Raw genomic sequence first — 72,089 nt, forward strand, 5'->3', positions numbered from 1 at the left:
CAACCCTCTGCAGATCCCTCTGTAGCACCTGTGAGGTGGCCCCAGGCAGTGGCTAACTTTGTACCATCCTGGAGGCCCTAGAGCCAGTGTACCTGGTGAACAGCCTCAGACCATGCCAGATTACAACTCTACACATCCATAAGTGGAAAACTCAAGGGGCAGACTCAGTGAGCACCAAAGCTCCATCCACCAAAACAAGTCCTGCTTCATAGGGGTGTCTCCTGCACAGCAGTTCTCCCACTGTAGTCACAGCTGGTCCTCACAGCCAATTGGCCTGGAGATCAACTCCTCCCAGTGAAGCCAACAGCAATTAAGGTTCAACTACAAGACTGTGCAAACAGGGGTGCACCTAGAGTGCCCAGCTCTGGGTTCAATTCCCAGTCAGGGCACATACCTAGATTGAGGATTTGGTCTGGGAGCATACAGGGGGCAACAGATGAATGTTTCTTTCACATCAATGTTTCTCTCTCTCCCTTCATCTCTCTTTAAAATCAATAAAACATACCCTCAGGTGAGGATAAAAAAATCTGGCCTGTAAATAGGAAGGTAGATTAATGAACTATAAGAAGGAAAATTAGATATACAAAATGTAAAACAGACAAAAACTTGGATTCTATGGCTTTGGAAATGTAAAATTTGCAGTTTGGTAAAGTGACAGTAGGGGGCAGCAGATTCCAAATGTGATATTTCTGTCTATTAGAGCTGAAAGGCTTTATGAAGATTAAAATATACTCTGTCCTTGTATGCAATACATGTGTTCAAATGTTTACTTGTGGCCTCATGTGTAACACACGTGTTCAGTAGAAAAAATACTCCATTATGAGGATGAATAGGCTGAGGACTAGAAAATTTATGTTATTTGTGGAGGGTCACAGGTAGTGTTGGAGCCGGGACTCAAATCCCACTCTTGATTCTACTTTTTAAAAAAATATATTTTTATTGATTTCAGAGAGGAAGGGAGAGGGAGCGAGAGAAACAACAATGATGAAAGAGAATCATTGATCGGCTGCCTCCTGCACATACCACACTGGGGATCAAGCCCACAACCCGGGCATGTGCCCTGACCAGGAATCAAACCATGACCTACTGGTTCATAGGTAGACACTCAACCACTGAGCTATGCCAGCTGGGCTTGATTCTACTTTAATTGGCCACTTTCAAAGAGAAAAAGAGGAAATATAGATGAAATTGTCAGCTTTTCAATCTTTTTCCTCAATAATTATATTTCTTTTTTCTTAAATGACACAAGATTTGATGAAACCTAGGATTGATTCAGTTTTGATTTTCAGAAATGAAGGTTATGGTTGAGCTGGGTTTAAACTGCACTAGAAATAGTTTTTCTGTAGTTGAGTGTTAGAATGCCAGAACTGAAGTTACAGTGTAGGTTCTTAGGTCCTGAAGACTATAGCATTCCAATCCCTCCAACCCTACACACACACACACACACACACACACACACACACACACACACACGACCTCTTCCTGTGTACACACAGCCCCCATATTCTTTAGGAAGCAAAGCTGCAACAAGGATATTGGTGATGTCAGAGGAAGGTGTAAATCTCACTAGAGGCCTCCCTAGGGTTATCCTTGCCATTGTTTAAGGCGGTTTTACTTCCACCTGGGGCTGTAACAAATGGGTTGCGAGCTTCTGAGGCAGAAAAATAGGAGAACTAAAGAAAAATTAAAAATGGATTTTTTTTCAGGGGGAAAAGACAAAATAAACTGCCAGCTACTGGTAAACTAATCATGAACCAGTAGAGTAAAAGCATGTTCAAAATAAGAAATAAGGGAGAAAAGCCTCCCTCTTTTCCCACTCCTTGTAAACCTTTCCCACTCCTTGCTGCCTTGGAGCCTCTCTCTGCCAAAATGCAAGTGAAGTGGCTGATTCCACTGCGGTAGCAGGCAAGCTCTTACCAGGCCTCTGCTTGTGCTAATCTGGTTATCTTTATTGATTCCCACAACTCGGCCCCCCCCCCCCCCCAACTTCAGCTACTGTGTGGCTGATCAGAGTTTGGAACCAAGACCCATCTGACCCCAAGCCCATGCTTCTTGCACTGTCCCACTTGTCTGTTTTGGGAGCCTGAGCCACAAGTAGACACCAATGAGAGGCATAGGCCTTTGATTTGGCATAGTTTATTATATTAGTATGCATATAAAACCATGTAAATGCCACAAAGTATCCCATTTATGCTCCAAAATAACCAACAGATAGTCTGTGACATTCCAGCACCCTCGCTATTATAATATTTATATTTTTCACAGAAAGTTATAATCATACAAGTAAGATTATAATACATTATTTAGAGAAAGGATTTTTTGGGGTCCATATGTTCTATAAAAACAAACAAACATATTTTCCTCTTTGGCAAAAGAGGTGAAATCCCCCACAGTGATCTCACGAAGCAAACTCAAATAAAAGCCACTGGAGATGAGGTACAGCCGAGGTCTGGGCTCATGGGGAATTCTCCGGAAAAGTGTTTCTTACAAAATCAGTTCGGTTCCCAACCACCTCAGCATAAAGAGGTCTACTTAGATTCGGCCTCGGCCACTTCTGTAAGAACACACAGAGTACAATGTGCTCTTTCTGGAAAAGAGAAAAAAGGCACGCAGAGTGTGGGCGTCTGGCCTCAGCCATATTTTTACTCTGAGGTACAACAGCACCCGACACAGTGATTCAGACTGGACTTGCTGTGCCACCTTCATTTCGTTGGGAGAGCCCGCCCTCTGGGTTGCTGCCAGTCTCAGCATTTGGCTTTGCAGGTAGTTTGTAAAGGTGGATGTGCATGTGAAAGCCAGCCTCTGCCAGGTCTGACCTGAGGAAGAAGCAAAGTGTGATGAAGGCCAGTTCCTCTGGGATGCAGGTCTCTGGGGCAGGGCAGGGAGGTCCCCTGCAGGCAGAGGCCTGCCCGGTGCAGGCCCAGACCCGCCACTGCACATCCCCACCTGCACCGGAATCTACAGGACCAGCAGTTGCTGAGGTGGTTGTGTGTGTGTGTGTGTGTGTTTAATCTACAATCATAATTGTTAACAACCACCCTGGTGTGCTTTTCATGCTTCAAGTAATTTAATTCCTTCCAGGAGAAGAATGCTAACAATGCTTTTAGTTCTAGTTATCAAAGGAAAGGAAATGAGACACAATAACAAGAATTAGTTTAAACAGACCCGCTGCTAACACAGTATCAGAGGAAATATCTTTGAAAAGTGAACACAGTATTCTATACGTTTTTGCAACAGCTGCACTCTCCCGCTTAACCTCCGCGCAGAACTCAAATCCGATAAAGCGGACTTAAGTTACTTTCACTCTTGTTAAATACAACTCTGTACAGACCGCACATTGCACACCAGAGCAGCTCAATATCACAGTTAGAGACATGAAAATGCCCTCTAAACATTTTCATGGCTAACAAAAATGTTTCTAGCCTAACAAAACCCACCAGACTCGCGCCCAAAGGGTCAGAACAAAAACCAGCTGCACAACTTTGTAAACAGTATGAGAGGTGGTCGCTGGGACTCCACCGCAGGATCCTATTAAATCACACACACACACAATCACACCCACACTCACACTCACACCCACCCTCACACACACACTCACACTCACATACACTCACCCACACAGCTCCCTTCCTCCAGCGCCGCGCACAGCCCGGTGCTCAGTACCACAGCAGGCTTTTCACATTGCGTTCACTTGTGTTCACAGCAGAGCGGTCACGGCCGTCTGGTTGAGGGGTTTGAGGCAGTCTCGGGGGGCTGAGTAAGCATCATGCGTGGGAGGCGGGCAGTCGGGCTGTGCACACTCCGCGGAGAAGCAGCCCCCGGCTTTGGGCTGATCGTAGCCGGGGTCGCGGCCGGTGAGCACCGGGCTCTGGGGACTTTGATAGCCCGGCTTCGCGGCGCCCTCTCCGGTGGCGGGGGCTGCAGAGAAGTTGCCAGAAGACAGGGAGTGCTTGTGCGTGGGCACGCGGTAGCCGCCCTGCGCCGAGAAGGTGTGCGCGCGGGCCAGGTGCCGCTCCACGATGGGCGTGGCGTACTCGGGCTCGGGGTTGGTCAAGGGCAGCGCGTACTCGTGGCTGCCGGGGAGAGGGCGGCGGTAGTGGCTGCTGGCCTCGGCGCTGGCCCCGGCCTCCCGGGCCTCGGTGTCCATGGGCCGGAAGGTGGAGCCCTGCCTCGCGACCGTCCCAGTGCCGATCATGACAGGCAGCTGGTAATCTGAAAGCAGAAGAGAAGACACGTCACGGGTGCGCCGCACGGGCACACGCACGGGCAAGGCAGCTGTTCGCAGGGGAGGGTGCTCTGCCCAACCTACCCTCTACTGAGAGCCTGTGGGCCAGGCAGGGCGAGGGAGGCCAAGAGGTCCAAGGCACAGGCGGAGTTTGGTTGGGGAGATGCTCATCTTTGCCCCTGGGGCATCTCAGACAACCTTTCCACCGGCACCGCGCAGACTTTGATACACACTGAGCGGCCAGATTATGATGACCACCCATCAGTAGAATGGAGTTAGTTATGCAAATAATAATAATAAAACCTTGAGAGTATTTGCTTAGGAAGTTTTCAATATTCAGTATTTTTGGAAGTGTCAACGAAGTACTGATGGGGTGGTCATAATAATCTGGCCACTCAGTGTATACATGCACCACCTGGGGACTTCCGGTTTAGTGGGCCTGGGGGCGGCCTGAAAAGCTGCCTTTCTAGGGAGCGCCTGGTGCTGCTGATCCTCAGCACACACCCTGAGAAGTCAGAAGCTAGAGCAGCGCTGCTACTCAGAGTGTGGTCTGGGGACGCCTGCATTATCTGAGCGCTGCCTGTGACAAATCTGCAGAGAGAGGGTCGCACAAATTGAGAGCAAGTGTTTAGAAACCTACAGCAATTGGAGAGAGTAATTTTATGTCCCTTGAGTCTTATTAAAAAATTAGAGCTTTGTAAACTGTATGTCTTTTTGAAAACTTCCTTACAACTAATTCATATTGTATTTTACAAAAGTATTAGTCCTGGATGGATTAGAAATTTAAAGAACAAAAAAACAAAAGCAAAAATTGGATCTTTCCCCACAGACAGTTTGAAAAGCTTAACTCCCAATGCTTGTTGATCAGGGACGCCCAGGCCATTCTAACACCGGACGGGTTTTCATCTCTTCTCCCCTCTCCTCAAGGGCAGGAGCCGTACTTAACTCATCGTTAGTCCCTCTTTCCTAGTGCCTTAATCAAAACCTCTAACAAAACAGTTCAATTAAGCTTCCAGATTTCAGTGGTACTTCAGGGCCATTGCTTTGGGTGTCATTACAGCCCCTGCAGGTGTAAGAGCCTCCTCGGCCGAATGGGGCTCTTGAGAAATACCTCGGTATCAGTTTGCAACTCTGTACAGAAAACTTCACACATTACTAATTTAAATATGCGTGTGTATTTTTTATTGATTTCAGAAAGAGGAAGGGAGAAGGGGAGAGAGATAGAAACATCAATGAGGAGAGAGAATCATCCATTGGCTGCCTCCTGCTCGCCCTCTACTGGGGATTGGGCACACAACTTGGGCATGTGTGCTGACCTGGAATAGAACCATGACCTTCTGGTTCACCGGCCGACACTCAACCACTAGGCAATACCAGCTGGGCCACACAATACATATTTAGCGGACCCCATCTAAACAGCAGGATTTTAGTCTTATTTTTCTCCTGGTCTCCCCTCTCCCACAGCAGAGGCCTGACACTTACCTGCCATATCCCTTGTGATGAGATCTAACTTTTGTGTCACCTCCTTCTCATTGTCATAGCTGATGGTAAACTCAGCCGACTGATGTCTGCCAAAGGGATGTTTAATCTGCTTCCAACAGTCTGGAACAAAGACGACAGGAAATAAGGTGATAGCTTAGAAGTACAGCACACATTCTCCACTGCTCCAGGACGTGTTCCTCCATGAGCCACAGGTCAGGCTGCCTTCTGCCGGCTGACCTTGTGATAAGTTCACAGGCACATGCTTCAGGTATGTGTGTTAGAAACAGCACACTGAGGCTGTTATATCCACAGCAAACACTATTCCAGCCATGCTTTCCACTGTGCCTTTAAAATGTATCTGTGTGCCCATTGGGTCCCATATCCTCCCAACGTTAGGCCACCTGGTTTTCCATGGGGCCCTGCCCATGGCCTTCTCTCTGGACTGCTGCCGACACATTGCTTGGGCATCTTGTGTCCTAAGGATTCTCTGAAACCCAAACACAAGACCTGTCTAGTCCTTCCCCCACTTCCCCAGAGAGCAAAATACAAGGGAAGCCTGCAGATGCTGAGTGCTGGACAGTGTTATGGTCACAGTCCACAGATGGGGCTTTTATAACTTCTCCTTGATTCCAGGCAATGTGTTGGCCTAAACGCCAGTGCCAAAAAGAAGGAAAAAGAATGTTGATAAATGATGGGATGAAGTTGAACAAAAGTAAAAGTAAACTGCTCTCTGAATTAAAAAGATAAGACACAATATATTCTTTCCCTATAAATTTGTTAACTTAAAGGCTATAGATTTTATTTTATTTTAAAAGACCGAATGGTGCTTTTCATCAGCAGATCCTATCCCTTCCTCAAAGAATAAAATTGAAGATAGAAATTTCAACCCACCTGTTTTTTGGGCTTTAGCGGATGCATAAGGAGTTCCTTTCTTCTTCCTCCTAGCAAGACAAAACAATCCTACTGAAAAGGTTTCTAAATGATAAGCACTGTTTATAAAATAATACGTGAAACTTTCAACCTCTAACCAACATGTTTGTAAAATACAAGTTAATATTTTATCTTGGGAGGAGTAATGTCTTTCTCCACATGAGCATCTGCAGGATAAACTTTTTGTTTTTGTGATTGTTTACATAAGTAGAGAAGAAGTGTGAAGTCACATACTTTCTAAGGACCGCAAGGACTCCAACAATCAGCAGGGCGAGGAGCAGCAGCAGAGCAGCCACCATTGCGACCTTTGTTCCTAAGAGTGGAAGCAGCACATTACAACAGAAACGACCTGCAACCCCATTTCATGATCTAAAACGCAACCTTGATTTGAAAATTCTTCAAAGGGTTAATGCACGAGGAAAGAAATACATTTATGGACACTGGAAAGCAAGAAAAAAGAATTCAAAATTCTGGTTAAGGTTTAGGGAAATAAAATTCATTCCCTCCCCCCTACTGCCAAAGCAGTTTTCTTCTTTTTAAATAATTTAATTTTTTTTTCAGCTACAGTTGACATGCAATATTATCTTAGTTTCAGGTGTAAAACATAGTGATTAGACATTTATATAACTTATTAGGTGATCACCCCAACAAGTGTAGTACCCATCTGACACCAACCATGTAGTTATTATAGCTATTTACATCCTCATGACTTTTATGACTGACAATTTGGAACTTTAATCCTTTCCCCTTTTACACCCATTCCCCAATCCCCCTCCCAGGAGTCTGTTTCTTTGCTTATTTTGTTGTTTTTTTAGATTCCACATATAAATGAAAAAACATGGTACTTGTCTTTCAATGTCTGACTTATTTCCCTTAGCATATTACCCTCTGATCCATCCATGTTGTCACAAATGGCAAGATTTCATTCTGAAAGGCAGTTTTCAATGTTCTTTGGGGATTAACATTTACTCTGAGCTTGTTGCTTGGTCCATATTAGACTCCCCAAGTCAGAACTGAGGGGAAGGTTTAAAACTGTCCCACCCAGCCAGGAGCTATTCAGGCAGGTAAAGAATGCAGCCACGTGGAGCTGCTCCCTCAGCTCAAGCAGCCAGTTCCCCCTGATCGTGGGAAGTTGGGACCTGGACCCTAACAGAGGCCTGGGGACCTGGGCTTCTAATTACCAGAGCTTTGCACCGAAAGGAAATTCTAGTATAGCCTGCTGGCCTCAAACAGCAGTTCGCCCTGCTGCACGAAACAACAGACCATGTCTTCCTACAACTCTTTCTGCTTTAAAAAAGGAGGCCACTTTAGCAGGCACTGTGGCAGGCCCCAAGCTTGTAGGAAGTATACTAACTACACATAAGGAGAAGTATTTGTTCTTCACCCTGCTCTACCGGTGACCCCTGGGAAGAAAACATAGAGACAACCAGGAGTGGAAAAGTGTTGTTCATGCAAGAAAGAATAAGGAACTAAGAAAATTACAGAAATATCTGTGGTATTATTTATAAAAGTAAAAATTTGGGAAAAATTTAACAACTTAAACATCTAACAATAAGGGAATGGTTAACTACATAATGGGATTTCCATATGAAAAGATACTATTAAAGATACTAACAACTGTTCTTTTCAACTACTTAATAACATTGAAAATGCTCATAATACCATGTTGAGTGAAAAATATATGCTACAAAACAATATATGTTGTGCTGTCATTTTGTCTCAAAGTTATAAATATAAGTATAATTGATTTGATATAGTGGAATTTGGTGATTATGGAAGCTGATTCATAGCATTTATATTTATATTATTTTTTTCTCTAATCTCTCCAAATTTTATAAAATTAATATACAAATTTATAAAAAGAAATGTTCTTTTAATGTTCATTACTTGAATAAATTATATACACTTATATGTTTAGAATTCAAAAAGTATATAAAGGTATAGAATGAATGTCTATCTCCTACCTCTATTTCTCCTTCACAAAAAGCCAAATTATGTTTCCTGACACTGTTCCAGAAATACTAGAATAAGTATATTCATCTTTATTTTTCCTTTTTTACACACATATTAGAGTGCTAGATAGACTGTTCTATACCTTGCTTATTTATTTTAGTTGTCAATTTATCTCAGAGAACTTTCTAGATTACTAACACATTTTTTTTTCATGGCTAAAGAGTATACTGTTGCATGGATGTATTATTATTATTTTTCCATAAAATATTTACCTAGCATTTGAAGGGCAAACACTAACTTTTCTACTTACAGTACCGCAATGAGTGGTTGTAGACATACATCATTTACACATGTGCAGATATCTCTGAAACATCTGCTTCCAGTCATTTATATGACAAAGAAAAGAAATTTGGTTGGAGCTACTGTAACATTGGATGGAGTACCAGCTGTACTCCTGAGGAAATCACAAAACAGCAAGTGCTCTACCTGTGGACATTTCTCCGGAGGGGATGAGTTTTGTGATTGTCTCGTCTTCTCTCTCTGTTGAATCGGAACTGGTTTTGCGCCACACCAATGAATCATTGTTACCTGAGAGAGAAGAGATATTGGAAAAACCACATTAGTAACAACAATTTGGGAAAGGAGATGGCCAGAATCAAAGGACTTCCTAACCCACCGAGACTCCTACCTTGTGTAATTGGGCAACCAATGAGCTCCACCTTCAAGGCGATCCTCTGGTGCCGTGTCTGGGGGATGACCCGCAGGTATCTGGCCACGATGGGAGGGATGAAACTGTTCATCACTGGATCCCGAAAATTAAAGTTGCCCCGAAACACCTGTGGAAACAGGGAACCTTCTCCTGAAGATTCTATCCGTCAGATTTTAGATCTTTATCAACCCATTCAGACCTGGTTACAGGATTCTATGTCTTGCTTTTTTTTTTTAAGACCCTCTTGATATCAAAGATACAAGGTTCTGCAAAGAAAGGCCAAGCTACCTGACTAAGCTGGCACTGAGAACCTGTTTTCTGGAAGCATGCTGATGAAACAGTCGGAGGCCTGATCTCCTGCTCAATTCTTTCCTCCAAAGTTCTCTTACCTTTTTTTCATTATTCACAATTCCTTTGTAGGCCCGCCACTTGGAGCTGTTTTTGAAGTTCATCATAAAACTCTTAATATAAAAGTTGAAATTTGGATGTGTGGATTCTGTGGTCCTAATTCCTTGTAAAAAAAAAATATTATTTATAAATTAGTTTTTAAAATATATTACATACAGCATGTATTTTAACTTCGGGTTTCTTCTCCCCCCCCCCCTCATGTGAAATCTCAAATCATTTCACCGGCCAATGTTTCTTATTTGCATTTGGAAACCTGATCACAGATGAGTGTTTTCATACTGAGATATGCCATAAAAAGTTTCCCCACTGAGGTATCAGCTCTCTGGTCCATACATTCATATTTACAATCCACATGCAGGTTTTTCCACTGAGACAATGAGGAGATTAAGACAATGAGGAGCGGACTTTGAGGCATCTATTTAATCAGAAACATAACCGCAACCCCCAGTCGTTTTGCAGCTGTGAAACTGCACTTGTGTCAGTACCTGTTATTTTCTTCTCCTCTCCCAAATCTATTTCCAGCCATTCTTGCTTGTGGTTCTTGCTGCTGCCCCCCAAAGACCATGATGGGCCTTGGTCCTGACGTCGGGCTTGGCCAGAAGACCAATGAACTTGTTCTCTAAACTCATCGACCCACTGCCAAGAATCTCTGATGTGCCCGTCTGTTTCCAAACTTAAGGATGTGCTGCAACCTAGGAGAAAAGAGCACTGAAATATTTCAGGTATACAACCCAGCAATAGTCAGTTGTTTTACTTCCACTGTGATAGCAAATCAATTATTCAATTGCTAGTATTTTAATGACTCAGTCTGCATTTGACTCCCTTGTACTACATATCTTGAAACTGTTGCTGCTTTTGTTTTCAATGGACCTTATTGAAGTCACATTCCCTATAGGTGCCATCTCTTTATCCCTAGTGTAGATTTCCCTTTCTGACCTAAATTCATCCGGATTTTAACAAAGTGCAAGGGGTCTTAAAGGCTTAAAATACTGAGGTTCTTGTCTATTCCACTCTCTGTACCTTGAAGAGCAGGTACATCAACTGCTCTGAAGATCAGTAAATTGAACCTGACATCCACCCTTTGGACCTTCACTATGCCATGTCCAAGGCAATGTGGAGGGACCAAGTAAAGGCCGCACTCCTCTTCCTGGACAAGGAAGACATCATGTTGTTCTTCTTAAAATATGCCACTTTATGAGAGGGAGAATATTACACAGACTATCTTACACAATGGAGGGGGACAAAAGCCTTTATTTTATATACTCATGTTCGATAAGTTAATTCAAGAAACCTACCAACCAAATTGTACTACTTAAAAGCTTTTCTGGCCCTGGCCGGGTAGCTTAGTTGGTCGGAGTGTCGTCTGATATGTCAAGGTGCAGGTTCAATCCCTGGTCAGGGTGACCAATGAATGCATAAATAAGTGGAACAAAAAATAGACCTCTCTCTCAAATAATAAAAATAAAATTTTAAAGCAATTTCTGTTAAAATCGAACACGGAATTTATCCTAAAGTACATGTCATTTCAAATTTTCATTCTTTTTTGGCAAAAGTTTGAAAGAGCTTAGATTATAGAGAAAAATACTTTCTACTTAACATTAATATTAATTGTGTGTTATTGTCTTGTGTGTTTTTAAGTCACAGCATACTTGGTGATGTGTGACCTGAGGGAGGGGGTGCGGGGGGGACGGGACCAAATCCTTTAAACTGTATCATCTGAGGGATATGAAAGAATAAACTACCATGAGGAATTGAAAATATCAAATTCTTAAGAAAAGCATGATTCTTACCGTTGGAGGCGAACAGAAATCGCTTGTCTGACAGGGAACCACTGAAATAGTAAACACAGAGGGAGTGAGCTGCGTACCTGACTCTTAACGACTGGCACAGCGCTATAGCACACAGGGCTGATCACCCGTGTGATCAGCATAGCCCCCAGCAAGGCCACTGTTATCAGCCTCATCACTGGCATTCAGTATCAGCCCCAGCAAAGGTAAGCAACTCTCCTAACTTCATATAGGTGACAAGTGAGCAGGACTCTGAGACACTGCTTATGAATAAAAACCATTGTATTTGAGAAGAAATGCACAGATACAGAGTTTCAGAAACAACCTTAAATCCCAGTCCTATATAATAAAAGCCTAATATGCTAAGTGTCCAATCTTCAACCAGTCACTGACCACCAGGGGGCAGCCACTCCGATCGGTAGTTTAGCTTGCTGTTGGGGTCTGCCCTGATCGGGGACTGGGAGAGACAGGCCAGACATGTCCTGAAGCCCTCCCACGGTCCCTCCCTGGCCCCAACTGTGCACCAGTGGGGTTCCTCTGCCTGGCCTGTACCCTCTCACACTCCAGGATCCCTCAGGGGATGTTGGAGAGCCGGTTTTGGCCCAATCCCCACAGGCCAGGACAAGGGACCCCACTGGTGCATGAATCCATGCACTGGGCCTCTAGTTAATTAACACATTGTGGACGGATCATGAGAATTCTCGCTTCTTATTACACAGTGTTTTACAAAGTATCATACTTTAAAAAGATATTAGCTTGTAAGAACATGTAATAAATAACTTCAAAACGCAATGGGTACTTAATTTTAAAGTGTGACATTAACATTTATGTAAAACGTTTTCTGTTATTGTTTAATAGAAACTTATCTGGGTAAAGCTAGCAATAAAAATACTGGTTAATATATGATGATAGAGACAGGATCACTGCCCTGAATACTTCCTTTAATTCAGCAGTCACCGTAAATGTCCCACTCACTGTCAACAATCAAAGACCATAGCGAGAAGTGAAGAAGCCTGGCCACTTTTAGAAGAACAGCATGCCATTTGCTAGCTGCCTTCTCTACAGACTTTTCTACCCCTTTCCTTAGGGGTCCTGCCCCAGCATGTTGTTCTGAACGGCCTCAACCCAGTCTCTCTCTCTGATCACACTGTCGTAACCAGCACCAAGCCATGAACCAGCGCCTGCTTTTGGATGACAAGGTACAGCTGTCACGGAGAGAAAATTCAAAGCATTTCACTGACTGGCCTGAACTGGCTCTCAATGCTCTAAGACAGCCCTCCAGCTCATCGGCATTCACCTCTGGGCCTCCGGAGCCCTGCTGCCTTACAGCCTGTATTAATCTCATGGGAGAACTTATTAAATCAGCCTTGTTCTGTACTTGCCTTCTTCGGAAGAGAAGACATTTCTAAGACTTCACACCATATTTAACTTTCTAAAAATCCATCACCAACTCAATGGTGTAAAAATACATAGAACCAACAGAAAATCTGGAACTCTCAAGATTAATCTTATGTACATAGTACTTACTATATTAGATACTAGACGGAAACACAAAAAGGTCGATGTCGCCAACCCTGCATGGCTCAGTGGTTGAGCGTCAACCTATGATCCAGAAGGTCATGGTTCCATTCCCAGTCAGGGCATATGCCTGGGTTGCGGGCTCGATCCCCAGTGTGGGGTGTGCAGGAGGCAGCCGATCAATGATTCTCTCTCATCATTGATGTTTCTATTTCTCTCTGCCTTTCCCTTCCTCTCTGATCAATAAAAATATTTTTTAAAAAGGTAGATGTCACTGTGTGTGGCATTATTTTACAATCTGAGAATATGAGTTCTATTTTAAATGTTTAACTCTGAATTATACATGGCAATCTTGGACAGAGAGTATGGAACTGTGAAATCCACAGAGAACTCCAAAATAGTTAGGCAAGAGCATGAGTACCTTCCCATCAATGTTTTTCTTAGAAGTAACAGGTAGTCAGACTCTACAGATTAATATTCTCTTTCATATTCTTTGTCCACCCTCAGGCAGAGACTCCACCAACCCCGGTATTCTACATAAGGTTCTATTATAATCCCTCTACTGAATGAAATGCAGGCACCATTCATTTTCCATATGAGAAAACTCAGACCCACGTGGGTCAAGGGACTTGACGAAGTTCACATTTGGTGGCAAAGCTGGGAGGAGGACCCAGCTCTCCTGACTTTTAAAAAAAGATGCACAATGTTGATTTTTATTAATATTTATTTAGAGCCTTTCATTGACTGATTTTCCCATCTTCTCTAATGTTCCCGCACTAAGCATTTCACTTGAAATTTGGCCCAAATAAACCCAAACAATACTGCTGCCAGCCTACACTTGTTCCCACTGCCGGGAAACATTAAGATTTTGCTGCTGTTGTTGAAAAAGAGAAGTTACGGTAAGAAGGGTAACTTTGGAGTGACCCCTGGGAAGAAGATGCCAGGGAAGGCTCAGCTTCTAACAGCTCCTTCCTCACTTTCCTCCATTATCCGTGGGAATGGTTTTTCCCATTGCACTCTGTTGAACCAATTGAATATGACCATTTAGAGAATTCCATGGGTAAGCGTCCTCTTTTAAAAAAGAAAATGCCCTCGGGTTGTGGGGGTTCGGAGGTTTTCACAGATTAGGGTGAATGTATTCAATCAGATTCCAGGAACGGCCAGCCTTCCCAGCGGGCTACAGAAGCAATCAAGAATAGTCTGATGTAAACAGAAAGACAAGCCTTCCCGGCCCCTGGTTGGAGTCATCCTCCTCTTGTGAAGTCAGCGCCTCTTCCTGATTCCATTCTGGTCTCCCCAGATCCAGGAAATAACCTGACCCCGGATGAACCCCAAAAAAGCCCTGGATATTTACTCTAGGGGCTCTTTCTTCCTCAGCTGCAGTGCTTCCTTCTGTGTTTTTTCCTGAACACCAAACAATCATGTGTGGGAACAGAAGTTCAATGACCGCATGTACACTGGTTCCCCAACAGCACACCAGCACAGATAAAAACAAGTGCTCCCTGAAGATTTGGGAATCTAAATGAATGAAAAAGACTATTGGCCTACAGCTCACTCCTCTCCTAGTGCAAAAAGTCAGTGCAAAATCAGAGCTAGAAGGGACCTTGATAGAATTCTGGATTTTCTATCTGCTCACATCAGCACAAAAATTGGGTTATCTCTTCAAATAATTATACAGACTGTGAAGCAAAATTTTCCCTAATCCCTTAATGGTTCAGATTTTGGTACTCTTTTTTTGCATTAAAGGTTAATTTCAAATTATAGAAAGCAGCTTCACATGTATTAAGCTCAATTGGTATCGCAGAAGTAATTGAGAACATAATGTTTACTATTATTCAGTGGTTTTAATAATTGTTATTCAAAAGTAAAAGAAAATCTTGTATTTGTACAAAAGAAGCATTCAAATGTATGCAGACACGGGCAAGCAATTCCAAAAAACAGATTTAAAGCCAAAGGCCAGTTCTTCATTCAAGTTGAAGATGGCAGCCCTCAACAAACCTAGGCCACGGCACTAGGTTTCAATAGAAAACCTAGTATCAATAGATAGCACTCTAGTATCAATAGAAAAACAACAACAAAAAACAGCATAAAAAGACACAGATTCTCAAAAATCAGGGTCAAGCTAACATTTAAAGCTACCAGGGAACAAGCTATCTCCTTTACTATAAATCAGGATATAATCTTAATGTTCCAAAGAGTTTGAGGCAAATACATTAAGTGAAAGCATATATGTGTATACATGTGTATACATTAATACACATATAAAATTTCATTTGTATATAGTATATATGTATACACACATATGTACACACACATATACTAGTATATAAATATAAACTTTATTTATTTGAGTAAAGATTTTAGTTTCTAAAGGCATCTGTAAGCTTTTAGATCTTAACTTAAGCACAAATTTAGAACTAATTTGTCTTTGAATGTTTAGATAATACGAAAAAAATACTGTGGGGCCTCTTGTTGTAAAAAAAAAATCCCATCCATAGGGAAAAGCAAATGGGAAGGTCATGGCAGGCAGAGAATGCAAATATAAGGAGGCGAGCCAGCCCATCTGAGCGAGCAGTAAGTGGCCAGGCCTTACTGGCTGACTACCTTGTATAGGTTACACGCAGCATTGCTTTCAATGCCTGTGAACGTGTTGGCCTGGAACAACCTCTCCAGTTACCCCCACCTGCACCCCCAAACTCAGAACTGCCAGTGGGATTTCTGCCTCTTCTCAATCACCCACCAGCCAGCCTGCTGGCCGTGAGTTGGATGTGACATGGTGTGCCAACGGCCACCACAACCCCTCTCTGGCATCTCTTCCCTGGTCTTGACTCTACTGCTGTGTCCCCCTAAGCCATGGGCCTGCCTTCCATCAAACCAAGGCTTGCCTTCTTCATGAAGGTACCTAACAAACTTCTCCCCTCACTTCAGTCACTGCTTGCCCTCCCCCACTGTAACAGAGTAAAACACTGGGTCTCTGACTCCATCTCGTTCAAGCCTGTTGGTCCTGTAGCCTTTAAGCTAACAGCTCCTGCTTTCTCTAGCACACAGATATGCTAATCACTAGAGGAATTCTGCTTGATGCCTGAGTTTTAAAATCACAGCCCTCCTATTTCCCCTCCCCTTGACATCAAAGAAGCCTAAACTCTATACTTTCTTAAGATGGATTTGAGGATTAGGTCTCCCATCTTCTCAGCTGGAGTCTTTTCAATCAATAAACCTTTCCTTACTCCAAACTAACATTTTCAGTTTTGGCCTTTTGAAGTGTTGGGCACATGGCCTTTGGACTGTAACTTGGTAAGCTTAGGCCAGCACCCCCAAATCCAGAAATCACTTTTTGTACTTGTGAGTTCACAAATTGGTTCTTTGAAACATAAAATAAATAATCTTATAAGAACAATATTATCATTTGTAGTCAAGATCCTTATTTGACACACAATATTACTAAGCCATAATACATTCCAATAAAAAATAGTAGTGCATCGTTGTAATTAGCTAGTTATTAATATCAGAAAAGGAACAAAGGGGAAGGCCAGACATTATAAACACGGCATTGGGCAGCTTCACCAGGAAGCTGCAACTTTACACACCCCAGGGAACCACCAGTCCATTCCCTGCACATCACTGGGGGAAGGGACTGGACAAAGGGGAAGACGGGTGCATGTGCAGTGAGTGGGGGTGATGTAGGGAAGTTGCCTGTCAGTCAAACCTGGGAACAGAGGTCACTGGCTAGAGGGGGCAGGGCCACTGCAAGCCCGGGAAAATTTGGGAATACATAGTCCTTCAGACAAAGGAGCTCACTCTCTTGGCTCTCTGGTTCCTTTGGTTTTGCTCCTGCTTCCTAGCATTTGCCCGTGTTCCCTCCAAAGCCATGCGACCTGTGGGCCCCACACACAATGGACTGATGGACTGCACCGGGGACACAAGCTAAGCCAGCCTGATGCCGGATTGGACTATGCCCCAACATGGAACGGAAACTCTTGGCAACGGCTTTACTCCTGGCTCTTTCGAAGCGACAGCTACACTTACTTCTACGGTGGGATGGAGGGAAATGGGACCTTGGAAACTCAGGGGTGTAATTCCACAGAAATAAAGCTTTCTATAATATCTCATCCTTCCATGTGATTTTTAACCAGATAAGATAGTTCACAATCCATTGTGAGAATGGGACAGGAAAACATGATCATGTTCTTTCTGCATGCAAGGGGGGACTAGGGCCGAATGGCAGGGAGAGCTATGCACAAGCTAGCCAGTGGTCGAAGATGTAGGTCCTGACCTACTTTCGGATCCTGAAATGCCTATCACCTCTGTTTTGTGCTATATCCTCAGGACAACGAACATGTGACAACCTGTCAGAAATACCAGAGCCGCAGTAATGGGAAGACATTTCCAGGGGCAGGCAGAGAGTGAGGAAGAGAGATAAACACAGTGGCTTGAAGAGCACTTTTCCCTCACTAGGCATTCATCCAAGGGGAGCCTCCCTCTGGACCATTCCCACTGCCTGTTTACATGTGTGGACATCTGGTCCACAGTTGAGCCTATATTTAGTCCTAACAGCTCTAGTTTTCCATTCCAGAAGCTGAGGAAACCTGAAAGCATTAAAAGCTGAGGCTGAAACATTTAAAGTAATTGACATACATTTTTCTTATGAAGCTACTAAAAAAGCAGAGGATAATACCAAACAGAGAAGTAAACAATGTCAACAAAAGTCATTTTTCTTCACTTCTGAAGTATTATTCATCATTTGAAGATTGTCTCTAGGAGTCTTCTGGGAGTGCCATAATTCAGAATGGGTTTATTTCAGCTTCCTAGTCTCCCTTCAGTAGCTTCGATAATATTGGAGATTACTAGTAACCAATAAATTCCTGAAACTGAAAGGCTAAAAAGGAATAAGTCTTTGTTCTCTCCAATAAAGTACCTGAGTAGAAGTACTCCTCTGCCCTGGACTTCATATGTGTGCCGTTTTAATGTACTTGTCAGCATAACCAGTGAGCTTTCTTATTACTGCATTTACCTTCCTCACAGGCACTATAAAATGCTACTGTAACACTCACACATCTTTTCCCCAGTTGACAAACCCTTGTCACATGTCTGCTGTTCTTTCAAAATTGTGAGCTAATTATGCCTTGGGGTTACCTTCCACTCAAAACAAAAGGCAAAGAAAGTACTTACTCCCTTGAGAGCACACCATTGGCCAGGATTCCTTGGTATCGACTTAACCCTTTGTGCTGGATCACGCTGATCTGACCGCCCAGTTCATCTGCAATTATCCCTGCGTGGATGGCGGCCTTGCACAATAAAGAGTTCTGAAACACAGCAACACTGTCACTCATGGCTTACTCAAGAATACATTTAAAATATACTGGGAGTTTTCCGTTTTGTTAGAACTTGTGGTCAGGATCTCTAATTGACCCATGGCATTGCTTAACTATAATTCATTGAAATAAAAAGTAAAAGGGTGAGGGAAAGTGTTAATATATCACTATCTCAATGGCATCAGAGTCACCATATGTAAGCTGACTAGGTTGGTAGGTAGGTAATTTACGTAGCAATGGTCCTCCCAATGAGTAACACCTCCTGGTGGCCATGTCCTTGTGTAGTTACCTCCCACACTGACTCCCACCTGGCCATGCAGCTTGTTCTGTGCTGCTGCACATGTCAATGAGGCCACTTTTGACCCTCTGGCCCCAGATTACCCGCCACATGACTATAGCTGTAGGAGTGGTTCTAGGCAAAGGGAACTAAAGAATGGACTCATTGGCAAATCAAAGGGTTGTGATTTTAAGCCAGGCAGTTTTGGGGTGGCTAAAATAGATAGCTGTTCAGCAGAAATAGATAACTGATCAGAGTTTCTTACATTTGGTTTACCAGATGTACGTACTGAGGATCATTTGAGAAGGTGAACCTTCCCCACCACAGCGTTTACAATTTAGAGATTTAATTTAGAGATTTAAGAAGGCATAGAAAACAAAATATAACGCCAGAACACGAAACAGCTGCCCTCTGGTGTGATAACCCAAGCAGGAGCACCTGCCTGGCTATGTAGCTGGTGGCCCTGGGATTGAAACTGGCCTGCTGGACAGCGGGGCTGGAGGAAGGACTAGAACTTTTCAGCCGGTTGCCCAGGTCCTAGGATTCCATGAGCACAGTTCTGTGTGGGAGGATGATTAGGTAGATTGTAACCTATCTTGCAGGAGACTTCCTTGTTAGGAAACTCTCCCAGGAAGGCCCACACGGCAAGGAGCTGAGGACAGCCTCCAGCCAAAACCCGGGAAGAAACTGAGCTCCCCCATCTGGCAACCTGCATACTGCCAACACCATGTGAGCTTAGAAGCAAATCTCTCCCCAGTCAAGTCTCAGGTGAGGCTGCAGGCCTGGCCGACACCTTGGCTGCACCCTTCAGACCTGGAAGCAGAGGACTCAGCTAAGCCATGCCCAAACTCGCACCCCATGGAACACCAGAGATAATACATGTATTGTTTTACGCTTCTAAGTTTGAGGTGGTATCGTTTTGTGGCAACAGATACCTAACACACCCATGACATACAAAAAAGGCACAATCAGACTTCTTTGAAGAGGTTACTTTTCAAAACACAAATTTTCCCTCCAGATAAAATCATCCTAAAAGCAAATGGTGTAAAACCAGTGAGTGAGTCAAATGGGAAAACTGTTTGTAGTACTTGCAAATCTATTGTGCAGGAAACCATTTATTTACTGGTTACATTGACTAGGAAAACTGTCAAGAGGAGGCAAGATAAACCACTAAGTAAGACAAAAATTATGCTTCCTCTCAAATTGTACATAATTCTTAGGTTTCTTGCATGGTAGGTACAGGAAATAAAAAGGAAACTTTTCTATTGCCTAGAGGGAAAACCATACTTTTTATTTCTCTTAGTTAATTTCCTGAAGTAATTTAGAAATAACCTGTGCCAAAGATATATTCAAACTGAGGAGGTATAAATCATTTTAAGGTTCAAACAATTTATAGGCCAAATGAATATCCCGTGTCAATCTCGTAAATAAAGACAATACACACAAAAAGGAAACAAAGACCAAAATAACAAAAACTGCTGCTTCCAGAATCAGGATGTGCTAAAAGCAAAAATTAAAGCCAAGTTTTTTTCCCCTCCTGCTGGAGATGAAGTATCAACCTTCTAGAATATGTATGCTTTCCCCACGCTTGAGGACACATGCCAATAAGACTTAGAAATCTCTGATAACTCAAGCAAATTCCTGTAAAACTAGTTAAATAGCAATGTCACATTTTAAAAATCAGGCATCAGATTTCCAGTGTAGAAGTCTGTAAATAATAAGAAATGAAAGATTGTAAATCTGGCGACAGGATATATACTTTAGAAAAATGACTTCCTGTGAATTAATTCTTCTCTGAGAAAAATGTACATAACCCAGAAAGTCTCATTGGGCATAGGAAATGGAGGAGCAAGGAGGGAGGGGAATAACATATAAGAACAGGGCAGAGGGCTGCCTGCACTGGTGTCAGACACACATTCACTATTCTGTGATATGAATGTTCATGTCCTTGGTTATTATTACATGAACCAAATGGAGTGTTAAAATAAAGAAATAAAGTATAACAAAAAGATCGCCTCTTATTAAAACCAGATAGAACTACATTCTTAGGTGTTGAAAAGGGTTCTGTTTTACCATTTCAAATGCTTAATGAAAGATGCTAAAAATAGTAATGAATAACCTTGGTTTTTGTACGTATTATATTATTTCATTTATTCTAGGGAAAAAGAGAGTCGTATATCTATCTACAGAGTTTTAGATCTTTTTTTTTTTTTTTGAGTTTTAGATCTTATTTGATTTTACTTTGTAATGAATTAGGCAGCACCATAACATTCGCCCCAATCACTTACATCTCTGTATCCATCCACCATGTTCCCAAAAATGTCCCCTGCTATGTCTCTACAACCAGCTGGGCAGAATTTGCTACAAAAAAAAAAAAAAAAAAAAGAATTTATATTTTATGAAATTATAGTTAAATGTAAAAGTGTTAAAATTATACTTAAAACAATCTCTCTCCTCCATAGCATACACAGGAGGGAATACCTTGCTTTAATGACAAGTCAGAAACCTGATTTATGAAAACACAGATTAATCTAAAATGTTACTATGAAAGCAAGTTTTACACAGTAATTGTTTGTTTTATGTACGGATGCATTATATACCCTATTAAAAAATGAGCTTTCCTAATGCATCTTAATGATTCTAAGTCCAAGAAAAAATATTTTTAAAGCAAAATTTCTAAACACTATATATATATATATATGTATGTATATCAGGACCTCGTTTTTATAAAAAGATATTTAAAATGTGTAAAAAACATGTTTTTATGGATAAAAAGAAGACAAGGAATTAGATCTCTGGATTCTAGTGCGATTTTGAGAAACTTTCACTTTATGTGTTATTTTACTATGCAATATCTTGATTCACTCTACTAGCACTACCCAATAGAAACATAATGGAAGCCACATATGTAAATCTAAATATTCTAGTAGCCACATTAAAAAAGTAAAAAGAAAGTTTTCTCATCTGCAATTCCTTCAAGGGTCAACATATCAATAGGCTATGAATGACAGCTATACATCTATGGAAAACATGCAAAAAGCAAGTCAAAATATTATAAGAACAATGATAACTTTGAAGATGAAGGCCATATGCCCTTGTTTCTATATATACACTACATTACGATAATGTTTACTTGGTTTGTTTAACAAGAATGTATCAGCCCAAACAGATTCCAAAATAGCAGTCGCTTTGACTTCATTTCCTCCCAGTTTCCTCCCGCTGACTTAGCGAATTAGACGAGTAACAACATCTAGTTATCAAAACTACCCAAATAAATAACTCACAATTCTTTCCCATTGACCTCATGGAGCCCAGCATTGCAGCAAGGATCAAGGAATTAAGAAATGAAAATAATGGAGAATCCTACTACAGGGGTACAGTCCCTTATCCTCACCCTTAGAGGCAGATTATTTCAGAATTCACACTTTTCTGGTTTTTTGGGATTTTAGAAAGTAGGACAATTCCAATGATGTATATTATGTAAGATCTTGTGAGGTCTTCATATATTAATAAAAACATTAAAATCTCTGTGTCAAATACACAAATAGTCCTATTAAGTCAAATACAGACTAAGTAGACTCCTTAATTTTAGTCCAATTTTGCTGTCAAATGAATTTAAGGTCACATTAATCAGGTATTGCCATCAAGTGAGTTACAAAAATTTTTGACTTTCAAAGCTTTCTGCATTTCACAGGGATTGTGGACCTTTATTAGTCATTATGCCTCATATTTACCTCAACACTACAATCGCTGGGCTACAACTTGGATCAGTGATTTTCAACATTTGTCAACTCATGGTACAAAAAAATAATTACAAAAATTCTGCAGCACACCAAAAACAAACAAACAAAAAAACCCAAACAAACCATATTTTTTTTACTGATCTGACAAAAAAAATAGTTATAATTTTGACTCATTCACACTGGACGGCTATTGTTGTATTGGCGATTGTCATTTTTTAAATTTGAAAATGTAAGGGAAAAGAGGTTAGTGCCCCTGACTAAATAGTCAGGTACTGCATGTTTTAAAAATTCTTGCAGCACACCAGTTGAAAATTGCTGGCTTAGATGATCTGGAACCATTATCTCACTCAGTATATTCCCCTCGTTAGGACAGAAAATGATCATTGATGCCCAGAGGCCCTATCACCGCTGGCGCTGTATAGGATCACTGAAAAGATCCAGGGAATGTTGACGAATATCTACATTGGATGAAAGGCAACTTTACAGGGCAGTACTGAATTATTGGTCACTTTTATTTTTTGTTTTTTCTCTACCAGACTTAGTATTGATTAACACTAGAGTTGATTCTGCATAGAAAATAATCTCATTTACTAGAAGTCTGAGATGATTAGGACCAGGCACTCTTGAGCCTGACTCTGGGTAGACTTAAGTGGGCAAGTTACTGAACTGCTTTGGGCCTCTGTCTTTTGTGTACAACAAAACCTACTGTGTAGTCATGTTGAGACATTCACTTGAGTTACTTTTATGCTAAGTCCAGGCACTAAGTACCTAGCCACTAAGAAAGCACTCTGAGGAGTTATAGCTGTTGTTGGCAATGATCTCTAGACCAGTGATTCTCATCTGGGTGTGAATTTTGCCCGCTGAGAGACATTTGGCAATGTCTACCAGGGACATTTCTGGTTATCACACTGGCAGAGGGTAGAGGCCAGGGTTGCTGCTGAACATCCAACAATGCACAGAAGTGCTCTTCACAACAAAGAACCATCCGACCCAAGATATCAATGGTGCCAGGGCTGAGAAATCCTGCTTTAGGCTCTTTTATTTTATAGATGAGGGAATGTACATCAAAGAGATTAAGCCATTTTTCCATTAAAGCTGGGATAGAATTTTCATCTCCTACTCTCAGTAGGTTGCCCTTTTGTGGGAAAGACAAAATAAACCCTCCAAAAGCAAAATAATTAACAAAAGTCACTCCCAAATACAAGCCAGGTAAAAAAATGTTGTCTCACTGGTCCTATAGTAGAACTCAGGGGTCAGCAAACTGTGGCTTAAATCCAGCCTGCTGCCTGTTTTTGTAAATAAAGTTTTATCGGAACACAGCCCTGCTCATTTGTTTGTATCTAGTCTATGGCTGCTTTTGCATTCCAATTTCAACATACAGCAACTGTATGACTTCATGCAACAGAGACTGCATGACCTGCAAAACCTAAAATATTTACCATCTGGCCCTTGGCAAAGAAAGGTTGCTGACCTCTGCTGTATAAGAAACCATTTCAAATATTCCTCATGAGTTACAACATAGATGATTAAAAAAAAAATACAAATAATATCTGGTTTAATGTCAAGGTAAATAAAATGTTCAGCAAAAATGCCTGCAGCACAGCCAGCACACCCATCCTTACCTGTATTCTGTCTCCAAATAATGGTTAGCTCGGTCCAAACACGTTATCAAATCTGTCATAAAGATAATTGTAATTAGCAGACTGAATGGAACTTAAGATACCCATGCTTGAAAGCTTTCTTTTAAAATAAAAAGGATAATTTTTAAAAAGCATTTATTCTTTATCTAATTTATCTATATTTTCCTGTTTAAAAATAAGTAAAAACTGAGCACATCTGTTAACAGTCATCAATAAAAAAAGTTAAAAAAATAATCTAAATTGTAATCCCTTCACTTTTTATATAAGGAAAGGTCTATGGTGGGGGAAAAACAAACAAAAACTGAACACAGTATCCTCAGGACTTACCAGTTCCTTCATTTCTCTCTCCTACCACCAATGATGGTTTTTCAGTGGTTGTCCAGTGAGTGACAACAGAATCTATTCCCAACACTGGTTAGTTACTATCCACTACATGCCTACAAAGATCACGTGTATTAATTCCTCTGGCAGAAGGAAAACAATGTTAAAGCCCAATGTGGTTCATACAGAAGGTTCGGGAACATTGTCATTTAACAATTTAGCTGGAGGCACCTGAGTGACCCAAGAACCAGGTGTTGAATGAAAACACAAATAGCCTCTCAACTCTGATCAATCAGGATCAAGGACTCAACAAGAGGGTGCTCTTTGCGTATGGAACCAAACTAATACTCAACAACAGAGATGCTAAGATACTGTGGATGTTGATGCATTTATGTCAACCTAGAATAGTTTCCAAAACATTCCACACTTGCAATAGTTCTTTCTCTCCTTCATCTTTTCAATAGTTCTTAGGGGGTAACATATGGTGAACACTGGCCATGCTGGGGCCTGCCTGGATTGCTCAGATCTGATGGGCTGGGAGGGAAATGAATGCTGCACCCCCTTTCCAGAGTACTTCTGCCAGAGGGGAATGAAAGCAGAAATTCTGGGCACCTCTGTGCCCTGGGCAGACATGGGGTGGGCTGCACAGTATTACTCTGGAGTACAAGAGGCCTGGACAGAGCCCATGCTTCCCTTCTCTCCTGCTCGTGTCAGCTGCATGGTTAGGGGATTCGGCGATAGTGACTATATCCTGGTCATACTCACACTCCTCCAGCTGCACTGGTGCACTGGTGCACTGGTGTGTGTATGTAAAGGGCTGTGGGTACTTGATAAAATGCTTGTCCTGAGCTAAGTAAGAAACAGGCCGGTGGAGGACTCCAGAGAATAGACAGACCTCAGAAGGGCGACAGTAGCCCCAAAGATGCTCCACCCAAGGCTACTAGGAAAATGAGGTCAACTCTCTTATGTCAGCTGATCAATTTAACATGTTCTATAAAAATGTTCAATTCAGACCCAACTACAGACATTGCATTCCTCTCTTGCCTCACATCTTAATTCTGCATCTGAGGTCACAATTCTGTCCAGAGATAGTGATAAGTAGCAAGAGGCATTCTTAGACTGATGAAGGTGTACAGATTTGTGTTGATGATTCCGCTATACCTGGATGGTCGCTGCTGGCATAGGTCAGCAAAAAGCCCCGCCCAGAAGTGTGGGATCCACTTGCAAAGCGAACAGTTATTTCATTTGTGTTCAGCAAGAGTTCTTTGGGAACATTCATACTTCCACAATATGGTCCTAAAAATAAAGCACATTTTTGGCACATTTCAAAATTTGGACCAGCACAAAGGATTGGTATATGGCATTTTTCTCTGTTAGTGGTCAAATTTACCAGACAACACAAATGTAAGATTGTAATAATCACTCAAATGGACTTTTGTTTAATACTGAGACTGATAGTGAACCTGATTATACTGACAAGCCAAGGGGGGAAATGGCTAACTTTGGATAAGTAACAGGCTAGAGCTAGTTAACTGTGAACAACCCAAGAGATAGGTTTTGGTAAAAATAAGATTAACAAATAAAAGTCAAAAAATTTTATCACAAAAGTGATATTCTAGTGATATTCTCCTAAACTTGCTTAAAGAACTATTTAAATGTTTGTGTCCCCTCAAAATCCATATATTGAAATCCTAATACCCCAGTGTGACGGTATTAAGAGGCAGGACTCTTGGAGGTGCTTAGGTCATGAGGGTGAAGCCCCTATGAATGGGATTAGTGCCCTTATAAAGGAGGCCTCAGAGAGCTTGCTTGCCCCTCTACCATGTGAAGACACAGAGAGAAGGCTATAAACCTGGAAGTGGGGCCTTATCAGCCACTATAGTGAATCTGCCTGCACCATGACTCCCAGCCTCCAGACTGTATGAAATAAATGTCTGCTGTTTTTAAGCTATCCAGTCTGAGGTATCTTGTTAACCAACTAAGACAGGTAGTAAAATAAAAATAAAAAATGTTATCACAAAAATGATATCTAGGGGCCTCTTAAATTTGCTCAAAGAAACTAACAAATTTCCTATTTTAAGGAGATTCCAGAATTAAGAGTCTGTCCAATGTATGGTAAACATCATATTCCCATGCAGTTTTTCCTATACACATTGATCTCTCTCTTACCATAGCTCCTGGTTAACCTGTATAATTTCTTGTGATTTATAAAATAAAGTTCATAAAAAGCAGAATAGTTTCTGAAGCTTTTTGAAATTCCATAATATAAATTATACAATTAAGAGTATTACACATTGTTTCTGGAATAAGTTGCTTGAAAAGTAATAGGAAACTCAATGAACTTTCAAAGGACACAATTAGATTTGGAGCTAAAAAGGAAACAAAATACCTTCCCAAGACTACTCAAGTTAAAGTTTAGTTGTCATCTTAAAAGTCATGTATGCAAGACACAATAATTTCCTTGAAAACAGGAATTAACAAGCAGATCTAAAAATTTTATTTATTAATGAGAAAGAGAGAGAAAGAGGGAGAGGGAGAGGGAGAGAAAGAGAGAGAGGGAAAGAGAGAGAGGGAGAGAGTGAGAGGAAGAGAGGGGGAGAGAAAGAGAAACTGATTCTTGTATGTACCCTGACAGGGGCTCAAACATACAACCTTGAGGATGAGTTTTTCTTATAAAAGCCTTTCTATGCCCAAATGATATGGTTACTGTTAGTGTTCTCCATCCTGACTTGTAAAAAGGGTCTACAACTGTATTTAAACAGTCCCAAAGACAGTACCATTGGAAATTCAAATGTGAGCTTGATAACTCCTATCTTTGACCAGGGTCCTATTCTCCATCCTGGGCTGTGTTCCTGGATTGGTGAACCCGCCTCAGCTCACAGTCTCTTGACTGGGTCCTAAAACCTTTAGCAGACCTAAGCGCAGGACTCCCAGTTCCGCTTCCCATCTGCGGGTGCTGTGTGTTACGTAGACCTGGACTTGCCACCTCACTCTCCTCACCGCTATCCTTGCCTGCAAGGCAGGTTCCACCCGACTTTACAGCCCCAAATTCCCTCACATGGGGCATCGCAGAAAGGTACTTCATCAAGTAGGCTGAAAAATCAGGAAAAATGAACACTTTTCCCTTTTGTGGAATGTAACTGTAGGCCTGGATTGTGGGAAGAGCTACCGATGATTCAGAATGGAATAGCCCTGTGGCATTTGGCACCTGACATGAGGCCAAGACCTAATAGACAATGGGTTAATCCCTTGGACAAAAGGAATAAAGGGCCCGGAACCACAGGGGCTGACTTCTTTGAGCACAGTAGGCCAGTCCCTCTCAACACATCCCTTGTTTAGGGCCACTGTTCCATGAGCAGCTGAGAGGGGAAACCCTTTATCTTTCCATGTGTGAATAAAAGAAAACTGTCCAACTAGGAAGAATGAACCATCTGCTCACAGCCAAGCCCAGAGCCCTCCATTCTCTGGCAACCGGACAATCCGTGCGACAATTTCTAGTAGTGCTCCATTCTCCAAGGGTTGTCTGCCTAAGTCTCTGGACATTACAAGGCAGTCACAGGTGGGTTAATAACTCTTCCAAGTCACTTCAGGAGGGTCTATGCTTTTGAGCTTGAAACCGATGGAGCTAAATTATTGTTTCATCTGTGAAAGGGACGCGTCTGAAAAATGGATGCATACTGTTAAAAAAAGAGACCTCTCCCCCTGCATAACTACTCTCAGTGGTGAAAAACACGGAGACCAAATGAAAACCCAACTCCTGAGAGATCTGTCCTAAATCAAACAACAAAAATTCCTCCTGAGAACCTTCAACTTTATAAGCACCTTCTGAAGCACACATTTAATTCCTTATGACAGAAAAGAACATGCCAATGGGCCTAAAGGACATTCTTGGGAGTGCCATGGCAGAGCCAGCCACGGGCACGCTCTCAGCCGCCAGAAAAGTGGCACCCAGCACGGGCCAGATCTGTTCTCAGAGGCAGGCGCGCTGCCGAAACCATCTCTAGAAATGCTGAAGCTGCAAAGGCCACGCCATTGACTCCAGTCCCTTCTCCATTTGTTTTTTTCAGTGCAGTCAAATGGCAAGGTTTGTCCTTGCTGGCTAATTGCAATAGTGTCATTGTACAAAATTACTGAATTTTCAGGGCCATTTTCTTTGAAAAGGAAGGAAATTAACATAAAAAAGGGATATTCTTGGACTGTGCCATTAACACCATGGTCACGTAAGAATGTAAGTGGTGTCCCTGGAGAGCGTTGGTCTCCAGTTCCCAGACAAAAATCAGTGACAGATGATAAATGAACCAGGCGGATTCCTAGACAAAGGTGTGGTTTTCCTTGGGGCCAAGGCATGTCAAGAAGTGCCCTAACACTGGAGCTCACAACCCACCTAGGCCATTACTTCTCTCCCAACAAAAGAGGGTAATTACTGAAACTAAATCACAGTGCGGTCTCCAGGGAAGTATTTGGGGAAAAGGAGGAGGAGGAGGTCCAAGCCTTTTCTCCTTGAGGCTTATGATTATGTTAATAAGATGTCTAGTGTGGAACATTCTGGCTGATATAAAGTTTTCTATAAGTTTAAAATTCTTCTGAATTCTATCTTGGCACAAAAGGCAAAACCAAATCAAACAAACAAAACAGTCCTTCTCAAGAATATCCACCAAAGTAGCCCCAATCCTAGAGGGGAATGCAATTCTAGGGTGTTTGAGACTCAAAACAACTTTCCATACAAGCTGGAAATTTCTTCAAAGGCTTTTGTTGTTTCTTTAAAAGTCGTAAGAATTTTCTGTTCTCTATGATATGACTGGTAGAGACATAACCCATTTGTAAAATAGAAGCTGCCAATCTTGTGTTTTTCTTTATTTGGAATTTTCAAAAAAATCAACAGACAACACATAATGTTTGGATCTTATTATGGTATGCCAGCTATGTATTATTCTAAAATATTATCACAGAAATCTTGTTGCAATTGTGAGGCAAAACACTAAGTATTATTTCCTACTTTCCCATTTCTCTTGTTCCTAGTGTAATACGAATATTAACAGTTGACTTCACATGGTTTTACTTTTTCAGTCTATGACAATGGTTAAAAGAATATTGGGGGTGGAGGTGGAAGTACAGGAAATGTAAAAGAACAATTCTGGAATTTCCTGGTTTTCCTATAGCGCAAGTCATTTATCAGAACACAACTAATTTGACTGGCTATAATTAGGTTCACTGGCCATGATGCCGCCTTAAGCATTCTAACTAAGTATTTTTAAACCGTAAATTTATATTGATACTCTGTATGGGAGTGATTTTTCAGAAAGCCATTTTACTTCCAGTATATCCCCATGGGGAAGGCCCTCAGAAGTTTCTACTTCTTCCAGCAAATGATAACCAAGGACTACAGCTCAGATCTTATGCACAAGCCCCCGATCAGATTGATGGTTATTGCCACACCAAATTGGGAAGGTTTAAGAGAAGGGTCTCTGAAGTCAGATGCCCAAACTTGAATCCTAGCTCTAGTTAAGAGATCATAAGCATGTCACTTGACCTCTTGAAGCTGCAGTTTCCTTATGTGTGGATGTTACAAACAGGTCCCCTGAGGGCTATCATGAAGGTTAAATCAGTTAGTAATTCTAGGGACTAAACCCAGCATATAGTTGAATGCTTAGTCGCAGACACCTTCTACATTATTTGTAGTCTTTTCTCTATTATAGAGTCCTAAAATTTCATATAAGTCAAGTCCTTCTTCCAATGCAGTCAGGATGTTTATAGATAGAGGAATCTTACTGTGAATCTTCTTGTAGTGTGAACAAATCCACATTTTTAAATATGTCTGCCAAAACTGAGCTACATGCAATGTGATTTATTAAAAGTGGACTGAGCATTTTTAATTACAAGACTACGCTATACAATAAGGGATACTACAAAGATAAATAAAATGCAATTCCTTGCTCAAGGAACCCCTTATCTGGTAGAGAATCTAAAATAATGATCAAATCTGAGATTGGTGCTCTACTGAAGGCTTAGAAAAACAACACGAGCCCTAGCTGGTTTGGCTCAGTGGATAGAAGGGTATGCGGACTGTAGGGTATGGGTTTGATTCCGGTCAAGGGCAGGTTCCTTTGTTGCAGGCTCCTCCCCGGCCTGGGTCCTGTTTGGAACTCGTGCACAAGAGACAAAGAAAGACTAAGGAACTGTCCATGATTAAAGGAGCCGGAGGAGACCTGACAAGTAAACGCTTTGTGATCTGAACTGGATCCCACATAAGAAAAGCAACAGTAGTCTTCTTTTGAAGGGAGTCTCAGTTACTGCAATTACTTTAGTCTCAAACGAAACCCCAGAAATCCCTTAGTTATAGCGAAAACAATCTCTACTAAGCAAAGTATGACGACACTTAATAATTTTTTTGGCCAGAATATTAGCACACATGATCTTGAAAGACAGTGTATGTTTTATATCCAATTTTTGTATAGGTTTACAAGTAAATTTTGTTTTAAAAAAATATCTTTAAAAACATATTTTGTTATTAAAAAACATTTTTCTAGTGAAGGTTGATACACTTTATCAACTTTGCTGTTTCAAAGGTGTTTGAAAGGGAGAGTCAGTGTCTTAACTCAGCCATCGATAGATAAGTACATTCTTCTAATTGATGCTCGAATCTGAAATATCAGCCATAATGATAATACATGACAACCAGAGTAATAATAACCCCTTCTTGCATGTGTCAGGCCTTTTCACATCAGTGAGATCAAGTGTATCTTTTGCTTGATCACTGTCAAAGCTGATGTGGGCACACTGCTTATAGTGCATTCTGTTACCACAGGAGCGTGGATGATAAAAGCACACGAGGTATATAAACCAAACATTTCAAACAATTGGCCTGGGGGTGAGCCATTAAAAAAGAGCTGCATAATGATTACAACTGCAAAACTTCAGCATATTCACAATGATTAACGCAATCACATTCCAACTAGGTCCATTCTTGGCAGAGCTTACAGACACGAATGCCAGAAAACATTACTCTTTTTCAAAACATTATCTGCATATTCAAAGGTTGGAGAGTGTTGAATCTTAAAATCTCTTGGCCCTGAGTTTTAGTAATGAATTAGTTAGTGAAAAAAACTGAGCGGGATAAACTCAAATTACTCAGCTGTTTTAGCCACACATGTCATCACGAGAGCCGCCACATTCCAGAATTTCAGGAGGCGTTCAGAACATAAGGTCCCCCCCTGCAGCACCTCAGCGGGCACCCCCTCTACCAGACCCAGGAAATAGTACTGTGGGTCCCTGGGACACTGAGATGACACTAGGGACCTCCCTCTGAAGTCATGCCAGGGCCTGTGGCCACGATAGCTGCAGAGGGGCCTCCCTCCCCCACCCCCCTGCCCATAGAGCTGGGCAACAGCCCCAGGAATGCCCACTCCCTGAGCTCGGATGCAGGACCACAAAGCACTTATGCCTCCTCCTTCTCCTCCTCCTCTTCCTCCTCCTTCATTGTGGATGCCTGCACTCAGGAAAGTTCAAACTGACCAGGGAACTATTATTTTTAATGGATTTTCATTGATTTTTTAGAGAGAGAGGAAGGGAGAGAAACATTGATGAGAGAGAAACATCAATCAGTTGCCTCCTGCACGCCCCCTATTAGGGATCAAGCTCACAACTCAGGCATGTGCTTTGACCCGGAAGCAAACCGGCGACCTCTTGGTGCATGGGTCAACATTCAACCACTGAGCCACACCAGGGCATGACCAGGAACTATTTTTTAAAAATATATTTTATTGATGTTTTTACAGAGAGGGAGAGGGATAGAGAGTTAGAAACATCAATCCGCTGCCTCCTGCACACTCCCCACTGGGGATGTGCCCACAATCAAGGTACATGCCCCTGACCAGAATCAAACCTGGGACCCTTGAGTCCGCAGGCTGACGCTCTATCCACTGAGCCAAACCGGTTAGGGCGACCACGAACTATTTTAACTCTTCAAATTTATGTCTAGTTAATGGTTTTGGTCCAAAGAAATCTATTTGTTGTTTATTAAGAAACATGTTTATTAAAGAAAGAACTGAAAATAAAGAGAGGACATAAGACCCATAGTCAAACCTTCTAAAGTCCTTGTATTTTGCTATAGTTGTGTTCTGACTTATTTTACTCAAAGGGTTTTTTATCATCATAACATTATTGTATATTCATATTTTATCTAACACTATGTACTAGTATATCATAAGCAACTTTCTAGATTAACAGTCTTTTAAACAAATAGCTGTTTAATATTCCAAGTAACTGGAACTTGTTTTACTTAACTGGTTCCTTGTCATTGAACTTTATTAATTTACTTTTAAAATCATTTATTCTCTGAGTATCTACTACATTCAAGTCACTGGATTAAATATTATAAATACTACACATACATAAAAAAACAACTCTTCCCAGAATGCTCTTCAAAACTATAAAAGATTCAAACATATGCATGTAACATATATGATATATGCATGTATATACTTGCTGCATGTCCTTAAACCACTTAATTATTTTAAAATATACTTATATAATTGAAATATTCTAATTTCCGTTCATGTATTCCCCTTATTGCTAATTTCTGCTCTCCTTGTCTGCTGGATTTGCCCTAGCATGACTAATCAGAAAATCTTTAAAGTACCCACAAAAGAAATTCTCAGCATCATTAAATACTTTATCTTAAAAACATGTTCTAAGTATTAACTATACCTGTGCTTGAAACAAAATTGCTATATATGTAATATTGGGCTGGTCACCTGAAAAGGGTAATAATTTGTTGGGTTCTTTTTAAGGTGGTGGAACCAAGAGAAAGGAGGGGACATCTGGAGCCACAGGGACAGATATAAACCTTTCTTTCTGCCCTATCTAGCTGTGCGATCCTTGGCGTTTTCCTTAAAAGTCACTGTGATGCAGTTTTGTACAAAGGAGTTAATATTTACCTTGCAGGGTGGATGTAAGGGTGCAGGAAAAATCTATGTAAGGGCCAAGCATGTACCTGGATACAAAAGACGCTGACTATTTTATGTCTACAATGAGCATATCTTTTGCCTTTATGGGACAAACAGAAGTGGATACAGAAACATTTTCAAGAGAAAAATTCAGTTACTTGGCTTTACTGCTACAAGTGAATTTTAATTTATTACTCATTTCCTAGTGCCAGGTCAAAGTCTCCAAAATTAAGAACCTAGAAATGTGGAGAACAGTACCCTGAGGCCGACCATGACCGCCTTAGAACCTAGCCTAGCTCCTAATGTGGCGTTAATCCCATGCTTTTCCTCCTTTCTGTGTATTTGTGAATTTCTACCAAAGGTGATGGAATGAATTCCCAGGGCGGGGAAAGTCACATCCATTCTGCAATCCTGCTTTGGGAAGATTTGCTCCCCTTTCTAATTCTTCTCCCCTGGGCCTCTGATTTGAAAGGTGAGCAAATGAGTCCTCTGCTGCTCTGCCAGGAGGTGGAATTAACCGCTTGTTTTCCGGAAAAGGAGACGTTCCCCCAGACACACCAGTGTGGGAGGGCAGCTTCAGGACCCGGAGCACTTTGCCTCGAATTTTACACTGGAGGTCTGACACGCAGTCTTCTCTGAATCCGTATGAAATCCCTGGCTGGTGAGATTCCCTGACAATGGCCTCTATAAGTTAATTCAGATTCGATCACCCAAGGTAACGGTACAGTAAGCTTCCCAGGGACCTTTTGCGTTCCTGGAATTGCCATTTTCCCGTGTGAGTCAGACTGGAGTTTAAAAAGTGCAAATAATTATATCAAGTCGACCATCTTTGTTTTGTCAAAGTAATTTAACCATCATTAAAACAGACATAATATTGTCAGGGCTAAAAAATCTTAGCTGTTTTTCCCCTGATGGGGCCTAGGTAAGTTTAGACCTCTGAGTAGACTCAGGCATGGTCTGTGCCTCCACCTGGGCCCAGGCACCCGCGGTGAGAAAACAAGTCTAGACTAAATGTAACCACAGCCTGGAAGGCTACGTGTTTGAGAAACTGCCTATGGAACGAGCAGGCGGACAAGACTTTACCTAAAACCTATATCATTTGTGGAGTTGTGTGCACAGGGAATTTCAGAAAATCTCCACTCTCAAAATAACCCGTGGACAAGATTTTGTCTAAACTCAAGCTGTTTCCTTGGCTTTGGGACTGTAAGGTCGCTGTTACGGTGATTTCAGAGGCCACTGTGCTAACAGCACACCCAGGGCACAGGAAGCTTAATTTCCAAAGGTTATTTGGGAAACTGTCCTTTGCACTTGCTGTTCCCGTACCCAGAAACTCTGACCTCAGATATACGTGCCCAATGCATTCCCTTCTTCATCGGGGTCTCTGCTCAGATGTCCCGTAGTGGGGAAGCCTTCTGACCACCCCATTTGAAGTAGCACAAACAACTCAAAAACAGGCTCCATCTTACCTTAGATTTACAGCGGTGCTCAACCTGTGGGTCGCGACCCCTTTGGCGGTCGAACGACCCTTTCACAGGGGTCGCCTAAGACCATCCTGCATATCAGATATTTACATTATGATTCATAACAGTAGCAACATCACAGTTATGAAGTGGCAACGAAAATAATTTTATGGTTGGGGGTCACCACAACATGAAGAACTGTATTTAAAGGGCCAGAAGGTGGAGAACCACTGCCTCAGAAGGTCGTCTTCTTGTTCTCATGTTTCTTTCTCACAATCACTCACATGATAGATGCATTAGTTTTCCTTCCCCCCTCCCCTCCCCACCAAGGCAAGCTCCATGAAGGAGGAACTCTGTTTTTTTCACTGTTATATCCCAACCAGTTTCTCACAGAGTTCCTGAACCCAGGATCACTATTCAATAAATATTTGTCACAGGAATGAATGAACCGTAGATGTTTTAGCCAAGAGCCATACATCTCCCATTCTCTTCCCAGCAAGATACAAACCCAAACAAAGCTCCCGAGACACGCACACCAGGCTAACAAGTGACATCTCCTTAGATGTCTTTGTTGCAGCTTATGAAGCAAATGTACCATGTGAGCTACCCCAAGAGTTTACAAAACTCAAGTTTCTCTTCTAAGGTTCCCAGGCTATTTTGCTAAGAAACAGACAGCCCCCCTCCCCCAAATTGCAAATGTTTTCATGCACACAGACACCCCGGTCTCTTTCCTTACCGTACTGATTGGAATTGCTGGTGAAGAGCAGGTAGTCAGAAGCACAGGTCTGGGACTCAATATCCAAATCTCCTAACCTCAGAACCAACCTCTTCCCCTTCGGTACTGTGATTGTCCTCTCACACGTCGTGTGATTGGGGTAAGTCCGTGGATAATTCTTGGATGCCATGGTGCCACTGTCCTGATAGGATACTATGTGCCCACAGCCATCGCCTGTTAGAGAAAAAGGATTTAAGAAGTAAAATTAATTGTTCCAGAGAACTGAGAATCCAGTACAATTCCCTACTCATGTATTTTCTTCCTTCTTTGAAAAAAGTAATTAAAAATTAAAAATAAGATTAAATTATTACGCAGTATGTATTGTTTTATGTTCGTTCATCTCGTTTCCCAGTATAATCTTTTGAACAGTTAATCAAAATGTTTCATATTAGAGTAGAAAGCCATCATCAGCAAACACATCATTTTATCATATTACTTTTTCTAATCATCTATCTATCTATCTGACCTTGTACAGTGGGCCCTTGGAATTCATAGATTTGCTGTTTGTGGGTTTGTCTATTAGCAAGCCAATGTCATGTAAAAATCTGCAAAGGAGAAAATACTACTACTTACCTCAGAGAGTTACCGTGAGGATTAAGTGAGGTAATGAATGTAAAACCTGTCACTGACAGAATCTGAGACTTAGGCTGAGAGGACTTTAACAGCTGGGAACTAGCAATCATTCACCATTCATATCTCACTAATGACAGTCATGGATTGATGGTACCTGATAGAGAAAGTCAAGCATCTCCTACATTGAGTGCTTGCCACACACCAGACCTGGAGCTGTGGGAGACACACAAAGCAGCAGTGCTCTGCTTCATGGACCTGAGAGTAAAATGGGAGACAGTCACATGTCCAAATAACTGTAACACTAGATGCTTTGTGCCATATCCGGGGCTTAAAGGGCTGAGGCAGACAAGAAAGAATCTCTTTTAGTGAAATATCACTAGTTCATTAAAATAACAAATTTTCTTAAGACTTCTCTGAACAAGAAAGGTCATCAATTGACCAACAAGTTGCCTTAATAGATTAAAGTGACCAAGTTAATCATTCCAATATCTAATGGTGTGCACAAGTGGGTGTGGCAAGGCAAATGAGCAAGTACTGCATGCAAACTGCAAAATGCCTGTGGTTAGTACAGCTTCACATAAAAAAACAACAACAAGAATTCCTACCCTTAGGGAGGGAGAGGAAGCAGAAATCATTTGGAGAAGGAACTCAGGCAGGAAAACAAGGGCTCTCCATAGAAGCCCCAACTAGGGCACAATGGAAGCTAAAGACCAAGCAGCCTTCTCCCTTCTGCCGCCTCTTCCCTAAACTAGAGGAGGATTCATCTGTGGGCATCCTTTATTCCACTTCCTTCTTGCAGCTCAAATAATAATGGAGGCCCAGACCAAAAGAAATATCTGGGGGTAGGGCAGGGAACCCCAGCATCTACCCCACTCCAGCAGACCAGGTGTAGGGAAAGGATCCACCCATTCTCCAGAAATTCCCACAAGGTTCTGAACAGTCCTGGCCAGGAGGTTGGGTGGAGGGAGGGTTGACCTTAAGAAGATGGGGTAGAGAATACCAGGGAAATGTGGATGGGTAACTACAATGAATCTACTCTGCAACCTGGAGATCTAGGCAAAAGTTGTGGGATTTTTACTGTAGGCAACAGGGATCCAAAAAATGTTTAGAGAAGAGACTTAAAGAAGTATTTGAAAGAGGTATTTGAGAAAGTGGGTCAACCTGGTTGGGTAATGACAGGAACTAGAACACAGGGAGAATCTGGGTCAGAGGAGCAGTGGTAGGGCTAGAAACGAGCTGGCTAAAGGGGAAGGAAGAGAAAGAAAACCCGGAGAATTCATCACAAAAAACAATGAACAGACTGTAGTTTGTGGTGGAAAAGACAAGAGGAGAAATAATCACTAAAATTTTGAGTTCAGAAATGATTGGAACCCTGAGGTCAATACAGACAGAAAGGGAAGCCTGGAGAGCAAACAGGTTTGGGGCAAAGGTAAATGCGTTTGCTGAACTGGAGGTGATAGCTATATTTCTTGGGCTTCCTGGCAGTAAGTACATTCCTCTCAGGTCCATGCTGATAATTAAATGAAAATTATAATAGAGTGAAGCATATGGTGGGGAAGCACATAATGCACAGGGTTTTCACTTAAAAAGTGAATTATTTCCTGTTTTTAAAGGCTTTAATTTAAAAAAAAAAATCCAATTTACAGTTTCTTTTGAAAACTGGAAGACATGGTAACCAAACCAGCAGGCATTCTCAAAGAGCCAGTGATGTGGTGACTGCCCCTTTAAAAGAGACAAACACCCAGCCTTGGGGAGTGTGGCTCAATTGGTTGGGCATCATCCTGGTTCAGTTTTGGGAGGCAGCCAATTGATGTTGTGCTCTAGCATTGATGTTTCTCTTTCTCTCTCCCTCTCCCTTCCTCTCTCCCTTCCTCTCTCTCTCTCACTCTCTCTCTCTCAATAAATAAAATAAAATAAAATAAAATAAAATAAAATAAAATAAAATAAAGAGACAAATACCCTTGTCTCCCCACCAGGTCCTGGCCATTCGTTTTTGACTTGTCCCATCACTGGAGGCATTAATTTTGAGCACTCGAATAGAGCAGCACTAGGGTAACTAGAATACAAACAAATGATTGTGCATATAAATATGCATTAACCCTTTCTAAGACACCAAGATACCGGCTGGTAAACATTAAATGCCTCTTTTCTTAGTACAATGAAATTCTGCTTTAGTAAGAGAAGAGCAAGTGTAGTATTTCCTAGATAACAGAGCGAAATTATATGTGAATCAACCTACACATGATTACTGCATTCTAAATCTTAAGTGACATGTTATGACAAAGAAAAATCCCACGGTGTCACTTTTATTCATTTTATTAGGTGCAATAATGGTATCAAAGTTAACTAAGAAACTGGTGTGTTTAGGGATGCCCACTGAGATATGTAGGGCTGAAATGACACAATGACATAGGTCTGTCAGGGTTTGTCTTCCAAAATGCACTTCAGCGAAATCGGGAGGGAAGGATGGGGAAATGCTGCTGGTTGCTGTAGCTGGATGATGAAGGTTCAGGAGCTTTGTTCTGTTTTTAATTAAAATGAAAACAAATACAGGTCAATCTTTAAGGGAAGAAATACAATCTTGCTTTTATGATTCAACTCCACCTGGTGTGGGAGGGCTGGCGGGCAGTGAGCCACAGCGATGCGGTGCTGGAGGTGACAGCGACAGCACAGCGCCCCCACCCAACATCAAAGTGGGGAAGTGGACGTGGGGAGGGAAGACGCCTCCCCACAGGGAATCTGTCTGCTCTTCAAAAGTGGCTGCCACACAGTGTTTACCTTTTTCTTCCCTGTAATTTAATTGCCAAAACATAGGATGACTAACCCATGTGTCATTTCCTCCTCGCCTTAGACTGAAAGCTCCCCACTGGGGAGGATTTGAAGAGTCGTCCCTCCAATGGTGGGCTTCAGGCCTGGGGTTTGCTCAGAGCCAGAGCTGGTTTGTGAGACTGACCAACCACCTCCTCCAAACAACGTACAAATATAAAACTGCATGGGTGACGTTGAGATTTTAAGGGGGGGAGGGGGGAAACCACAGCAAGTACTTACTCATATAACTCTCCAAGTGATCTCTGTACAAAATTTAAGTATTTTAATTCTAAACATTTGGAAACAACCTAAATTAGAAAAGAATAGTCAAACTATGATATCTCCAAGCAATGTCATGTTAAGGTAAAGTTAGGCTCATGTTTTAGAAGACGATTTAATTTATTTTTGGAAGTCAGGCCTATTATTACATGTCACGCTCAAAGAAGTGAAATGACTTAAAGCCACAGAGTTAGCAGGAGGTGCAAATGGGTATGAACTCACGCTCCAGGGTCCACACGATTAGCCGGACTAGAAAGGCACAGTGAGCCAAGTAACAAACTTAAACTTCGGGTGAGAAGTGGGGCCTCTCTGTCCCTTGGTCAGAATCTGGGCAACCTCAGGGCTGAAGTGTCTATGCCACATGGCTTTCTGGATGAGGCCCTGGCAGGCAGCAGAGGAGGGGGTAATCTGGGAATACAGTTTTTGTAGAAGACTATTTTTAAAACAGAATATAGAGTACACACATAGATATGAAGGAAAAAATGTTTACTTCTATGGCCTGGGATCACAAGTAATTTTTATTTTGTTTGTACATTTGTTTTCTATATTTCCTACAATATGAAACATTATCCTATCTAATAAAAGAGAAACATGCAAATTGACCATAACCCTGACACCCTTCCCATGGGCTAATCAGCAGGATATGCAAATTAACTGCCAACCAAGATGGCGGCCAGCAGCCACACAGCTGAAGCGAACAGGAGGCTTGCTTGTTCCAGTGACAGAGGAAGCCAAGGTTCCCCGCCTGCCGCAGCCCAACTCTGAGCTGCACTCTAAGCAACTATGTTGCAATTATATAAGCTAAACAAGCTCCAGAGACCTGTTTTCAGCCAGCTTCGGCCTCAGAGCTTAGAGCTGCAGTGATGGCAACAGAGTTTCAATTATAGAAGCCAAAAAAAACTAGATACCTGCTTTCAGGCCAGCTTTGGCCTCAGAGCTTAGAGCTGCTGTGATAGCAACAGAGTTGCAATTATAGAAGCCAAACAGACCCAGAAACCTGCTTACAGCCCTCAGAGGTGGAGCCGGCTCTCAGCTCCAGTGACAGCTATAGAAGGTAAATAAATCCCAGAATTTAAAAAAAGAAAAAAAGGAGAGGCTGGGAGCTTAAGTTGCCCTCCAGCCTGAAAACGGCTCTCAGGCCCTCACCCAAACTGGCCAGGCACCCCAGTGGGGATCTCCACCCTGAAGGGGGTGTGACCAGCTGCAAACAGCCTTCAGCCCGTCATCCAGGCTGGCCAGGCAGCCAAGTGGGACCCCCACCCTGATCCGGGACACTTTCAGGGCAAACCAGCTGGCCCCCACCTGTGCACCAGGCCTCTATCCTATACTACAGGCAGGGCAGGACAGCGCGAGCTGCCATCCAGGCCCCATGTGCAGCCCTGGGCAGGGAGGCATAAGCCCCGCCCCCATCCAGGACCCCTGTGTGCCACCTGAGCCCCCAGTCGGGCCCCTGTGCCGCCTAAGCCCTGCACTGCTAAGCCCCGCCCCCAGCCGCGACCCTATGACTATTGGAGAGCAGGAAAGTGCCGCTGGGCCCTGGGTTGCTGTGGTGATCCAGCCATTGGTAAGTAGAAAAGTGCGGCCTGTAGGCAGCCCCCAGCTGCGCCTGATCCGGGAGCAGGAGAGCAAGCCTGGCCTGAGCGCAGCTCCCAGCTGGGCCTGATCCGGGAGCAGGAAAGCAAGCCCAGCCTGCGGGCAGCCCCCAGCTGCGCCTTCTCCCCGGTCGCCATGAGGATCCAGGAGCAGGAAAGCAAGCCTGGCCTGCGGGCAGCCCCCAACTGGGCCTGATCCGGGAGCAGGAAAGCAAGCCCAGCCTGCGGGCAGCCCCCAGCTGCGCCTTCTCCCCGGTCGCCATGAGGATCCGGGAGCAGGAAAGCAAGCCTGGCCTGAGGGCAGCCCCCAACTGGGCCTGATCCAGGAGCAGGAAAGCAAGCCTGGCCTGAGGGCAGCCCCCAGCTGCGCCTGACTCGGGAGCAGGAGAGCAAGCCCGGCCTGCGGGCAGCCCTTCTCCCTGGTCGCCATGAGGATCCAGGAGCAGGAAAGCAAGCCTGGCCTGCGGGCAGCCCCAAACTTTCCCTGCTCCCCGGTCGCCCTGGTGATCTGGGAGCAGGAAAGCAAGCCTGGTCTGTGGGCAGCCCCAAGCTGGGCCTGATACAGGAGCAGGAAAGCCTGGCCTGCGGACAGCCCCCAGCTGGGCCTGCTTCCCGGTCGCCATGGAGACCTGGGAGCGGGAAAGCCCAGCCTGTGGGCAGCCCCCAGCTGGGCCTGCTGCCCGGTCGCCATGGGGATCCTGGAGCAGGAGAGCAAGCCCGGCCTGCGGGCAGCTCCAAGCTGGGCCTGCTCCCTGGTTGCCATGGCGATCCGGGAGCGGGAAAGCCCGGCTTGCAAGCAGCACCCCCATCCTGGCTATAGCTCAAGGGAGAGTACAACATGCAGTGGAGGCCAGGAGCCTGAGAGATCAAGACAGAGGGGCTCCTGCTCCAAGCCTCCATGGTGTGGCTGGGGGCAGGCCCCCAGCAGACACACACACACACACACACACACACACACACACACACAGCCTTCTCTGAGCCTCCAATGTGGCTGGGGGCAGACCTCCAGTGGGGAGACACACACACACACAGCAACTGCTTCGAGCCTACGTGACGCGGCTGAGGGCAGGCCCTAGCAGACAGACAGACACACACACACACACACACACACACACACTCACACACACATGGGATGCCTGCTCCAAGCCTCTGCTGCCAGACTGTGGCCATCAGTAGGACATCCACTGAGGGCTCCCGGACTGTGAGAGGGGCAGGCTGGGCTGAGGGAACCCCATGCCCCTGTGCATGAATTTCGTGCACCAGGCCTCTAGTATAGAAATAAAATAATTAAAAGTACCCCCCAAAAGTACCAAATTCACCTAATGTTCTTTGTAACATTAAAGGCTACGTTCAGCATTAGTTGTATAGACACCAGTATATCCAAATTGTCATTAGAAACTCAGTCCACAAGTAGCTAGGGACTTGGTATCATGTAGTTCCCATGTGAAGCTGCTCACAGTCAAGGGGAGAGGTATGTTGACAAGTCATTCCTGACAGTGTAATGACAGGTCCAAAAACAGAGACACGGGCTCAATATCTGTTCTCCAAGGGCCTTAAATGAATGGATATGCCTCTGGCTCTCTGTCTTTGACATCAGCTATTTGGGAAGTATGGATATACAAGGTATTTTTAACAGAAGCTTAAAACAAATCCTAGATGCTTATCTACGTGAGTCAACCATTTATTTAGTCTACTGTAATTCCACCAAGAAAGCAAAACAATAACTTCCTTAAAAGACTATTTGCTTTTGATAAGAAATCTTGTTCAAAAAAAAAAAAAGAAAGAAATCTTGTTCCATTAACAGAAAAGTGAAATTAAGATATACATAGTACAGACTAACTTCTGTAATACCACAAAGTATGACATAGAAAAAAAACAACAAAAAACACTTTTCACTGAAATGCACCAGCTTGCAAAGTATTTGGATGAAGTGAAATGAACAGTGCACAACTAACTTTAAGATTATTAACTGGCCCCTAAAATAAGACACCAGCCTTCAACTATTTTTTATTAAGACCCATATGTAGAATATAGATTTTCCATCCCAACCTAAGTAAGCACACATATATACATATGCATAGATAACAAACAAAAGTCTAATGTTTAATTCTTTTATCATATGTAATGCACTGCGATAGTTCCTATTCTATTTCATTTTTTAATTAAAAGCATGCTGGGTGTGCCAACTGAATTGATTCTATTGCCTATTAATAAGCCTGCAATTTGGGCAACAGTGCCCTAAAATGTAACAGAAGTGAAACCATTTCTAGAGACATGATTTCATTACAGTTGTATCCTTGCGCTTCTAATAATCAACTTAAAACAGGTCTCAACACATACTCAATCATTTCATGTGTGGGTGTGAGAAAATTTCTTCCCATGTCTAAGATCAAGTGAGCTCTTGATGACTACCATCTTTTCAACCACAAAGGGGAGCTTGCAATTATTACAGAGCTCTTTGTCCCATGGTAAGGTGAACAGCTTTCCCAAGGTATTACTAATTTCATTGCCAGCCAGACTCTCTCAGGAACTTCGCTCTTCTCCAGGGATGCTTAACTTTGTTTCACTTTGTGTGTTGCCTGGAAAGAAATGGAAAACCAGGGGCAGGCAGGCCTAAGTGGTTGTGTGAAAATAGAGTCAGACAGAAGTTATAGTAATAAAACTTCAATTATTCAACATCTTTAGTTTTCCTGAAAGGAAATGAATAATACTGTGCTGAAAGAAGTTGTAGTCATAGACTAGAAACACAGGCCAAGTTGTGCAAAACCGTTCAGGATCTCCTTAAACCTTATTCTCGCCACAAAGAAAATAGATGCTAATGATATGACTAATCATCTAATGAAGATAATACTTTTTGCCTCAGCAGATGAAAGATTTTTAAGAGTAAAATAAAAGGAAACATAAGGGACTTATTGTCAAAAGCCTCTCTATGTAAGCCCTCAACACAATGTTTTCTACCAGCTAAAAAATGACTTCAGAGAAATCAATGTGAATGTATGAAAATGGAACAAATCATTTTGAGAGGTCCTGTCCACAGCTCCCTGCATAATGCTTGGCTGTCTCCATCAGTGTGCAAAGACATCAATAATTTTAATGCAAACATATTGAAAAGTGCATGCGCACCCAATGGAAGAAATCTCAACACCTAGCTTAATGCTATCCTTTAATGTGCTATAAGTAAAACCAGTTAAAACTCTCAAGTTCTTGGCCACACTCCAGCCTTGTGATTCCAACTGAGGCAGTTGTGGGTGTGGGGGAAGAGGGTTTCTGATTTCATAAATTATTTCATACACTTGGGAGGGGACAGCAACCATGGTTCTCGCAATGGGCTCCCGCACAGCCTTGCCCAGTATTGACTTTGCGGCCTTGGGTGAGTCCCTTTACCTCTCCAAGCTTCATCTCGTCATCTGTAATAGAGAGACAATGAGAGCGCCCAACTCACAGGGTTACCATGACATGCAATGAGATCATGATGATCGAGTATTGAGCATAGCGGCTAGTGTAAAGTAATAATTCAATATATTTTAATTGCTATTTTTATTTTAAAGTGCTACACATATTAAAGCATCAAGAATATTGCTTTGAATTAGCTGACTTTATCCAAATTTCATCATCTATTGGTTCTGTGAGCTTAAGAAGTTACCCACTTAGTGTGTATCCATAACTGGGTGTAGCAAAGATGAACGAGTCTGTGTGTGAAGTGCCCTCAATTGCCTGAGAAGTCTAATTAGAATGGATCCCGTGCTGTTTGTTGAGAGCCTGCTCATTGCTAAGCCAGCATCTCCTCAAGTGGGCACTGTGAACTCCTAAGTCCTAATAGGAGTTTTACAGGAGGTCAAGCCCTCATCTCTAAAAGACAGTTGCAGGTCAGAAAGCTTGCAGAATCCTACCTTTTTCTGTACCACAGGACATCTCAAAGCCTGGCCGGGCGCAGTGAAGTTCTCTTAGGGGTTGCAGTTTGCAATATTCCCAGGGAACCCTTTCCTCAATGGGCATCACTAGGGAGTTGTGTTCTGTGGGACACACTGGCCAGTTCCTGGGCTAGTCTCTCAAAAGTGAGACATACAGAGATTCCATGAGGCCTCTGGGATTAAAGATTATACATGGAGAAGTGTACCTTGGCCTTTAGATTTCTACGAACAATACTGAAATTGTACTATATGATTCTGATATTCAAAAAACGACTTTTCATACTGTTGTTATTAAGTTACAAGTGTTGGGGGGGCATTGCAACAAATTTGACACATTGGATGAGAGAAGTTTCATAATTTTACAGATGAAAACTTACGAAAACAACTTGTTTGTACAGCAAAACCAGTCTAAGACAACTGATTTATCTCTGTTGAATAGATGCTTAGCATAAGGAAGTTGAAGAAAAGTGGCTGCTGACCTTTCCTAATAATGTCAGGATGTTGATGCAATGTCCAAGCTGCAATTGTGAAGTTGATGATAAATATGGGAGAAATCTTTCCTGTCCCTACAACACGCTATGTTTCCTAATCTTGCTTCCATGTTAAACATGCATTTTGCCATTGTTCAGATACTAGAGGCCCAGTGCACGAATTCAGGCACAGGTGGGGTCCCTCAGCCTGGCTGGCAATCCAGGCCTATGGGGGGGGGGGGCAGCAGGGGGGAGGGACCATGGGAGGTTGGCCTGCCAGCCCTCCCATTGGGGCCGATCGGGGGGTAGGGGCCACAGGAGGTTGGCTGTGGGAGTGTACTGACTACCAGGGGGCAGCTCCTGCGTTGAGCGTCTGCCCCCTGATGGTCAGTGCGTGTCATAGTGACTGGCTAACCAGTCGTTCCGGTCTTTTGGTTATAATGGTCGCTTAGGCTTTTATATAGAGAGATATGTAACTCAATATTGGCTTTTCTCTCTAGAGTCCAAAAAATCCCATATGACCAAGTATAAACAAAGTTAATCTGAGTTTTAAAAGTTAAACCTGTCAGTATTTCTCTCTTTCACACATACATATGGTTTCACTTTCACAAATACATTTTTCAAAAAAATCAGTAAGAACCAAAAAGTTATTAGAACAGGAAAAAAATTCATGAAACTGTGAAAGGGCTCTTTCTTACTAATCCTTAGCATTTATCCAAGCACTTACTATAAAAGGTGACAGATACAAAGCATCCTAAAAATTTTACATTAACTTATTTAATTCAGGATGATTGTATTTGATAGATAACATTATTAGTTTCCTTTTTAAAATGATAAAATATTTCATATAGATCTGTATATATACACACATACATAACACACCTATATTCATAAGCTATACATATGAGATATACATACCTCAAACATCCAAATATATATCTATATATCTATATATCTATATCTATCTATATCTATACCTATATCTATACCTATATCTATACCTATATATATATATCCCCATAGCTTATAAGATAGGACATTTCCAATAAACACAATTGAAGCCCAAACTTTCTTCATCACATGACCCTCCTGTTTTCTGGGTTGTATGTGTGAAGAAGTTGAGGCTCTGAAAAGCTGAGTGACTCAGCCCCGGTGTCTGAGCTGGCATCTGAACCCAGCCTGTCTGACTCTAGAGTCCATGAACTCCGTTACTGTGCTCTAAGGCTGCCGCTGTCAGAGTCACCCTTCTTGGAGGTGAGGAAATTGAGTCAGAGAGATTTAAGACATTGCCCAAGTTCACACAACTACTGAAAAGCCCAACTGGTATTAAAACCCACATTACCTTTATTTATTTATAGCCCTACTCTTTTGGTCTCAAAATTAACATGAGGAAAGTAGCCATGTTCAATTTAGTTTCTTATAAAATTTATGCTTATGAGAAATTTCATCTCCCTCTTTTTAATTATTTAAGTAATCACTCTTTACTAGACTATTAAGGGAATAGTCTAATGAGAAGTGCCTATTTTACCTCTTGCAAAGGTTGTTCACTTTGCTTAGCATCAATGCGGCTCCTAAAAAATGCTCCATAAATGAAGGTTTCAGTGGATTAAAATGCTGCTTTGCAAATTTCAGTGGGCATGCCAGTCACCTGGGGATCTTGTTAATATGCAGGGCCCGGAAATGTTGCATGTCCAAAGCTCTTGGTAATGACTGTTCTGTTGGTCCCTGTAAGATATTCTCTGAGTAGCAAGAGACTAAAAGAACCCTCATTTTTCATTGGGATCTCACAGTGAATCTCTTTCAAAATGAAAGTTCCTTGAGATATCAGTTTTATATCATTTTATTTTAATGTCTATTCCTAAAATTGGAACACATCTATATATTTTCAATTCTCCAACACTTATTTTCACATTAGATTTCATTTGTAAGACTAGGACAGGCAATATGTTTCAGAATCTATATTTAGGGTGTAATTTCTGACACCTGGACAGAAGTGTCAATTTAGAAATTATTTGAGCATATGGTGGAAAACACAAAGAAACAGGATGAGAAGGTTTGTGAACATACATGTATGCACCATATATAAGGAAAAAGCAATCAATGTTTATTGACCAGAAAAATAGCAAATCTTGCTGGAGAACCAAGATGGCGGCATAGGTTAACGCAGGAGTTTGCTGCTTTGAACAACTACTTCAAAAGTGAAACCAAAAAACGGAAGGGACATCACCCAGAACCACAGGAACGCTGGCTGAGTGGAAGTCCTACAACTAGGAGGAAAGAGAAACGCATACGGACACTCAGAGGAGGCGCAGTGCTGAAGTCAAATTCTGAGGTGCGGAGTGCGCAGAGCAGGCTGGCGGCGGAGGGTGCGGTTGGCGTTTTCAATCGGGAGGGAGTCGCAGACTCTGAGCTCCAGATACAGGCGAGTCTTTAGGGACCCAGACTCAAACGGGAGAAGCAGGACTGTCTGGCTTCGGTCAGAGCAAGTGCAGCTTTCTCTCCGAGGTTTGCAGCGGGTGCTGGGACTCAGAGAGGCAGAGCCCCTGGGGACAGGACTGAGAGCCGCCATAACTGCTCTCTCCGGCCCACCCTGTTGATCCTGTGCGACCCGCCCCGCCCAAGCCCTGCACAGAGGCATTTGCCGGATAGCCTCAGGCAAAGGCTAGATTAGCACCTCCCTAGAGGACAGAAGTTCTCTCACTGCAGAAACAGCTGATTCTCATAGCCACTTGGCCTGGAGGTCAAACCCTCCCTGGAAGTAGCTACAACAATCAAGGCTTAACTACAAGACTGCGCACAAAGACCACTAGGGGGTGCACCAAGGAAGCATAACATAATGCGGAGACAAAGAAACAGGACAAAATTGTCAATGGAAGATATAGAGTTCAGAACCACACTTTTAAGGTCTCTCAAGAACTGTTTAGAAGCCGCCGATAAACTTAATGAGATCTACAAGAAAACTAATGAGACCCTCGATCTTATATTGGGGAACCAACTAGAAATTAAGCATACACTGACTGAAATAAAGGATAATATACAGACTCCCAACAGCAGACCAGAGGAGCGCAAGAATCAAGTCAATGATTTGAAATGCGAGGAAGCAAAAAACACCTAACCAGAAAAGCAAAATGAAAAAAGAATCCAAAAATACGAGGATAGTGTAAGGAGCCTCTGGGACAGCTTCAAGCGTACCAACATCAGAATTATAGGGGTGCCAGAAGATGAGAGAGAGCAAGATATTGAAAACCTATTTGAAGAAATAATGACAGAAAACTTCCCCCACCTGGTGAAAGAAATGGACTTACAGGTCCAAGAAGCGCGGAGAACCCCAAACAAAAGGAATCCAAAGAGGACCACACCAAGACACATCATAATTAAAATGCCAAGAGCAAAAGATAAAGAGAGAATCTTAAAAACAGCAAGAGAAAGAAACTCAGTTATCTACAAGGGAATACCCATATGACTGTCAGCTGATTTCTCAACAGAAACTTTGCAGGCCAGAACGGAGTGGCAAGAAATATTCAAAGTGATGAATACCAAGAACCTACAACCAAGATTACTTTATCCAGCAAAGCTATCGTTCAGAATTGAAGGTCAGATAAAGAGCTTCACAGATAAGGAAAAGCTAAAGGAGTTCATCACCACCAAACCAGGATTATATGAAATGCTGAAAGGTATCCTTTAAGAAGAGGAAGAGGAAGAAAAAGGTAAAGATACAAATTATGAACAACAAATATGCATCTATCAACAAGTGAATCTAAGAATCAAGTGAATAAATAATCTGATGAACAGAATGAACTGGTGATTATAATAGAATCAGGGACATAGAAAGGGAATGGACTGACTATTCTTGGGGGTAAAGGGGTGTGGGAGATGCGGGAAGAGACTGGACAAAAATCGTGCACTTATGGATGAGGACAGTGGGTGGGGAGTGAGGGCGGAGGGTGGGGCAGGAACTGGGAGGAGGGGAGTTATGGGGGGGGGGGGGAAAGAGGAACAAATGTAATAATCTGAACAATAAAGATTTAATTTAAAAAAAAAAGAAAAATAGCAAATCTCTGTTGGGAGAGAGATGGTAGCTTATCATACATGCAATGAAGCATGAAAGGTAAGATATGAGAGAAAAAACAGACCTTACAAAACTCCTATCACATTCCACAGTCCTGAAAATTGTACTGCTTCTGCACATTCTGCATTCTGCATTGCTGAATTTATCACAGTCCAATAAGAGCACCTGGTTAGCTACTAACTGGAATTTGAAAAAGGCTTAATATTTCAGTGGCAAATGTGATCATTTCTAAGAGAAATCAAAGACTGTTAATTTAAAACTTTACTGCATAAATTATGTTCCTCCAAAGCTTTTCTTTAACTTGATCTCTCCTGGAATGAACTTCCCTTGAAGATGAAGAGCACGAGACCCTCCCCAAGGAGTTTAGAATTGGAGAACACCCACCTGCATCCATCCCACTTTGGATGTGCTGTGTGAATGTGACTGGGGTGAGTGACTGAATCTCTCTACATCTCAGTTCCTTCCGTAGCTCTCAAAATTGTTGGGATCAAATTAGATGAAAAAACAACAACAACAACCACTTGATAAATCAAAATATATATGGAGATAGATTCTTAAATTGTTATTTACATACAAAACTCTGATTGGACATGTAACAGTGATCAAAGGATGTTTAAACCCTTGCGTGAAATGTTGATGGGGAAGAGTAGTTTCCTAAAGAGATTATTATCCCACAGATTCCTTGTGGGAGAGAGGGACAAGCTGCTACTTCCTGCCTGAAGTCACTCAGCATCATTAAAAGTGGGGCAATAATAATAAATGCATCTTTTGATACCATTAGCAGTACATGGCACTAAAAACACTTAGCCTGACTCTAATCAAATCTCTTGGTCTAACTAGGTTTACACAGAAATACAGGGAACAGCACACCAAGTAAAACACAACACTCAGAAGCAGTCAGTCCAATTTAGGACGCGAGCTGTGTCACAGGACAACCGAGCCTGATTTTCTTGCAGGAAAAATAAAACGTTTGTGGGTCGGGGGCGGTGGTAGATTAAAAGCGACTTAAGAGACATAAAAACTAACTGCGATGTGTGGACCTTGTTTGGATCCCTGTTTATACAGAGCAAAGGTCAAAAGACACGTTTAGGTTCGTGGGAAATGTGGCTATGGCTGGAGTATCAGATAATGTGAAGACATTACTATTAGTATTTTTAGGTGTATTCGTGGCATTGTGGTTATGTAAGAAAATTTTGAGAGGTGCAAATGAAATATTTAGGGAAGAAATGCCATGATGTCGTCAATATATTTTAAATACCTCAGAAGAAAAACTGTGTCTGTTAAGATATTTACTACAGCACAGCTATAGTCTGTAGTGTGTAGTATACAGGATGAAAAGGGCAAAAGAAGAAAGATGACAAAGAAGAAAGAAAAAAGTGTTTCCTACCTATAAGGCAAGAGGGTCTCAAAAGATTTTCAGACCCTTGTGAGCTAGGACAGTAGGTTCAGGGCATTTCTCTATCTTTTATTTTATTCTCTTGGCAAAGCAGGGACTTCCAGGGGGGTGGGGGGAGAGGAGGAATGAGGAGGGGGGGGGGCAATTCTTGGTCCACGTAATTCCCGAAATAAGCAATCTCCATTCTAAATTCCTGGCCTGGGAGAAGGAGCAATTCAATAAACAGATCTCATGTTGCAGTGGTCCCATGGGCTAGTAAGTCTCAAAAGTGCCCTCCTTTGGGCTGAAATCAACCACATTGTAATCTCAGGTGAACTTGCTTTTGTGAATTGCAATAGAAAGGCTGAATTAAATCCATTCAGCCATTTAAAAAGTAATTAACAACCCGAAGAGTTGTTTATCTATTTTTCCTGCAGGAAACTTTATGCACTGGTAATTCAGCTATAAGCGGATTTCATAAGTTTTAATATCGCCTTGTTCCCTGTCAGAAATATGAGTGAAATAAAGTTTTGTTTTCCTTTTTTCAAGAATAGAGTGTCCCATAAACATCATTTACCTCCGACCTTTAGGCACTTCCACTAAACACACTCAGTCATGAAATGGAGCCAGATGCTCCTGTTTCCAAGGGTTTTAATTTTGTGATGAAAGAAAAGAAAAACTGTTCTTTCCCTTCCAGTAAAATGAAAACATGCTGAACACTGAATAAAAAGGCTACAAATTCTGCTTGTAATTTGAGTTGGAAAATGCTGGATATAAAAACAAATGTGGTTCTCAGTAAAGATAAACTCCTGTCTAACCAAGGACAAGTTGACCCCATTAAATATAAATTAAGAGTCGCATCCAAGAAGGAACAAGAAATACACATTACCTTTCTCATACTCAATGCATTTAAGGTTAAACTTAATACTTTCTCAAAAAAAATATAGAGACAAGCAAATTACTTCTGACTTCATAAGCAAGGAAGTGTTATTTGAATCATACAGAAGACACGAAGCTTGATAAGATTCACAGCTGAATGGACAAAACAAAAGTTCTACTTTTACACTGGATATTCCTCAGTTGCAATAAATTACTTGAAAATGAGTTCTTGGTTTATCTGAAGGCTAACTGTTAAAATAAATATAAACTTGGAATTTTTTCCCAATAGTATGGTGAAAAGCTTTTAATAAAATGTTAAGTTGAAAAAATAGCAGAATATAAAAGCATGCAGACATTACATAGTAGAGTATGCAGGTAGTTTTATGTTGTATTTATACCTTACACATATTTTATATATATAACTTGCCTATCTAATCCTATCTAATAAAGAGGGAATATGCTCATTGATCCTCATGCCATTGCAAAGATGGCGGCACCCACAGCCAATAAGGAGGGAATATGCTAATTGACTGCCAAGCCCTCAAAGATGGTGGTGCCCACAGCCACAATATGGTGGTGCCCAGTCCCCTCAGCCCCACTGGGGTGGCAGGTGTGCGGCAAGGCCAGCCCCCCACCCCCAGACAGGCCTGCCCATTCTGTGCGCCTGCCTCCAGAGTCCCCCGGTCCTCTCAGCCCCCCAGCCACCCAGGGCTGGCCTGAGGCACAAGCAAGCCTTGGATGGCGGCTGCCCAGCTGCCCAGGGCTGCCCGAGGCTCAGATAACCAGGGCCAGCCAAGGCTTGCGCTGCCGGCAGTGGCAGCAGCAGAGGTGTGATGAGGTGTCGTCTTCCCCTGATCGCCGAGTCACTTCCTGCCCCTGAGGCCTCCCAGACTGTGAGAGGGGGCAGGCCAGGCTGATGGACACCCCCCCTCCAGTGCATGAATTTTCATGCACCAAACCTCTAGTATTTAATAAAAACAAATAGTAGACAGTATGTAAGTGTGTGCGCTATGTTTATTTGTTGTGGAGATATATATTTGTGTGTATGTGTGTGTGTGCGCACACATACCAAAAATCATGTCCTTAGTGATTCTCTGTATAACATCTTTTTTGCAGGATTATGATCTGTCAGGACAATATCATTTGTCAATAGCTTGTTTGTTCCACAACTGCTCTGCCTTGTAAGCATTAGGAAGATCTTTGGGAAAGCAGACAGGAAAGAAATCTCCATCCTAAAAGAAGTTTATTTGTGTGTGTGTGTGTGTGTGTGTGTGTGTGTGTGTGTTTTAAAGAGCTCCAGTATAGCTTTATTAAAAGGGAGAGATGGGATAACATGGAGCCAATTAGCTTTTACCTTGTTTCAATGTTATTTTCAGCTTTTCCGACACACACACAAAATCTACCTAACCCAAAATTACCATATATGAGACACATATATGCAAACATAGGGTATACTTTCACACAGTGTGTAGCTCCCAAAGAGATAGGAGATAGTTCTAGGAGATAAAAACTAGATTAATAGATCTTGTAAGCATTAGGAAGATAGAAATGGCAGTAAGTAGTCAAGGCTCACATGACAATAAGGCTTAATATAGAGCTCATGTCACAAAGGTCTAAACACTGTCCCCAAATGATCTTCAAGGTAAAACAGGCCCCTGATGGCCTCAATGTATAAGCATCTGCAGATCTTAGGGGATCACTGACCCACCTGGTCCGATTCAGTCTACCACCTGCTCCTCTATTCTTAAGACTGCCAGCACCTACCTCAAGGCAGCTTTCCGGGTGTTGCCTGTAAAAGAGGCTCAGAGATTCCCAACCCTTAGCAGAGATGAATTTAGATATTTTCTTGAAAACATGTGCATTGTTTCCTAAGACATCACCATAGGCATGTATGCAATTTCTCAGCGAACAACTTAGTGCACGTCACCTTTCACCGTATTCTCTGAAACCTCACCACAGCATTCATGTGCTAATGCAGGAAATAGTTATCTGGAGCCTGTTATCTACCAGGCACTGTACCAGGTACTGGTGGTGACTTAAAAAAAACCTCCATTTTGTCTCTGTCTCATGGATCTTCTAGATTCTCTCTCATTCCACTCCCCACCCACCTCCCAAAATAAAACTTCTTCAACTCCCACTGAAAGACAAGGCTGGCAGTTGGCTCCAGATTCATACTAGAGCTCACAGTTAAAATTTATTTCCACATCGGGTTAGAAACCACCATTTCATCTGCATCAGTCAAATCTCTCCCAACCCCTCACCCCCAAGGTAAACACCTATTTTATTATATATACAAGGCCGAGAATGAACATCTGGAAGATGACATCAACATGACTTTTCAGTTGCAAACACACAAAATTACTTCTAGTCTAATGGGGGGTGGGGAGGAAAAAAGCAATCTGAAAGTTTGACAGTACTTTCCTTCTATCTGCAATGCCAGACTTCGAGTACAGCAGAATGAATTCTTCTATTTTAAGTCCTTATTTTCAGACTTTTTATTTACAGACAACAGTTGGACGAGACATATTTTATTTCAGGTTTTGATTCTCAACTAGAGTCAGCCCTAAGTCTTTAACAACAGGGTGGCAACTGTGTTTTCACTGCCTTCTCACCCCATCCTCACTGAGCACCTACTATCCACTACAGAACACTCATCCAGAGGGAGTATAGTGAACAGCCTACGGCTCTGCAGCACTAAAACACAGCTGGGCTTGAATACCAGTTCCGCCATGCACTGCCTGAGTGACAAGGCAAGTGGCTTAATAGTCTATAAGCCTCAGTTTCCACTACTGAACACTCATCCCTACTGAGTAACCATCATGTGCTGGCCACTGTTCAAACTACACAGCTCTTCATGGACCTTGTATTCTTGTAAGGGAAATACAAATGAATGAAATAAAAGTATCAATTATACACTCTGTTGGAAAAGGATAAATGCTCTAGAGAAAACTGAAAGCAGGAAAGGGAATATGGAGTTCTGGGGACGGCAGGTGGGTTACAGGTGGTTAGGGATCCTCCCCCAAGAAGGCAACACCTGGACAAAGACTGAAGGAGGAAAGCTGTCTGGATATTTGTGGCAAGAGGGTTCCAGGCAGAGCGAGTAGCACATGCAAAGGCTCTGAGGTAGAAGGGTGCCTGATACCTTAAGGAGTGGCAAGAAAGCTGGTATGACTGGAAGCATGAGTAATTGTGCTGAAGAATGAGGTCCAAGAGGCAGTGAGGGAGGCAGAACAAAGGGGCCCCCATATTTGTCCAATTAATAGTAATAATAAACAGCAGTGAAAAGTAAGATGGTTGGCATTTGCTATGTACTAACTGCAAGTCTAGGTGGGTTATGTGTGTTATCTCCTTCAAAATGCAAACCAATAGGTTACTTTAATATGTATAGAGTTGACTTCATGCTAGAATACACATAGCAGAGAGTCCAAAACTCTATAGAAAATATTTCCCTGAAAAAGTTTTTTTTCTACCTTAACATGATTAAAACCTTTGCTAAATGCTGCAATTAATTTAACTTCCTCATGCATCTTAAAAATAAAAACATAATTCCTTATAAATGTCAGAAGTATTGCTTATTTCCATATGATGGTTTTTTTTATATGATTTTCAAATCTGTGTCACTACCACACGGTTAAAGCATTCACTTTATGCAATGAAAAGTTGATAGCTTGGGACACTATTCAGAGCTCAAGTCGAGCTTGAACAACATCCTTTGATTTGTTTAGTGAATCCTTTAACATAAAGTCTTTCTTTTCTGAAATATCTCGTATAATTCAATGTTCAAGTGTTACAAATCACATCTCCTAGAGCCAGAAGATACGGTACATGTTGTTCTCTGGCCTGTTCCCTCTTTCTGCTGTACTTTCACTTACAAGGCATCCTTGCATGTAGAAATAGGCATGCCAAGAGAGCTGGGCTTGCTAAACATTAATTAGTGTAAGCATCAGACATACCCTCATAAAGAACTTCGGTAGACATTTCATTACTTAGTTTCCACTAATTAGAAAGTAATTTGCAAATATCTCCTAAACACAAAAAGATTGTTCCGTTCAACCCAAGAAACATTAATTGAGCACCTTTGTCGGATGCTAGGAAGGTAAAGACAAAGCTGGTCGCTCCCCTCAGGAATTTACAGACTACAGGGCTGATAGGATCTCAGACCTTGGAGATGAAGGAAAGTCTGGGCAAGTGCACACAATGACACAGAAGGTGCCAGAATAAACTTGTGCTTACTTTTAAAGAAGCCACTCATGAAAACACAGCAAGTATCGGCTGTCCCATGTCTAGCCAAATATAAAGGAGTGATGACTTAAGGACAGACTTTTTAATATTCCAGTATTAAACTGTCTCTGACACAGACGGTAGCACTTTATCATAACCCTAACATTATAAAGTTGTTTCTACCATCTCAAAGCTGATTTGGATCAGAATTACCTGGGGGAACTTATTAAAAGCACCCATTCCCAGGCCCCACCCATTGGAAATCCTGATTTACAGTGTGGTCTTGGGGCTTTTATTAAGCCTCAGGAGAGAGTGGGGAGTCTGGCAGGTTGGGGAGGCAAGAAGCACCAGACGAAGCTGACTCTGAGAACAATGAAGGTAAAATGTAATAAATGGTGTCTTCTTGCCAAAACCAGACTGTTATGCTAAGCCTGCCCTTTGATTTTCTAAACACCGAGAGCACTCCTGTCACTGATGACACCATCCAACTGCATAGCCAGTAACATATCTCAGGACCTAAAATGGGTGTGCATGTTTCAATTTATGGAAGCTTGAAAAATAAGTGACTAATTAGAAAAATCACACGTGAAAAGAAATGTGCAAAAAATCACTGACAATGCCTCTTCACTCAAAAGGTATCAGAACCTGAGTTCTTAGATTTTTTTTTTTTCAGTAAATGTCCCCAATCCAAGTTTTACTTTCTTTGTCATTAAATACCTACACCTTTATTGGGCCTTTCAGCATCCTAAATATATAGGATGTTTCATTGAAAATCAAATGACAATACCTTCTTCCACCAGTAACCGCAGTAGACCCAAACTTGAAGCTGCGCAATCACACTTGCCAGCAGAGAACTGCTCTACAAAGTACCCACTTAACAGCCTGGATGGCTCTACAACATCTGAAACTTCATTTGGAATGATGGGTGACAGTTCGGGCCAGATTAGGACGGGACACATTGTTGGGCGGATTCACAAATGTGCGGTATTAAACATGTGTCTTCAAATAGGAGCCTGAGAAACACTTTTTAATGCTTAAAACAACCATGATCAAAATCCCACATATGCAGTATTAACATTTTACGATATGCTTAGCATTCTGCTATAGTGACAAGACAGATCTCATCTAAACTTTAATCTTAAAAGGTATGTGACCAACCTTAGTAACCACTACTAACATCTTGGGTGTCCATGCTTCAGACTGGGAGTGGATACACGGCCCAGTGGGGCGGGAGGTGGGGATGCAATCTTGGGTTCAGTTTTGACTCTTTTCTCATTTGGAAGCATGGGGTGGGGAAGCTGTCAACATATTCTGGACGAATTCGGTGCTATTAAATAACCGCCGTTCCATAGGGCAGAAGTAGGGGGAGAGGGGCCAAGAACCAAAAAACTCCCCAATAAGTCACTCCTTGCTATCAATAAAGAGCTACTTAACAAGGATTTGCCTAGACTGGTGAACGGTTTACTGCTTTGACCTGGGGGAAATGCGGGGTAAATTCGGTTGTGGGTTCATTAGGTCCAACTGGAAGCCAATCACCTGGTCCCGAGAAAGACCAGCCGGGTCGCTCTCACACCCAAGGAGCTAAACCACCTGAATGAACCTCGGGCGCAGGCAGCACTCGGTAAGGCGCGGCGCGTCGGGCCAACATTTCCCGACTTTTCCCTAAAACCACACACGGACCCGGGGGTTGCAGCCGCAGAGGGAGAGGCGGCAGCGAGGGCCTGGCCGCCCAACTGCGGAGCAGCTTGGTCCAAAGGACGCCGGCGAGAAGCGTCCTGGCTGCTGACTCTCCCTGAGGCGGCCTGGGTCGCGCGCCCCCGACCCCGGGCCCTGTCACCTCTCGCCGGCCGGTGGAGTCAGGAAGTCTGGAGACGAAGCGGGGCTGGGAAGGGGGAGCGTGGGGAAGCGCCAAGTTGGTTCTCCTGATCGAGGGGCAGGGGGGACCTTCGTGCGCAGCGATCGGAGAGCAGTCACTGAGTTTTTACTCGAGCTGCCATCGGCCAGATGGCGCAGGACTCGCGGGGTGCAGACGGGGACCCCGACTTCCTCCAGGCCCAGCCCGCCGCCCGCCGAACGCGCTCTACTCACCCGGCTCGTCCGCCCGCAGCCGGAGCGGGGCGCAGACCACGAGCAGCAGGGCCAGGAGGCCGTGCCCGGCAGCCCCCGCCTGCGCGCAGCCGCCGCGGGCACCGGCCACCATCGCCCCGTCGGGCGCCAGCTTGGCAGGCTCGGCCTCCCCTCGGCGGGCGCAGCGCCGCCGCTGCCGGGGCCGCGCCGCCTCCTCCGCGGCCAAGCGCGGCGCCGGGACTGGGCGAGGGCGGCCCGGCACCGAATCCCATTGGGGCGGCCCCGGCCGGCCGCGGGGGGCGTCTCCCGCCCAGCCCCTCCCCGCCCCGCCCCGCCCCGCCCGGCCCCCGAAGGAGGAAGTGGCGCTCCCGGCGGCAGCGGGCGGCGAGGCTGGAGGCGTGCCCCGCGCTCCCGGCTGCCACCCCCTTTTCCCGCCGCTCCTCCTCCCCGAAGCCAGTGAACCTGGGAGCGCGGGGAGCACCTGGTGGGGAGACCTGCCCGAGCCGCGCGGTGTCCGCGTCCTCTCCAAAGGGCCTGAGCGCGCAGTGGGCGCTCCATCCAGAAAGGGGTGGGCATGTCCCAGAGGGACTGGAAACATTGTGATGATAGGATGATGATGATGACAAGTAAGACCCAATTTAAGCTCCTCCCTTCATTCATTCAGTCATTCTTTCATTCATCCATTCAAGATAAGATCCAGCGGTGCAATTTGCAATCGGTGACGTGGAGAGTGCTAATGATGCACGTTCCGGGAAATCTAAGCAGAGGGCGGTTGAGGAGACTGCGGGGGGTCGGAGGAGCGGGGGTGGGGGGGGGGGTTGGGGGATGGGGCGGTGGGCTGGAATCCGCCTGGAGAGGCCTCACTTAAAAAGTGACATCTAGCCCCAGCCGATTTGGCTCAGTGGATGGAGCGTCAGCCTGTGGACTAAAGAGTCCCAGGTTCGATTCAGGTCAAGGGCACATGCCCGGGTTGCGGGCTTGATCCCCAGTGTGGGGCGTGCAAGAGGCAGCCAATCAATGGTTTTTCTGATCACTGATGTTTCTGTCTCTCTTTCCCTCTCCCTTCCGCTCTGAAATCAATAAAAACATGTATTTTTTAAAGTGACATCTAAACTGAGACTCCAAGGGTGAGTGGGACTTGGGAAAGCAGAAGGCGTGGGGGACAGAAGAGCAGACACAGTGTGTCAAGGAGCTGGGGGAGGAGAACCAACAAGGCGGCTGCAGCGGGGTGAACAGGTGGGCGCGCACGGCCAGGTGTGGACGCCGGACCACAGACCATGGGCCAGGAAGGAAGAGGGCCTCGAGGAGCACCTGGAGGTTACTTAACTTCATCCATAGAGCAACGAACAGTCAAGGAAGGTTCAGACAGAGGAGTGAGAGCATCTGATTCTCTCGGCGGGAGTGTAGAGAAGGGCTTGGGCGAGGGCAAGGTAAAAGAGTGGAGATTACAAGGTTATCGAATGAGGACGCGCAGTGGGAATGAGCAAGGAGAGATTAACATGTACTTTAAAGACTCTCTGATGTCTCCAGCGTGTTTACAGTCCTCCCCCGCTTTCTCTGCTTCCCACCTAATGGCACCATCTCCTGGCGCCCTGCAGTTTTCCTGGCTAACACGCAGCAAGGCTACACCTGCAGGTGCTGAGAGGAGGAAGGATTGTTGCAGGGAGAAACAGCAGTCCTTCCCAGGTCCAATTTTGGCCTGTCAGGTGCTCTTTGGAAACCTAATAGATTCCTTTCATGCATTCCTTTTTGTCTGTCTCTATTTTTTTTCTTTTTTGGTCTCTATTTTTTAACTAAATAAAATAAAAGTGCTATTGAATCTCAGATGAGATTGTCTTCGGGGCTTTGCTTTCTTTAAAAAAAGCAAAATTTAGAGGAAAGAACTTGGGCTTTAGAAATGAGGCTTTTAAAAAATATACATATATATTTTATTGATTTCAGAGAGGAAGGGAGAGAGGGCTAGAAATAGAAATGAGGCTTATCCAAGTCTGATTCCTGGATCGGCCACTTTCTTTAGAGAGGTACTCAATAAGTAGTAGGTTTATCATATTTACTTTGAAAGTAGGTTCACACCCATGAAAATATTGAATATTCTTGCAAACGAAACATAAAAAGATATATTGAATCACTTCCTAACTCCGCTCTCCCTGTTTCTCCACTCTCTTTATTCTTCCTGAGAAGGTGAGTTTGGGCAGCTGTGCTGGCTCTGACAGGTGTGGCTCTGGGAGCTATGCATGAAGGAAGACAATGGGAGCATTGATTGCTAGTGAGGAATTCACAGGGCAAGGCAGGTGGGCTCTGGGGGTTGACCTTTTCCATCTCAAGTAATACCTTGATAAGAATGAAGTCATCTATTCTATACCAGAATCCTGAGCCAGCACAGGGGAGGAATTTAGGATCTGGTAACAATGAGAAAACAAAAAGGCCAGCTGGATCCTAGAGCTTTTATTATGTCATTTCTTCCTTGAAAAATAAAAGAATATCTCTAGTTAAAAACATAGTAAAAGAAAAATATGAAAATAGAACAGATTAGCAATCATATTTTTGTATGTAAGAAATGTTGAAATGGATATACTGTACTTCAACCACATAGATTTTTATGTTGAGCATGTGTACCTGTTTTATTTTTGAGATTTTATTTTGATTTTTTTCTGTTATAACACATTATGAGATCTCATAACATAAATTATTTCATTAAGAAACTACATAATTTCTTATGAAGAAAAATTAGAATTGTCAGGATTCATCCACAACACCTCACATACTAAGATTCAAGAACTGCTGATCACATGGAACATCTGTGTAGAAGGGCCACTCCCGGGCTATTTCACATTTTAGCCCCTCCCCTCACTTATCATCCAGTCTTCCTTATTTTGCATATCTTACTGCAATTTATGTTTATATTTGCTAGCTCTCCTGTAAAAAATAGAAAACAGCCGAAACCGGTTTGGCTCAGTGGATAGAGCGTCGGCCTGCGGACTGAAAGGTCCCAGGTTCGATTCCGGTCAGGGGCATGTACCTGGGTTGTGGGCACATCCCCAGTGGGAGATGTGCAGGAGGCAGCTGGTCGATGTTTCTCTCTCATCGATGTTTCTAACTCTCTATCTCTTTCCCTTCCTCTCTGTAAAAAATCAATAAAATATATTAAAAAAAAAAAAAAATAGAAAACAGCTGGTCAAGGCTGCCTTGTTTTATTTATAAAATATATATATTCTGTATTGCTTAGGTAAGATAGAATTTTAAAAAGAACTTCAAGCCTAGTATTATTCTATAGTAGTTGGAAAGCTTTAGATTGTGCTTCAATTTGATAACCTAACCAATTTTATCTTTAGCGTTTAGTAACACTGATTGTGACTCTATGAAGAAGACCAAATGAGATATAAATTTGAATCCCTTATAGGTGTCTACTTCCTGAATACTCTTCCTTTTCCAGTTCAACTCATGAGTATATTTTATGTTTTCTGGTTAATCCTCACCCGAAGATATTTTCCCATTGATTTTTAGAGAAAGTGAAAGGGAAGAGGAGAGATAGAAACATTGATGAAAGAGACACATGTATTGATTGTCTCCCACACAGGCCCTGACCTGGGCCAGGGATGGAGACTGCAACCAAGGTATGTGCCCTTGACTGGAACTCTTCAGTCTGTGGGCCAATGCTCTATTCACTGAGCCAAACCGGCTAGGGCTTGTGAATATATTTTAAACATTTTCTATATGTGAAACAATGTGATGGAGATGCATCACATTGAAAACAAGTGCAGGTACCCCTCTCTCTCCTTCATTCATGATCTAATGATAGGAATTTGAGGGGGAAAATATTGGCTGATAAGTTACAATGATAGAAGTTCAGGGTGTTATGGAATCCCAGAGGAAGAGTAGAGAACTGGATTTGGAAAGCCTGAGGAGGTGTGGGAGGGGTGAAGCTGGGAATCACAAGGAAAACAGTATTTGTCCGATGAGGAGAAGAACTTGTGAGAAAGCTCAGAAGGAGAAATCACAGAGTGCTTGTAGGAATTGAGCCTAACTCGTCAGCAGGAAGATGAACTTGAGTGGGAGCCTGAAGGCGGGAATGGGAGGCAGGGGCAGGATCTGAGGGCATGGGAAGCAGGGAAAGTGGAGGAACTTGTTCAGATTTGCATTGGGAAAGACCACACTGACTAGAGGGTGGGGAATCGATTGGAAAAAGCGATAGGGAGGCCAATTAAGAGTTTGTGGCATTACTCCAAAACTGGAGACAATGCACCTCTCCTCTTGTGCTGCAATACCTGGGAACTTTCTAGAAATGCAGATTGCTGTCCCCATCCATGCCAGGACCTATGAACCAGAATCTGCATTTTCATAAGATCCCAGCTCATGATAAAGCCATGATAAATCTGAGAGATAGAGGGTAGAAACAGACATGCTTGCGTCTTAGAGTATAGACAGTGGGAGAGAAGAAAGATTAAAGTTTGAATGCAATAGCCAAAATAATTTATATCATCCCATTACTTTCTCATCCCTAACTCCATATGAACTTTTCAACGGAAAACTTGGTTGTTCATTAAGTAACTGTGTCTTCTAAGATCCACCAGGTATTCTTAAATGCGATTGTTTACTGTGGCCAGATCTCGCCTTCCGGTCTTCTTTTCTGTGACCCCAGAAACTTGATTTTTGTCACTGTGCTTGACCTTGAAGATACTGCTTCAGGATTAACTTAATCACAGAAGCATATAAGTCAGCATCCATGCCAATGTATGAATTAACAGTGAGAACTCTAAAAGGGTGAATATTCTCTTTAACCTATAAATAATGTTGGAAGCTAGAATTCATCAGAGGTTACTAGGTGAACACAGAAGACAAGCAAGGAGAATTATTTGAGTGGTTCTAATGTTTGAAGGCAAAAAGTAAGAGTACTGGGTCCTTCCCATCCCAGAATAAAAACTTATTATAATATTTATTAAAATGATAAGGAAGACTTTGTTTTGGACCACTGCAATAGGTGTCATAACATTCTATAGGGGAAATAAGCCAGGCTTAACTCTGAGCACAGTAAAGACAGCTGGGGATTTTCAGGCAAGAAGTTGAGTGAGGGGATAGTGGATGAAAAAATTACTAAGAGAAGACATTAAGTATAGGGGGTTCTTGCTTCACCCACTTAACAGGATTCTTGCTGAAGACAGGTGAAGGACTTGTACATCAAAGGTGAAGAATGAGGGACTTGATCAGATATCAAGGGTGATCAGATCATCAAAGGTGGGATGTTCTCTCCAAACTGACTTAGCAGGATTCTTGCTAAAACTGGACTAAGCATTTACTTCCCTTGCTTCTGGGGTCAAATTCATAAAATCCTCTCTCGGACCAAGGACCGTAAGTTTAGTACCTATGTTTTCTTCTATGTATTTATTTTTTGTTGCCGGTCTTATATTTAGGTCTTTGATTTATTTTGAGTTAATTTTTGTGTGTGGTGACAAAGAGTAGTCTTCTGTAAGCGGCTTTCCAATGTTCCACCAACATGTACTGAAAAGGCTTTCTTTTTTCCAGTGTATGTTTTTGGCTCCTTTGTCAAAAAATATTTGCCCATACGTATGTGGGTTTATTTTGGGCTCTCAGTTCTGTTCCCTGTGTCTCTGTGTCTGTTTTTCTGCCAATACCATGCCGTTTTGATTGTCTCTTTGTAGTAGAATTTGAAATCTGGGAGAGTGATACCTCTGGCTTTTTGCTTTTTTCTCAGGATTGCTTTGGCTATTCAGGGCCTTTTGTGTTTCCGTACAAATTTGATGATTTTTTGTTCTACAGTATTTATTTTAGAAGTGCCATTGGGGTTTTGATGTGGATTGCATCAAATCTGTATACTGCTTTGGGTAAAATGGCCATTTTACCTACGTTGAATCTTCGAATCCATGAACATGGAATATGTTTCTATTTCTTTATGTTTTCTTCAGTTTCTTTTAATAATGCCTTGTAGTTTCCAGTTGTATGAGTTCCTCATGTCCTTTGTTAAGTTTATTTCTAGGTATTTTATACTTTTTGTTGCAATTGTAAATGAAATTGGTTTTATTTCATTTCTTTTTCTGAAATTTCATTGTTAGTTTATAGCAGTGATTTTTTACCTAGTGTGCCGCAGAAGTTTTAAAACATGCAATACCTGACAATTTAGTCAAGGGAACTAACTTCTTTTCCTTTAAATTGTCAAATAAAAAATGGTAAAATTCAACACAACAATAGCCAGTTTGGTGTGAATGAGTCATAAATATATAGGTCATATGTTAGAGTTTCATCTTACTGGTCACGTCGCATAATAAAGTTTATGTGATTGCTTAATCGTTGGTGCCAGAAATCCTTACATACAAATATAGGCACCTGATTTTTTTTAAAAAAAAAGTCACTTTGGAGCAAAAAGGATAGGTAATTACTATTATTTATTTATTTTTGTAAATCAATCAAAATTATACCTATTTTTTGTCAGATCGGCAAAAAATATATTTTTTGGTGTGCTGCAGAATTTTGGTAATTAGTTTATGTGTGCCATGAGATGACAAAGGTTGAAAATTTCTGGTATCTAGGAGTACAATGGATTTTTGTATATTGATTTTGTATCCTGCAACTTTATTTGTTGTTTCTAGTAGTTCTGGGGAGAGTCTTAAGAGTTTTCTATATAAAGAATCATATTATCAGCAAAAAAGTGACAATTTTAAATGAATATGATTATATCAAACTAAAAGGCTTTTGCACAGAAAAGAAACCATCAACAAAACACAAAGGCAACCAACCGAATGGGAGAATATATTTGCAAACAATACCTCTGATAAGGGGCTAATATGCAAAATATATAAAGAACTCATATAACTCAACAACAACAAAAAAACCTAACAATACAATAAAAAATGAGAAGAGAATCAGAACAGCTACCTGGACAGTGATTTGGCAGTGTTCAATCAAATGAGGTACCCATGGCTCTATGATCTGGCCAGGAGGTATTGGGACATGCATGGGGATGTAGAGGAATCAGGATGTCCAGGAATCAGGAACTGGAATGAGTGAAAAGTGGTGGTTACACACCTTGGAGCACGATGCAACATTTAGAAGCAAGGAATTGATCAACATATAGTAGCACAGACAGATCTTACAAGCATTGTATGTAGTAAGGAAAGTAAGACACAGAATAGGATCTTGTGTATGTAAATTTAAAATAGACACTCAAACAACAATAATTTTTATAAGTTTGCGTACAAACTCAGAAAACTCTTCACATTGATGATACTATGCCTTGGAATGAGAATGGCTTCTGTACCAGAGATATTTAAAGAAGGAAGAGATGAAGAAGTAATGGAAGGCTGATTGTATATGAAATTAAAAACAGATGATTTAAGGTAAACATCAGCTAAATGGACTTGGTAAATCAGAAAAGACACATTTGGCGCACATAGCCCAGTTCTTTCCTTTCTCTTGGGAGGGAACCTCTGTGGTACAGGCCTTGCTAGGCCCAGGGCTGACTAGGATTGGATGGGCAAATCTTCCTAATTCTGTAGTTTAGTCAGTAGACCCAATTGGGTATCACACTTCCAGCTAAGGTCTATTGGTAATGCCTTCTATTTTTACTTTATCATTTAAAGCCTTTATATCTGGATGGGGAGATGGGTACTGTTTCTTGGGAGTACTCTTGGAGACTGAAGCTGTCGTAGGCATGCAAATAACTTGAACTGTGTGGTTTTTATTAGATGAGAACTAATTTTCCTACCATCTTACCCATCTGCATCAAGGTGTAGCCTGCACTTGGCAAAAAGCAGCGTGCTAAGTTGAGGCATAAAGGTAATGTCCTCACCACCAGAAAGGCTTGAAGCCATTATCAGAGCTTCATATCAGAGCCCGTTGACTCAAGTTTGTGTGCAAATTTAAGTTTACAGATTAAACAAGCTCACTTATCAGGCTTTTGTGGGCTACTTTCAATTGCTACTATGTTCCTAGGGTGTGGCATACCAGAGGGAAAAAGGAAAGGGGGCTGTGGGCAGGCTGGGGACAAAGGACAGCAAAGGAAGTGGTAAGGGAGCCAAAGATCATATAAAACCTTACTAGTCATGGAGTGCCTCATGCAGTACAACAAGCATGTCAAACTCGTGGCCTGCGCGGGCCGCATGCCTTGTTTATTTGGCCTGTGTTAGCCTTTGAGTTTGACATGCTTGCAGTACAATAACCGATGTCCCTGAACCTCAGAACAAAACCAAGGTGATTTCTGCTCAATATAGTCACTTCAATTTGATGAGAAAATAACTCAGCTTTAATAGATTGCCAGTAAAAATAAAAAAAAAAACACTTAAAATAATTAGCTTCAGCTATTTGAAAAATCATTAATGTGCCACAACTAATTCCCCACCCTTGTTTGATAAACGAGTTATGATTTGATATTATTATTTTAAAAGCATATTGGTATATTTACAAAGTCTATTTTTTGTGCTTTTCTAAAAATGTACACCTTGTTCCTTTCTGCAATTATCTAAGTAATAAACCGAAGTTCATTATAGTGGGTTCTAAGGTCTTTGCTAAACCAGTTAAACATGGAAGTGCTTTAAACAAAGAAATGTCTTCAATTTAAGCCATTATGTTAAATGCTCTATTGCTTTACAGAATGCTGGGAATTTCCAACATGTGGATTTTGTATTATATAATTGTGGACTTTGATCAGAAATATATAGCTAAATAGTAATCTGTGATAAATTTATATTACATATATAGCTGGGTTTGCAAAATTTCTTTCCAACTTAGAATGATAATAATGACTTAACTTTTAATTTCTTCAGTTCTAGTTTGAGGACATTGTGACTGTGAAACTTGGCTGACAATAATGTTTCTAATATGGTTAGAAACTCCCATCTTCCAAGGCCCATATTCTGATCTCTGCAGTCTTCATATTCACTCAGATGCTTGTCTTCACGCACACTGAACTAGAAAAAATCAATATGAAGATGAGTAGGCATCTTTATAATATAGAGTAGAAATCTGCTAGGAATTACTATCACATAAACTCTAGAAGCCAAACATAAACAAAATTTTAATTATTTTTCTACATAAAATGCAATGTGTGGTTATTATAAAATGGTAAAAATTTGAGAAGTAAAGGACAGAATTAAAGTCTTTTGTTTTCTTAATTCCTTTTCTTCACCATCCCAAGATAACCAGTAACATTTTTGGTGTATTTCTCCAGAACTTCCAGAATTGAGCCTTGATTTTGCCATAAGAATGTTGTTATTAACCTTGGTGTGGTTCAGTTGGTTGGAGTGTTATCCCATTCACCAAAAGGTGGCAGGTTCAATTCCCGATGAGGGCGCATACCCAAATTGTGGGTTCAACCAATAGATGTTTCTCTCTCACATCAATGTTTCTCTCTCTCTCTCTCTCTCTCTCTCTCTCTCTCTCTCTCTCTTGCAATCAAGTATTAAAAAAAAAGAATGTTGCTATTGAAGTATAATTATTATATCATGCCTATTGACCATCATATAGATAAAATTTTGAAATGCAGATAAAATTTAGTTTAACATATGTAAATTCATGAGATGGCCTTTGAGAAATCATTTTGCCATGTTAGACCTGACTCATTTTAGATTCCATTCTATTGAACAAGAAGAACTGGTTAGGCCTGTTTTTCTTCATTCCCATAATCTTTTTCTGGCTCAATCAGCTCTACACTAAATTGTTATACACCCAGTTAAAACTTGCTTTTGCACTTATCTATATTTTTACTTGTAATTATTCTAGAATCAACTACTTTTTTTATGTGTATAGCAAAATAGCTAGTATAGTCAGTAGTTTAAACTTTAATGAAAGCAATAGCGACCTATGTCAAAGCACGATAAGCTTTTGGGATGATTTGTACCAAGTTGTTTGGCACCAGGAAGGATACAAAAGCTTAACAACTTGTCATTTTACACTTTCCTAGTCCGTTAAAGAGGTAGATGATTGATCTCTGTCAATTTGCAACCAAAATTCTTGGCATATCAAATGGGGTTAGGTGAATATAAGTAGAAGAGTAATTTTCAATTTTATATTTCCAATCATCAATGCTTAAATGAAGTGAGAAAATAATAAATGGATTAAAGCGTGGGTTAAATAAATGGATCAATAAATGCCTCTAATAAGTATTTTGTAATATTTTCTCATCAACAATTGAAAAGACAAATGGTTCTAAATTCATTGATTGATTGATTGCTTAATTTAGTAATTTGTAGTTTGGTTAGTGTCTCCAACCATCCATCTATTTATCCATCTTTCTATCCACCCATCTTCCCAAAAAGTAGTGTCTTGAACACCTTTCCTGGAGGTGTGACTGTGAAAGAATTAAAACAAACAAATAAAAAAACCCTCATAAAACATCAATGGTATCCCCAAGAAGCTAAACATAGTAGCCTAGTTACCATTCCCAAAGCAGACTTTTTGGTAATGTTTCCTTTAAAAAAAAAGTTATAACATGGATTTATATAGGCCTGAAAAGAATTACCTCGGAAGTTAGACTCAGAGGTAAAAATGTATACTTCAAAGGCCCACCCTAGAAGATCTTGATTTACTAGGTCTGGATCTGTCAGTTGCTAACTGAATCCTTGAGCAAACCTCTTTCTTCAATGCTGCATCTATAATAAAGAGATAACGAAACCTACCTCTCAAGCTTATGAGGAATATTAAGTGAGACACTATATATGAGAGCCTTTGCAATTCCCATGTGTTATACAGTTCTAAGATATTAGATGCCTTTAAGGTAACTGCACTTAGTAAAAATAAAGTAAACACATCTTCAGAGGTACAGAGCCTTTTTCTTAGTTTTGGCAAACACTGTTAATAGCAAATGGCATTTTGTCCCAAGGGAATCAGTCAATTTTTATGAGTTAAGATAAATTCATATCTAAATATTCTTTCTAGTTGTTTCAAGTTTAGGGTGTGGAGAGGAGTGAGAGTGGGGAAGGATGAGGAGAGGGTGGGTTGACCCTCAGGCTGACTGGCCACAGTTCCCACAGCGGGGGCTAAACCCCTGGAGTGGGAGTTTCCCTTGTGAGGCTCTGTTGCCTGTGGAGACCACCCTTTGGGTGTTCCATTTGTGAAGGTAATTGGGTGTTGCTCTGTTGTGGGATGAGGCCAACGGCCAGGTATGTTGGTTCTGGGGCCTCTTGGGAAAGGCACAGATGCAGGCTGAGGCCAACCACTGCCTGTGCTCAATCCAGGACCCTCTGGTACAGTGGTTCTCAACCTTCTGGCCCTCTAAATACAGTTCCTCATGTTGTGACCCAACCATAAAATTATTTTCGTTGCTACTTCATAACTGTAATGTTGCTGCTGTTATGAATCGTAAAGTAAATATCTGATATGCAGGATGATCTTAGGTGACCCCTGTGAAAGGGTCGTTCGACTGCCAATGGGGTCTCGACCCACAGGTTGAGAACTGCTGCTCTGGTAGGAGCTACAGAACAATCCTCAGCAGCTTTTGTGCTGGACCAAGAGGCATGTAGGAGGTGCCACACTGTCACCTGAGGCCGGCTGCCACCCACACTGGGCCTGGGGACACTCAGCGAGAGGCACAGGGCATGTTGAGGCTAGCCGTTGACTGCTTGGGGCCTGCAGACTTTGGAGAGTTTTTAAGAAATCTTGCAGCACAGGCCGAGGCTGCCCAAGAGGCACAGTTGCTGAAAGGGCCAGTGCTGGGAGGCGCAGGGTCTCAGGGAGTCACCAGTGTGGGGCAAGCAGTGTTTACCTGGTTAATGCAGATTCAGATTTGGTGCCTGCCTGCCCCTGCAGGCTGCGTGAGGGGAGGACTCACCATGGCCACAATGGCAGTCCTCACCCCAAAGTGGCACAACTCAATTTCTCCTGTATGTCTGTATGTCTTGGGCGGCTTTTGAGCTGCTGTGCCTTTGCAGGGGTGCCTGCCTCTGAGTGAGTGAGTCTGTGCACTACCTTTAAGAGGATATGTGGGTTTTCAGCAACCCTCCATCTCACCAGGGTAGGATAGGCTGATCTCACAGCCAGCTGTTGTGGGGACTACTCTTCCTGGCACCGGATTCCTGGGCTGGGAAAGGGGGTAAAAAAGGGGCTACATACTAAACCTCATGGGGGCTCATGGGAGGCCTGCATGGAGGGCCTTACAAATTCAAAAGTAACACAAAGGCTGGTCTGAACATAAAAATTCCTAACTAAAAGTGAGTCATGGCATGTGGTCACGTCCTAGGCTGGCAGCTTCCTTGACAAAGGTCAGTCTTTAAGCGAGTCTATTATCTGTTTCCATCTAAGATAACATGCCTTGGGAATGTCAGAGCGATATCCCTTTTCCAGATCGCTCAGGGTACAGCCTCACACCAGAACATGAGACAACAGAACTTCTTATGGTTATCTTGTTCAAATACCATCTCTGTGTATTGTAAATGTTAAATATCCTATACTCACCAATGTAAAAGAAGTATGTCTCTTTGTTCTACTTTTTATCCTAAATTTGAGATTCTCACACTGCTTTTTCCTGGCTCTCTAATCTACTACCAATGGATTTCATGTAATTCCCCCTTATACCCTCTCCTTTGATTCTAGAGTATAAAATAAGCTGTAAAACTGCTATTCTCCAGAGCATTTTCTCAATCTGTTGAGATTTTGCTTCCAGGCAGTTGTCATCAGTTTAATGCAAATAAACTCTTATAAGACTTTTTCCTAGGTTGGATGTTCTTTCCTTGACAGGAGCCTGGCATCGGGCGAGGACACCTACAGATGTCCCTCTCGATTCTCAACCACCACACATGGGTGTGGGACTAGCTCATTTTGCATGTCTGGCCCTCCTGCCGATCTCGACGTGGCCTCTTTCTCTATCCTTGGTTACAGGAGGTCCATTCAGCTACTTTTCAGGTGGTTGTCCAGGTTGATTTTCTTATAATTTAATTGTAATTTTGAGGTGGTCATGAGTAAGGTGAGCACAGTACTTACCTACCTCACCGTCTTGACTGAACCCTCTGTTATGTGATTTTTTTTTGTTTTGTTTACAACAATAGGAAGGTCAGTAAATAAAACCCAGATACCTTAAAACACCCCCAATGATTATATTTTGGTGGAGGGCAAATGTTCTGTTCTCGTAGTTCTAGGGCTGGGGTAGAGCTCTCCAGCGTTCTAACTTGTGAGAGGGGACCTGTGCCACTCTGTCACGCTGCCTCTTGGGGATAGGGATGCAGATGTTCCCCAGACAAGCCCCTGTCACCCCTTTAAGAGGAGCCCTAGAACAGCAGTGTGCTGCAGGAGAATATTAAACCCTGGTTCAAACCACTCTCGGCATGAGGTCGGTTACTGGGCCTTCCAGCTTCAGTTTCCTCGTTTGCACTTGTGGATAACGCCGTTTTGCAGGGGGGTGAGGGTTAGTCAGCCAGCTAGCATCGTTAGTCAGGCATTCAGCAGTGACAGTGACTATGATTGCTACCTTCAGGCAGTTCTAGTTTGACTTTCAGGACCTCTCTGATAGCAACCCAAGACTCTCAGGGGGAAGTTCCTGGGGACAAACCTTAATGAGCAACCAACAGCCGGTAAGTTATCTGAATGGACCTTTGAAATCTGTTATAAAGGTGAGCAACCATACCTAAAACAAATATCAAAGACCCAGCTCTCACATGCATCATTCACATCGGAAGAGTATTTGTATTGCCCACTCTATCCATCAGGAAGTTATTATATAAACTTCTGCATCTATTGAGAAACTGCCAGTGGGAAGTTCCTGGCCTCTTGTAAAAGAGCAAGTAATTGTACAAACTAATTAACAACTGATTACTTCCCAGGCAATATGATTTAGAGAAGGTGTTACTTAACCCAGACAATGCATGAATTTTTAAAGAAAATCAGCTTTCACAGTCCTAGATATATACTGTATTTTATGACTCAAAGATCCTCTGCATCAAGTAGATTGAAGTTCTGGAGGGCACTTGTTAATATTAAAAACAAAACCGACTTTGTTCAATTTAATTGTATATACAGTGGTTGTGTTTAGAAGAATCATAGAAGTGGGCATTTAGAATCTCAAAACAAAAGTTCATACAGCAGGAGAAGACTTTAACATATGCTCATTGTCTCTTAGATTAGACATTCACTGTCTACATGTTTGAATTGTAGCAATGCCATGGTAAATGTCTGATTCAACATGGGGCAAATAAAGACAAAATACTAAGATTAGGACCAAGGACTCCTGAAGAAAACAGATTCCAACATGAAGAGCCCTCAGAAATCAGGCTGCTTTGTGTCCTGACGTAAAAAAGGAAGAGACTGTGAATATATGTTACTGGGTTCCAAATTAATCTGTGTCCCCCCCCCCCCCTTTGCTAATTTATCTTCACTCTGTTGTTGAGTCTATAGTGCCTCCTTATTAACAGAAGGTGAAAGCT

At 42.3% G+C, this 72,089-nt stretch overlaps 1 protein-coding gene across 1 annotated transcript; it reads right to left on the reverse strand.

Annotated features, from left to right (window-relative positions):
- Positions 1-2,109: 2,109 nt before the first annotated feature.
- DCBLD1 (discoidin, CUB and LCCL domain containing 1) lies at positions 2,110-57,948 on the reverse strand. The gene is made up of 15 exons (XM_081094755.1): positions 57,751-57,948; positions 35,447-35,659; positions 25,467-25,601; positions 23,967-24,018; positions 20,890-20,962; positions 18,182-18,315; positions 11,498-11,538; positions 10,193-10,399; positions 9,689-9,810; positions 9,279-9,426; positions 9,077-9,178; positions 6,872-6,950; positions 6,599-6,648; positions 5,708-5,827; positions 2,110-4,212 (listed from the first exon to the last, which is right to left on the reverse strand). The coding sequence occupies exons 1-15, from the start codon at positions 57,860-57,862 to the stop codon at positions 3,698-3,700; spliced, it is 2,103 nt and encodes a 700-aa protein (XP_080950881.1). The 5' UTR covers positions 57,863-57,948; the 3' UTR covers positions 2,110-3,697.
- Positions 57,949-72,089: the final 14,141 nt, after the last annotated feature.

Source organism: Myotis nattereri, assembly GCF_964212035.1.
Source record: "Myotis nattereri genome assembly, chromosome: 6".
NCBI lineage: Eukaryota > Metazoa > Chordata > Mammalia > Chiroptera > Vespertilionidae > Myotis > Myotis nattereri.

Coding starts and splice junctions, on each gene's coding strand:
- DCBLD1 (XM_081094755.1), bottom strand. CDS start 57,862: ATGGTGGCCGGTGCCCGCGGCGGCTGCGCGCAGGCGGGGGCTGCCGGG. Junction 9,811..10,192: donor AGAGGAGAAGAAAATAACAG/GTACTGACACAA, acceptor TTTTTTTACAAG/GAATTAGGACCACAGAATCC. Junction 9,179..9,278: donor TGGTTGCCCAATTACACAAG/GTAGGAGTCTCG, acceptor CTTCTCTCTCAG/GTAACAATGATTCATTGGTG.